The sequence below is a fragment of the Malus domestica genome, chromosome 15 (assembly GCF_042453785.1).
Source record: "Malus domestica chromosome 15, GDT2T_hap1".
NCBI lineage: Eukaryota > Viridiplantae > Streptophyta > Magnoliopsida > Rosales > Rosaceae > Malus > Malus domestica.
In genome coordinates, this window is record NC_091675.1 from 43,840,983 (window position 1) to 43,912,921 (window position 71,939).

General features: G+C 38.3%; 4 protein-coding genes and 1 long non-coding RNA gene across 10 annotated transcripts; 3 read left to right on the plus strand and 2 right to left on the minus strand.

Annotated features, from left to right (window-relative positions):
* Nucleotides 1–1,992: 1,992 nt before the first annotated feature.
* Nucleotides 1,993–3,121, minus strand: LOC103425244 (uncharacterized). The gene is made up of 4 exons (XR_527887.4): nt 2,929–3,121; nt 2,751–2,818; nt 2,520–2,628; nt 1,993–2,336 (listed from the first exon to the last, which is right to left on the minus strand). It is a non-coding gene; the product is annotated as an uncharacterized lncRNA (long non-coding RNA).
* Nucleotides 3,122–8,257: 5,136 nt separating this feature from the next.
* Nucleotides 8,258–14,101, plus strand: LOC103401857 (serine/threonine-protein kinase MPS1). 2 transcript variants are annotated; one of them, XM_008340570.4, is made up of 6 exons: nt 8,258–8,829; nt 9,267–9,668; nt 9,888–10,834; nt 11,671–11,871; nt 12,657–12,818; nt 13,174–14,101. In XM_008340570.4, the coding sequence occupies exons 1-6, from the start codon at nt 8,664–8,666 to the stop codon at nt 13,744–13,746; spliced, it is 2,451 nt and encodes an 816-aa protein (XP_008338792.3). In that variant the 5' UTR covers nt 8,258–8,663; the 3' UTR covers nt 13,747–14,101. The 2 variants fall into 2 exon arrangements, with proteins under 2 accessions (XP_008338792.3, XP_008338791.3); XM_008340569.4 differs by having other exon boundaries at nt 8,398–8,829; nt 9,822–10,834.
* A 586-nt stretch (nt 14,102–14,687) lies between these two features.
* Nucleotides 14,688–19,176, minus strand: LOC103401856 (histone-lysine N-methyltransferase ASHR1). Of its 2 annotated transcripts, none has more exons than XM_008340568.4 (14): nt 18,923–19,176; nt 18,689–18,834; nt 18,464–18,598; nt 18,317–18,371; nt 18,097–18,215; nt 17,754–17,842; nt 17,594–17,675; nt 17,070–17,174; nt 16,871–16,961; nt 16,642–16,761; nt 16,366–16,472; nt 16,073–16,142; nt 15,457–15,520; nt 14,688–15,198 (listed from the first exon to the last, which is right to left on the minus strand). In XM_008340568.4, exons 1-14 carry the CDS (start codon nt 19,020–19,022, stop codon nt 15,039–15,041), a joined length of 1,443 nt encoding a protein of 480 aa, XP_008338790.3. In that variant the 5' UTR covers nt 19,023–19,176; the 3' UTR covers nt 14,688–15,038. The 2 variants fall into 2 exon arrangements, with proteins under 2 accessions (XP_008338790.3, XP_070669843.1); XM_070813742.1 differs by having other exon boundaries at nt 14,911–15,365; nt 18,923–19,151.
* A 2,784-nt stretch (nt 19,177–21,960) lies between these two features.
* On the plus strand, nt 21,961–27,933 carry LOC103401855 (biotin--protein ligase 2-like). Its single transcript, XM_008340567.4, has 10 exons — nt 21,961–22,233; nt 22,308–22,575; nt 22,677–22,738; nt 22,826–22,974; nt 23,438–23,558; nt 23,777–23,932; nt 24,382–24,427; nt 25,390–25,456; nt 26,294–26,370; nt 27,674–27,933. Exons 1-10 carry the CDS (start codon nt 22,116–22,118, stop codon nt 27,714–27,716), a joined length of 1,107 nt encoding a protein of 368 aa, XP_008338789.3. The 5' UTR covers nt 21,961–22,115; the 3' UTR covers nt 27,717–27,933.
* A 28,499-nt stretch (nt 27,934–56,432) lies between these two features.
* LOC103401859 (oxysterol-binding protein-related protein 1C-like) lies at nt 56,433–62,955 on the plus strand. 4 transcript variants are annotated; one of them, XM_070814899.1, is made up of 10 exons: nt 56,433–57,420; nt 57,672–58,028; nt 59,756–59,852; nt 59,965–60,413; nt 60,544–60,699; nt 61,317–61,484; nt 61,561–61,701; nt 61,797–62,027; nt 62,133–62,261; nt 62,632–62,955. In XM_070814899.1, exons 1-10 carry the CDS (start codon nt 56,893–56,895, stop codon nt 62,797–62,799), a joined length of 2,424 nt encoding a protein of 807 aa, XP_070671000.1. In that variant the 5' UTR covers nt 56,433–56,892; the 3' UTR covers nt 62,800–62,955. The 4 variants fall into 4 exon arrangements, with proteins under 4 accessions (XP_070671000.1, XP_008338793.3, XP_070671001.1 ...); XM_008340571.4 differs by having other exon boundaries at nt 62,148–62,261; XM_070814900.1 differs by having other exon boundaries at nt 56,500–57,420; nt 59,968–60,413.
* Nucleotides 62,956–71,939: the final 8,984 nt, after the last annotated feature.

Here is a 71,939-nt window from a genome sequence, read left to right on the forward strand (position 1 = left end):
AAAAGCTGCTTCATTTTTTATTTGATTCCTTTTGCTCTTAAATCACACCATTCCAATAAAGTTGTCTACTTTAATAACCAAAAAGATTAAAAATAAATAATAACATATATTTATTAGGAATATATATACATAATCACCCTCACCTTTTAATCATATGAGTAATGAGTTTGACACTTCATATTACAATTCACTGATATTACTTTTCATTTATAAGTAAAAATTCTTAAATTTTATTTTCAAAAATACTAATTATTATGGCTATCTCATTATGTCGTTTAACTCAAATCTCTATCTTTTTAGTGCATAAATTTTTAGAATTAATAATAATATTTAAAAAATGAATAAATCTTATGAGTCATTCCACCACCAAGTTGTTCATGTTAATTAAGTATTTTATTGTTGCTTTTCAGATTCTATGCTTTAACGCCAACATATTGAAAAGTAAATTTAACTGTATGCCAAAAACATCAAAGGATGGAAACCTTGCTTTGCTTGGTAACCGTTGCTAAGTAGAGAGTATGGACTGTGGGAATCAAAAGACTTAACAAATCGAAGGAATACCAATTCAAATTTTGGGTAGGACATTCGAATATAAAAAAGAGTTTAAAATGTGGGGAAAATGACAAAATAATTGTAATCTTAAACCGGTGCAGGTGAAAGTTGAATATTCGGCCACCTATTTATGCTGAGAATAACTTATATGATACGGGTATATTGTTACATTGACATTTTATGTTAATTGACACAAGACACCACACCATGTAAGTAGTTATCCTAGTAGAACTTGTAGTGAGTTTTATGACAATTGTTAGGTTGGCATATGTTGTTGGTCAACTACCTAACAGTTTAAGTTTGTAGAGTTGAATTGTTATCTAACTTGGTACAATGTTCTAACTTTGGGAAGTTGTGGTATCAAGCTTACAGTACCCACCTAATGAAGGATATTTCCCATCATCTATATTTGGAGCCTCCAAAACTTCGAACTCACCCTCCATTCATAACCAAAAGCTTGTTTTGCACTATATGAAGCGTTTGAGTGTTAAAAACTTAAATTATAATGTTTATGTTGTAATGTTGTAGTGTTCTTTTTTGTCAGCGATAAGAAATTTGTTAGATTCGAATGAAAAAGTTTACATTGGATGCTAGCGTATTAAACAACTATTTAGCCCACCCTTATCCCATCAATGAAAACCATATTATGTGACACAAAAGAAGATACAAGGTGCGATGCCCGGTTACAATCACAGGGAGCAAACATAAACACTATACTGACCTCAGTTGTTGTCTAAGCCTTAGTATATCATAAAGCAGACCTTTTAATACGACTTCAAACTGGATGTTTCCATTTATCATATCGATTAGCGTCTTCGAATCTGACTCCACTTAAGCTCCATGAGGCCTTCATCCATGCAAACTATTAGAAGCCCGCGCCGCCTCCGCCTCCGCCTCTGCGATGAGACTAGACGTGCATCGAAATTATGCCACCATACCACCATGACACCAGCTGCTTGAAACCAACCAGCTTATGCTGTAATGTTGAGTCATAGTTCACCCTCCGTTCATAAGGATTCTATTCAAATATTCATGTTGTAATGTTAAGTGTTAAGAAACTTAAATTGGGTTGATACCCCCATGAAATTTCCCATCATCAACATTAACTGACCTAATCAAGGTTCTACCTCACATTTAATTATAGTGTTCCAGTGTTAAAGAAAACAAATGATGGGTTCAAAACAAAAATTTCCCATCTTAGAACTACACTGGCACATGTACCCGCGCGATACTACGTGGTTTAAAAGCAAGTATAATCATACAAAAGTTCTATATGTACGTACAACCATCTTAGGTGTTCAACGGTGGGGTTTACAACGCTATATACACAAATTTCCATGAAATCAATTGAAAACCTGACAGTTGTATTGCTATTGCTCTAGTGCTTTGCATTTAGTGCTATCTACTTATACGAAGAAAAAAATTAGCATTTGCTACATATTTTCTGTAAAATTTTAGGCATGATTAATATTCACATTTTCAACAATACATAGGTTGCCTACATACGCGTACTAAAGGTACAAACGATCAAATGGAATTACATGACATTCACAATGCTCTTGTCTTATACAATCTGGTCTCAACCAAAATCTAGTATCATTTACATGAAAGGAAAAAATATGATGCAAGAAGAGCCTTGCCTTTCTCAGCACCAAGTTCCCAAGGAACAATCGGCCCTCGAATAATCATGTCAGCATCCACAATCACAACCCCATTAACATTCTCAGCATCTACTGTGCTTAAGCCAGTGCACAACTCCAACGGGTTTGTTAATTGCAGGGTACCTGCAAAATTAGCACCTTAATCGTGAAAGCAAAGTCCTTCCATTTAAATCAAATCCATCGAATTAAATGAACAACTAAATCCAACCCAGAATTCAAAATTCAAACTTTATATCAAATTAAGAAGAAGAAAAAAAACTTTTTTTTTTTTTTTTAAGCTCACGTTAGTCGCCAGTTTTTGGGTACCTGCTCATGGAATTAACCTCAAAAATGGGAGCCAAATGCATCCTTTTGTACTTCTTACTGTCTCCTCATCTTCCTATTTGTAAAGTCCATAAAGCGCGAATCAGAATTCCTTCAATAAATTTCCAGATGAACATACCAAGATATTAGTAGTGGACACAGATGATTAAAATCAGTACTAAAAAAACTAAATAAAAGCAAGAAAGAAAAAAATTGAAGATTGATAAGACTTACAAATGCCCATCTTTACGACCTCAACCCGTATCACCTTCTCGAGTGTTGAAGGTACAATGATCCAACACCTGATTTTATCAAATTCAACAAACAAAACCATCAACAAAAACATTTAAAATTTAAAAATAAATTAAAAGAAAAGAAATTTTGAATTTCTAGAGACGGAGAGAGATTGAACCTGGAAGATCTCGTGGTAGGTGTTGAGGTGGTGGTTGACACGGCGAATCGAGCTGGGCGAGGTGGGCTATGGAGACGGCGAGGGGAAGCTCGCGGTGGTGATGGCAAGGTGAGTGAGGCTGACGTCAAGAAGAGACATCGTCGCGCGAGGTGGGCGAGGTTGGGTATAGTTTAGGGAAGAGCAAATTGTAGCTATGCTTCTCTTAACTTTTAACTTAATTGAAGTAATGATCCCTCAACTAAAAATTCATTACCATTGGTCCCTCAACTCATCAAAACGTGCAGCTATGGTCCCTCAACTAAAAATTCATTACCATTGGTCCCTCAACTTTAATTCAACTGGAGAAATTGTCCCTTAACTTTAACCCAATTGTAGCAATGGTCTTTCCAACATAACTCGTTTTGACAAAATTTTTGACGTAGTTGACGAAAATGACCATAATTACACACTTTGATGAGTTGAGGGACCCTAATTATATAAATGGTTATTCCAATATAACTTATTTTGACAAAATTTTGACGAAATTGATGAAAATGACTATAGCTACATATTTTAATAAGTTGAGGGACTAATGGTAATGGATTTTTAGTTGAGGGATCATTGCTCCAATTTGATTAAAGTTGAGGGACCATTTCTACAATTTACTCTTTAGGGAAAGAGGATCTGGATGTGATATCCATACACTCTTTTTTATTTTTCATAGTTTTTTAATTTTCAACCGTCGGATCGGATGAATTGAAGAAGATCAACAGATAAAAATTAACAAAATGTGTGTGAGAAGTAAATAGGGATGTGTGAACTCACCCCTTAATATTATCCTCAAATCACATTCGTTCATCTTATATCGTGCAGTCATAAATTATTATAAATTTTTTATTAAAAATTGAATATAAACAGTACCTAATAAAAACTGACCGTACGATGAACGATGGACGGATGTGATTATAAGATCCGGTGAGGATCTTCTCTCGAGTTTAGGGAGCTCTCTGTTGTAACGACCCGAAATTTCTAATTCGGAAGCCAAACACACAGTTAGGTCACAATAAACAAAAATGGTTAATTATAAATCTAACTAACCACACAAAAAAATATAATCATTTTGTTTAGTTATGGCTGCATCTAACATCCTAGTTAGACTGCCTATGTACCCTAAATGAAGGGATCCAGTCATTCGTAGTTCACCTTACGCTTCTAGAACAACATACTAAAATTTAATTCTGATCCAACGGTCGGATCCCTGCCAATCACGAAATCAAGTGGCAGTCAACGTTTTATTTTACAAACTTGCAAATCCAATTCAATAAGATCCGTACGTCGGATTACTGATATGTAAGTTCCTGAGGTCCTCAAATATTACGTACAATAAGGTCTCAAAGTTTGGTGACAATCCAACGATTGGATCGTGGATTCATATATTGGCCAAGCAACCTATTGTAGTGAATTTAGGTTCAAACAATCAACCTATGTCATACGAATATCAAAATTGAATTCATGACATCTAATTTAGCTTAAAAATAGCATCGATGGCCCTCTGGCCATGCGCCGCCGCACGAGCCGCCATGGGTGGCGGTCGGCCGCCCCAGCTTGCCGGAAAACTCAACTATTTCAAAAAATTCTCAAATTTTACAAAAATGAATATCTCAAAGAGTAGAGCAAACTTTATACATGTGGCCAAGTCCAATTTGGCCGGGAAAAGCTCCAATTTCTCTCGAACCCACCTGAAACCCTAAGAATGGGTGGCTTCGATCCGTCACCTCTGGTGCTTCGCCGCCCCTGTAGTTGTTTGAGCTTTGTTCATGGCCTCAAGAGGATGCTATAGGTGGTACCAATTGGATGAAATCATTTCAAAATTGGTGGATCCCGGGCAAGAACCACCGCACCCACCGGTGCGGTTTTCCCAAATTCAAAGTCAAATCTCTTGATTTTTGGAGTGTAGTAGGAAGAGGAGATGATGTTAAGCTGGTTCCAAGTGGTGGATGGCTGCAATTCGCTTGAAAATAGACTGAAAAGGCGTCGGAAAACCTAGGACCCATCGGGTCGGGTCGCGGGTCAGGAAGAAAATCCAATTTTGTACTTTCCTCTCTCTCTCGTCCCCTCATTTTCTCCTTCCCTGATTGGGCAGCCCTCATTCCACCCTCTCTCATTTCTCTCCTTCCTTGCTTTCTGATTGGGCAGTGCCAATTTATCTCCCAGCCACTGGAGAAATCCAAATTATGGTCAAATGACCATTTCACCCCTAACTTTGCTCGTTCATAACTCATTCGTTATAACTCCATTTCACAAACGGTTTGCGCCTACGCATTCATGAGATCAAGCTCTATCCAAATATGTTAAGAAATATGATAAAATATATGAGGATAAAATACGTCCTCATAAAATTACGTTTAGCCAACTAAGAGCATTTTCGTCATTTCCATTTATCGAAAAAAATTCCCACACAAGCACATATTTTAAATTTTCTAGGGTATTACATATGTTTCCATGTTGAATTACATTTTTTTTTGTTGCAATCCAACATGCCAGATTGTGCCATGTGGGCACAATGGTTGTATGCCAATTTTTCTGATTTTTTCCATTTTTTTTTAAAATTTTAACCCTAAAATTGTCAGCAAAATCTGGATCATGAGATGATATAGCAATTATAAATCTAATAGACCAAATCACGCCACGTGTCATAGCCATCGGAATTGAATTTAAAAAAAAATTATTGTTGAAATTCTAACGTTTCAAATTTTTTATTGTCACCCGAGATCTCTTTACGCGTAGTGCGCTACAACACAAGCCCCATGCAACTTTTTTGTCCCCTATGTGTCAATCATCACCCATGTATTGGACGCGCTTGACCCAAAATAAAATTAAAAATGTGATTGACGTGATGCTGATGTTAGATAGGGACACCCGAACAAAGAGCCGGGCACGAATTGCCTGATTCCCTGTCCGTCGGGCTTGGGCCCACTCAATTGCCCGACTTTGAATCATGGGCTGGAGCTTTTTTGGACAGAGTTTGGGCAATACGCGATTTCTAAGCATAGGCTGATCAGTTTAGCGGTCCGTAAATGTTAGGCCCACAACTTATAAAATGAACCATAAGTAGCCCATAAGGGCCAATATGTAGAAATTTGAAATTTCCAGTGCTTCCCTTACCATCTCTGTTGTGTGGTATGGGTTCAGGTGCTTCTCATGGAGATCGAAATCCTAATTTCAAACCGCAAAACCCAATTCCCCAATTGAATGATTTCCCCCTATTTCCTTCTTTTCGAATTCGCATTTTGCCCTCCTCCCTCCCTTCATAGAAATGCCGCTTAGACGCCACCATGGACGGGGAGGTTAACCTTCCAGTCCGACCCGCTACAGCGAGGAATTTGATTCGTCTGGTCAACTTGGATTCCACATCGTCATCGTCTTCGTTGTTCTCGTCCACCTCTGCCATGAGACTAGATGTGTAGGGGTGGGAAATTTTTCCATAAACCGATTTACCGACCGAACCATACCAGTTGGTTTATAATGGTTTGGTATAATTTTGGCATTTTTTCATAATTGGTTGTCATTTTACCGAACCGACAATTAATGGAAAGGCTTTGGTAATTGATTTTGTATGTCGGTAGTATGCCATACATACCAATATATATACTTGTAAACTTGCAAATCACAAAATCAAGTGGCGGTCAACGTTTTATTTTACAAACTTGCAAATCCAATTCGAGAAGATCCATACGTCGGATTACTGATCCGTAAGTTCCTAAGGTCCTCAAATATTACGTACGATAAGGTCTCAAAGTTTGGTGACGATCCAACGATTGGATCGTGGATTCATATATTGGCCAATCAACCTATCGTAGTGAATTTAGGTTCAAACAATCAACCTACGTCATACGAATATCAAAACTGAATTCATGACATCTAATTTAGCCTAAAAATAGCATTGACGGTCCTATGGCCATACGCCGCCGCACGCACCGCCGTGGGTGGCGGTCAGTCGCCCTGGCTCACCAGAAAACTCAATTATTTGCAAAAATTCTCAAATTTTACAGAAATGAATATCTCAAAGAGTAGAGCAAACTTTATACCTGTGGCCAAATCCAATTTGGCCGGCTCTTTTCCCTCGAACCCGCCAGAAACCCTAAGAATGGGTGGCTTCGATCCGTCACCTCCGGTGCTCCGCCGCCCTTACAGTTGTTTGAGTTTTGTTCCCGGCCTTAAGAGGTTGTTATAGGTGGTAGCAATTGGATGAAATCATTTCAAAATTGGTGGATCTCGGGCAAGAACCGCCGCACCCACCGGTGTGGTTTTCCCAAATTCAAAGCCAAATCTCTTGATTTTTGGGGTGTAGTAGGAAGAAAAGATGATGTTGAGTTGGTTCCAGGTGATGGGTGGCTGCAATTCACCTGAAAATTGCCTAAAAAGGTGTCTGAAAACCTAAGACCTGTTGGGTCGGGTCGCGGGTCAGGAAGAAGATCTGATTATGTACTTTCCTTTCTCTCCCATCCCCTCATTTTCTCCTTCCCTGATTGGGCACCCCCCATTCCCCCTCTCTCCTTTCTTTCCTTCCTTGTTTTCTGATTGGGCAATGTCCATTTCTCTCCCAACCACTGGAGAAATCCAAATTATGGTCAAATGACAATTTCACCCCTAACTTTGCTCGTTCATAACTCATTCGTTATAACTTCGTTTCACAAATGGCTTGCGCATATGCGTTTGTGAGATCAAGCTCTATCCAAATATGCCAAGAAATATAATAAAATATATGAGGATAAAATATGTCCTCATAAAATTACATTTAGCCAACTAGGTACATTTTCGTCATTTCCACTTATCGAAAAAAATTTCCACACAATCACATATTTTAAATTTTCTAGGGTATTACATCTGTTGCCATGTTGAATTACATTTTTTTTTTTTTGCAATCCAACATACCAGATTGTGCCATGTGGGCACAATGGCTGTATGCCAATTTTTCTGATTTTTTTGAATTTTTTTTTGAAAATTTTAACCCTAAAATTGTTGACAAAATCTGGATCATGAGATGATATAGCAATTATAAATCTAATACACCAAATCACGCCACGTGTTATAGTCGTTGAAATTGAATTTTAAAAAATTATGGTTGAAATTCTAAAGTTTCAAATTTTTTATTGTTGGAAATCCAACGGTCCACGTCGCCCCAGATCTCCTTACGCGTAGTACGCTACAACACTAGCCCCTATGCGCCTTTTTTGTCCCTCGTGTGTCAATCATGCACCCGTGTATTGCATGCGCCTGACACAAAATAAAATTAAAAATGTAACTGACGTGATGCTGATGTTAGATAGGGGCACCCGAACAAGGAGCCGGGCACGAATTGCCTGATTTCCCTGTCCGGCGGGCTTGGGCCCACTCAATTGCCCGACTTTGAATCATGGGCTGGAGCTTTTTTGGACAGAGTTCGGGCAATACGCGATTTCTAAGCATAGGCTGATCAGTTTAGCGGTCAGTAAATGTTAGAGCCACAACTTATAAAATGAACCATAAGTGGCCCATAAGCGCCAATATGCAGAAATTTGAAATTTCCAGTGCTTCCCTCACCATCTCTGCTGTGTGGTGTGGGTTCGGGTGCCTCTCATGGTGACCAAACTCCCAATTTCAAACCGCCAAGCCCAATTCCCCAGTTGAATGATTTCCCCCCATTTCCTTCTTCTTTTCGAATTCGCATTTTACCCTCCTCCCTCCCTCCATAGAAATGCCGCTTAGACGCCACCATGGACGGGGAGGCTAACCTTCCAGTCCGACCCGCTGCGGCGAGGAATTTGATCCGTCCGGTCAACCTGGATTCCACATCGTCATCGTCTTCGTCGTTCTCGTCTTCCTCCCCGCCGAACTTTCTCCGGAATGTCCAGGCGGCCTTCAAGCGACACCGCCCTCTCGGTACCTCTCTCTTCCTTTATTAATCTTAAAGAAGTAATTTAGGGTCTCATTTGTGTTTTTTTTTTTTTTAAATTTTTGGGTGAAATTGGGAATTCGATATTTTGGCTTTTCTCGTTAGGGTTCTACATTTTCTTGATGAAAACAAAGTTTGAAATTTTGGGTAAGTTTTTTATGGTAAAGCATCTGTCTTTGAAAGTGAGCTGATGAGATTTGGTTCTACTGACCCTTGTATGCTTTGTGATTATGTCAAAAAAAGCCGGCGGACCATTTGTTTCAATTTGGGGATTGGGGTTAAAACTTTGATGTTTAAAGAAATTCAAAACATCTAGTTCTATGATTAAGATTAGATTTTTTGAATTACCTTGTTAGTTCTTCAAATGCAATGAGTGAATGCACCCTTAAAAATTCTCCAAGTGCTGATTTCAAGAAATATTTAGGAGTAATGCAGTCAAATAGCATAAGACCTCGGCGTATGGTGCTCCCCCAGCGAAGCGTATCCAAAAGTGCGGATTCAAGTGTAGCTCCTCTCATTGAATCAAAGCAGTTGAGAGATGCAGCTTCAATGAGTCAGGGTAATACTGCAAAGGAGTCAATTGCGCAGCCAAACAACATGAAGGAAACTCAAGAAGATGCATCTATTACACCATTTTCCACTTCAGGCGTTAGCACCCAAACCTTTGATGAACGATTAAATCCATTTGATGCGCAAATAGATCAAGCCAAAATTGGCGTTAGTGGTAAAGACAATAACTTGATGTCTCCCTTGCACTTGGAGTCCCAACAGATTGATGGTAAAAAAAAGGTCCAATTTTCAACTGGAAGCGTTCCCATTCCCCAGGGTAATTATTTTTTGTCCTGAATCTGCTGGTTTTGATTTCTGTGCTTTGGTGCTTTTTAGGCGTCTTTGTTTGTGACATTCTACCATTTATTGCTAATATTGCATAGAATATAAAATACAATTTCGAATTTCGAATTTGTCCCTTAACATGCAGGGGCCGATGATCATATGGCCACTGAAATGGAGTTATCATCTTACATGCGTTCGCTTGCGTTAACAGAAATGGAGTGGATTTCCGGCAGTCAAGTGGATAGATCAGCTGTCACCAATCTTGACTCAAAGCATCAGAATATTCAGAACATGGAATCTGATGTCTGTTTGAAGTCTGATGGTGGAATTTCTTCTTCATTGGCAAAGAGAACAACTGCCATTCAGGACCAGTTGCATCAGTTTAGGAACTTCTTAAGCCAGCCTGCAACTCAATCCTCAGTTGTCGGGCCATCTTGTGCTACAACAACGTCTGTCCATGCTACTTCAGCACCCATGCTTAGTACAACAACTTATTGTTCTCATTTTCATAGTGGTCCTCATGTGGCAGTCGATCCTCAACCCGTAACTCAAGGGAATATGATGCATCCTGCAAAAGCTTCTTTAAAAGTCACCAGTGGAATGTCAACTGCCCAGGTAGCTGTTGCAGACCAAAGTTGTAACTCTGCAATTGATACCCAAATGCAAGTTAAGGAGTATGAACTCTCTAAGGATCCAATTGGCTGCATGTCGAAGGAAAGTAAGATTACAGAACGTCATTCTCTTCTTGATGCCAAGTCAACTGAAGGGAAAGGGCTTACATGTGATGTTACCAATCCACCATCACAGGTTCCTTTGCCCCAAAATTCATGTGCTGATATGAAGTCAGAGCCTTCTAAATCTGAGAAGCAACAAAAGGCTGTAAGTAGTAAAGGTGCATCAGCCCCTCGTAAAAGGAATTATGATCCGGAATTGTTTTTTAAAGTCAACGGGAAGCTCTATCAAAGGCTTGGAAAAATAGGTAGTGGAGGGAGCAGTGAGGTCCACAAAGTCATATCATCAGACTGTACAATCTATGCACTTAAGAAAATCAAGCTGAAGGGGCGTGATTACGCCACTGCTTTTGGCTTTTGTCAAGAAATTGAGTATTTGAATAGGCTGAAGGGAAAAAACCACATCATACAGCTTATTGACTATGAGGTATTCACTCTCAACCTATATTGTTCATACAATAACATGCAGATCATTGCATCTACAGCATTGCTATATTATGTCTCTGTAATAGTATGCAATTCAGATTTTCAAATCCTGCGATAGAGATGAGACCTAAGATGGTAATGAAGTCTTTTAAGTTTCAAATTAGAGCGTTGGCTGTAGAGTCTTGATCTCAAGATGGCCAAAATCATCTCAAGTCATAATGGAATTTCGAAGGAATATTTCACAATATAGCTCAACATAGCCAAGAGGAGCATCAGATGGCTAGAATGGTAGTTGATAAAGTGGCTTGATTAAAGTGAATGGCCCAAAGGAGATTGAGGTGGCATTGGAGAAGGCCAGGTTATATTTAGGTGTCTAAAATAATGGTGAAAATGATTAACTATCTGCTCTCGACATCTAATCTGATGAATTTTGTGTTGTGCATTCTTCTTAGAACAAGTTATACCTGTGATATTGCTGGCCATTTTGCAATGTACAATGTATGTGATGGACAATTAGAAACCCAAATATATGTACCGACAAGTGGAAATCCTTTCTGTAACAATTGTATTTCCTAATTTGATATTCCTGTTGGTTTATTTATAATAATTTTAATATTTTATATAATAATATGGATGAAATTCACACAGAAGATGCCTATGTACATTGACACAGATTGAGGAGACAGAGTTATTTTGATACTGAAGATGCTGATATGGAAATCCTAAGACGATAGGACTCTTTGGAATGATCAATTTTTATTTTTTATGGGTTTTCCATGTCTAAAAGTAGGATCTTTGCGGGCTGTACTATAATTCTGATTCCTTTTTTGGTATTAGGTGACAGATAAGGCTTTGCTCCATGAAGTCTTGAGTGGCTCCATGAATAATAAGGATGGCAGAGTCAAGGATGATGGGTATATATACATGGTACTTGAATATGGAGAAATTGATTTGGCTCACATGCTGTCTCAGCAGTGGAAGGAAATGGACGTCTCCAAAAAGACCATAGATGAGAACTGGCTACGATTCTACTGGCAGGTATATGTGCTAAATACCTTGATTTGTAGTTGGTATATTTTGCAGAGATTTTATTTATGTTTTTGTACTCAAAATATAATTTTTTGCAGGTTCACTCGTTCTCTAGTAGTTGGATGATTAGGTAGTTACTCATGTTGTTTGGTTAGTGATATTCTTTGGGGCACTTGTTAGGTTTTTTTTTTATAGGATCCATACAGGTGCTGTTGGGAATTGTTATAAGCACTCCAAAATTGTCACCCTACCCTCCTCCCTCTCTTATTTCTCACTAAGGAGTGCGGGATGACTTTGTTGGAGTGCTATTAACAGTTCCCTAATCTTAATATGAATGCGTTTATTTTTCCTTCTCAAATATTGGATTCTTTTTTTGGGTAACACTCTGTAATGTTTTCCCTAGTTACTACATTTGGCCATACTAGATTATGTTTGTCCTAACATGTGGTCAGCTTAAGGGAATTTAAGTATGGTTATTCAGTTGACCTCATTTAGAGTAGTGTATGGTTGTGCCTTGCATAGTGAAAATTTTAAGTAAAATGCTAGTAAACTGACAATGGACTCACCCGATTTTTGTTATACTTCACAAAAACCCATCAAGGTATAGCTTTCTACCACTAGTTGTGTTTTCTCTAAAGTTGTATGAATCGCTTTTCTAACTTTATCACTGCATTTGCGGAAAGGTCTGGGGTATAATTTTGTGCATGTACTTTTAATTATCATGTGGAACAAATTAATTTTGGTGATCTTTCTGAGTATGTAAAAGCTGAACCGATCTTGTTGGAAAATGACAGCAAATTCTTCTAGCGGTTAACACTATACATGAGGAACGTATTGTGCACTCTGACTTGAAGCCAGCCAACTTCCTTCTTGTCAAAGGCTCTCTAAAGCTAATTGATTTTGGGATTGCCAAAGCAATAATGAGTGATACAACGAACATCCAGAGGGATTCTCAGGTGATTATCACTTAGGCTCCCCCCTCCCTCTTCTTTTCGGGAACTACAATCTATATGTGGACATACCCATTGAGTACAATGCATATCCTATTTTGTTCCCTTGTTTAGAAAACATATATCTGCAACATCTAGAAGGGGTTTCTCACTTTGTTTTGTAATGGTAAATTGCATTTGTAATCACATGTTTAATGTAGCTCTTAGTAACTGCAATGTAAGCTGGGATGCTGTACGGTTCTCTGTTCTAGCGAATATGGCTCCTTAATTTTTCATAACCAGACTGCTGAAGCGTGTTGGAGGTTATGGGATACCTCTTGTGTGTACTTTTGCTTAGTTCTTCTGTATACTACTCGTGCAGGTGGGTACACTTAGCTACATGTCTCCAGAAGCGTTCATGTGCAACGAGAGTGATGCAGATGGAAACACTATCAAGTGTGGTCGGCCATCAGACATCTGGTCGCTCGGCTGCATCCTTTATCAGATGGTATATGGGAGGACACCATTTGCAGACTACAAGACCTTCTGGGCCAAGTTCAAAGTTATAACTGATCCCAACCATGAAATCACATATGAACCAGTCTCAAACCCCTGGCTTATGGACCTCATGAAAAAGTGCCTCGCATGGGACCGCAACGAAAGGTGGAGGATACCTCAGCTACTCCAACACCCTTTCATTGTTCCCCCAGTTCCACAGCAGCCATCTTCGCCTTGCGAGGAAAACTGTAAACTGCTTCAACTTATTTCCCAAACCTGTGCTGACGATTGCGAGGCTTCCAAGCTATGTTGTCAGATGCAGCAACTGCTTAAGGACCCCGTCACGTCAATAGGGTCTCAGTTAGTATCATCACGAGACCTACAATGTAAATTGCTCTCCCAGATGACAAAACTTTGCCTTCAGCTCCAGGAACATTTAGCAAACTCAGAGGGATAAAAGGTGAAGTTGCAAGCAATATCATCACTCACAGCATCTGCTCCCATTTTTTGTGAAACTGGTATCCACTTTTGTCAGCTGATTCTTAGGGGAGAAACTCACTTGTAACCAAAGACAACACTATATGCAGCAAGCATCTCCTATTGGACGGGTTTGAACACGTGGCAAACATTTATTGAATGAGTAATGCCACTAAGACTATATCTTGGTTGCAAGAGAGAATGTTTCGATTTTTAGGCCCCTAGGGGAATCATATGCTTGGATACCATAGTTCTCTTCTCTCTTTGTAATGCTATGTAATATTCCTTGTGTGTTTATATTGTTTTGTTAAATATAAAAAGAAAATATGGTGAGAGTGATTGGCGTGGATGTTCTTCATCATTTTGCCCTTCATGTAAAATACATGAACAATGTGGTTCATGAACAATTTGTGTTTTTTTAGATGAAAATAACAATTACGTAGAAAAACCCCAGAGCAAGAAGATTATCTGTATTGGGTATTTTTATTATTTTTTCCTTCGTTTGAGTTTTACCTTTTTACGATTGCATGAGCATGCTCGTACTTGGTAATAGTATCGAGAGTAAATAGATTGTGTCTCAAATTTATTAACTTCTAATCGAATGACTGCCTCGAGTGGGGAACTGGCTCGATTTGCTTCTTTTCTGTGCCTTTAGCATTAAAAGGACTTAACACTTTTCTATTCTAAGGAATTAAACCACGATGAAATTTCTTTAAACACGCAGGAAATTTCTTTCTTGACGAGCAAGTAAACTTGCGGCCTGACTCGTGAGATAATCTAAACCATTAGCCACGTGTTGGCAACTGATAGGAGCTTGGGAGCTCATTGCCATGATCGTCTCGGACTGTTGATCTCATCGTGATCAGGCATTTTTTCCTCTTGGTGTAAGCAGCAGGGACAATGCATCGGTGAAAAGAGAAATGAATAATGGTGTGGAGAGATATTTTAAGAAATACTTGCCAATACAAAAAAAGTGCGACCACCGGGTGCATATTTGCTCACCACCCTATTCATCACCTTTGAATAAGTTTAAATTTTGAGATTTGTGTCTATTCACTGCACAGATCTCGAAATTTTAAACTCATCTAACCATGATAAATAGAGTGGCGGGCATCACCATACTTGCTTCTATAAGAATAGAGAATTGTTCAATCGTGCACTATAAACTTTCTAAATTTAAAAAGAAAAGTCTGTTTGGAGTGCACGAGTAGGGTGGTGTGCACAAATCCAGAAACGAGTAAGCAAGTTTACAGGGAGCACAGCAGATGTCTTCTACTCTTCTGATGAAAGTTTATAAGAAGCTTCGGCGCGTGCTTCCTCCAGCCTCATCAATAGGTCCTTCATGAAAGGTGTGCTTGTCCCATGAGTAATCCGCAGAATATCTACGGCCTTGGTCAGGGATTTGACAGCGTTCTCCGTGTCTCCTAGTAACCTGGGTGCAAGAAATTAGTTTGTTTAGAGATTCACCAGAGATAGAGGTCGCACTTGGTGCGATGGCAAGTGCCTTCGTCCATGAGCGGTAGGTCTCGGGTTGGAGACTTGGGAGCAGCCTCTCCATAAATGGGGGTAAGGCTAGCCGACATTCTCCTCTCCCAGACCCTGCGTAAAGCGGGAGCCTTATGCACTGGGTACGACCTTTTTTAGAGATTCACCAGAGAACTGTTACCACAATTCAAGCTAAAATACTAACCATTCGAGCTTCCCGCATGTATAATATTGCAATCCAAGCAAAGGATGACAACCAGGATATACTCCTGCAGTGAAAGGGAGTGAAACTCGACATTAACAGCAGTATTATCTAAAAGAAACAGTGTTACTTGAGTTTCATTTACGAAGAATCAAACATTTAGTTCAAGAGCATATGGACCGCTACAGACAGATTCAACAATATTTCTGATCCGCTTTCTTGAAATTTGTTTACGAGGTAAATGCAGTGTCCATGTCTAAGTAAAACTTCAAACTTGTACACAAAACCTTGTAAGTTAGAGGTTTTCTCTCACAAGTGGAGCACGCACTGGCCTCAATTGACTCAATCCACAATATTCTAACACCTTTCCCTTTCTTCCACCAAAACTTCAATTTATTTTCAATGCACTTTATAGATATGCCCCTTGTCGAGCAACAAGAACAAAAGTAATAGTAATTTTTTATCTAAATTGCACTTCTTATAACCTACGGCACCAACTTGAATGGCCAAAAGTTAGGGGGAAAAGTACAGAAATTACACATCTCAATTGTGGAATCAAGTATGAACAACATAAACTTGTAAACGATAAAAGAAATTGAAAAATTGAAGCAAGACATACTTTGATACACTGGAATGGTCAATCTGCAATATGCTAAAGCTTCATTCCAGTCTTCCAGCTCCATCAAAATCTGAAGACAATATGATTTCATTAAAGCAAATGCATCAGGAAGTCACTGCATGCTACCTTACAGTGTTTGACGTTCTTGTGAAATTTGAATAACCACAATTTACTACTACTTAATTGAGTGTCCAAAATCATTGATCTCAAAATATTTTCTCTTAATAATACAATTAACAGGGCCATCAAACCAAAAATAAGGAAATATTTTCAATGCTATGCAAAACAGATACCTTTAAAAGCTTCTCCCGAGTTTGCATCAAAGAGATTGAAAACGGATGAAACAGTTTCTTCTGCAGTGTCTCAATTGCCTTAAGCCCAGATATAGCTTCCTGGTAATCTAAATATAGTCAAACTCAAGCTGTTCAGTATCAACTATCAATACATGGTGATATCTTTCTGATGAAATTTGAGTTCAAAAATTAGAAGTCATGAAATATTATCATAAAAATAACATCAGATTGCCAAAAAAAATGCAAGCAATTCATAGCACAGAGAAAGAAGGATACCGCAAGAGGATGTAGATATAGAAGCCTTGTCTGACAATGATTTTAGTTCACTTGCTATCTTCCTTATCTCTTCTTTGCTCCTAACAAGTCCACATTGCTGGCACACGAACCCATCACCATCTGCACATCCAAATTGCAAAAGACGATACTATATTTGCTTCAGCTAGCCACCCGACTCTTATTTTCATTTAAATTCACCCAACCAATTTGACTACAGGTAATACCGTACCAGACTGGCGAATCAAAAAGCCGCTGCATCCCTTATCCTTGCATCGGTAACCTTCAAGACTGGCACTCTCTTGGATATCAACATACTGACCCTTCAATACAAAATGAACTTCATTTTGCATCAGAAAAAGACAAGTTCTATATAACTCAAAGTAACATTCTCAAAATAAAGTATTGAAAGAAGGAATAATCACAAGTACCACTTTAATGCAGCGGGGACATGTGCAAGTGAAATGGTATTGTTCTTTAAGTGCCTTCTGCCGAGTCATAGTGCTTCCAGAAGTTTCTATGTAACTTATCAACACCTTAAGAACAAAAGAGAAGACTTTAGATTTGACATGCAGTCAAAGATTATGCAGTAACAGGATGCCAAGCAACATTACTTCACGGAAAAGGAAGACACAAAACATCTTCAGTGAAGGTTCAAAACATGTTACAGAATCTGTATAATCATATGCAATGATGGAAAAGAAATTGTTAAATATTGGTCAATAATAAAGTTTCTCATTCATTCTGTTAAAACACTTCAAGGGATTGCCAAAGAACAAGCCCCCTTACTCAAGGTTGATGAAGGGCGAATCAGCTCTCCTTCAATGTAATATACAATTATGCAAGCAGTCAGGCCTACCATCTATTGCCCTATGATGAAGAATACATCTCAAAAGTTTCAACACATAGACCGCTTAAACCACAATGACCAAAAATATACAGAAGAATTCACTACCTCAGCACCTTTGGGTATATACTGCACAGCACGTACGACAGCAGATCGTCCCTCGAATAATAAAACAGAATTGGGCAGGCAGCTACAGCAGGAGAACCATTTAGCCAAATTACAGCAAGAGAGTAAAACTAAAAGCACATCAATCCACTAAAACAGTTACCTGTGGTTAATAATGGAAACGACAGGATATAGCCCTGTGCCCAGGGGTCTCAATTCACTGTCACAAATTGTGTGTGCATTGCATGCAAGCTGCATGGATTGAGGAGAATCAAGTTTCAGAAAGATTTCACTCAAATATAAATCGCCTAAGTGGAGACGAACTGTGTGCGTCTTTAGTTATTTAAACAGTACATGGGTCTTTTACTAAAAGGATTTCTGGAAATCATGCAGACAAAAGCACAGCAATCCAATAATACAAATTTATAGTTACTCCCACACAGGATGAAGTTCGCATTGGTTGAGCTGGATACTCGCCAAAATCTGAAATTGCTTATAAAGATCACCTTGGAAAAGTTTTCTGCAATCTCCTTTATATTAATATCAGACCACTGAAGTATCAAGCTGACAAGGTTAGCCATCTGAGCATACAGCACCAGCTGCTTCTCATCAATCTCTGACATGTCTTCATTAATCGAAAAGAAAAACAGAAAACAAGAGTTAAATAAAACAGTAAACAGCATCAACAAGAAACAAATCTTAATCGGAAAAGGCCGAAAAGGATACGAGCAACTAACGCCTCCACCAACTTATAGTTGTCCACAGCAGAAGAAGGAATGATCTGAAGCAAAAGCTTAAAAAGCATTAATCTATCAAACCCAAAAAAGAAATTAAAAATTAACAAAAACCCAAAACTAAAAATTGAGTCTTTACCTTCTCAGCTTGCAATTTGGTACGGAGGTAGAGCTTGATCATGAGACGAATCGACGGCGTGACGGCCATCCGTCTCTCCTTCTGAAGCTTCGAGAGAGCTTCACATTCCAGACGATGCAGCTTCCATTCAAACTTCTGCAAATTACCAAAGCCCAAGACTTCAACGAACGCGACCAAAACTTCATGAGTGCAATGCAATCCCTAATCCGAAACCCTAGCGCTTACCTGGCATGAGCTGCAACAATAGTACACAACCTGACAAGCCGAGCATTTCTTGAGATTACTCGATTGGAAGCAAGCGTCGCACCTGGATTCCGCCGGGGAGTTGTTCGGCACGCAAACGTACGGCTCCTGGAGGATTATCACTTCCCCTGCAGTTCAAAACCTCCAGTGTTGATGTTCTGAAGAAGCAGAGCTAGAGAGAGAGAGAGAGAGGGAGGAGAGAGAGAGAGAGAGCACCTGGAGAGAAGTCTCTGGTGGTGAAGAGGGAGCGGCCTTTGTCCGGAAGATTCGAAACGGTTAAGCCGCGATTTTCAAGAGCTCTCTGCAATTCTTCCATGAGCACCGTTCTGTGTTTTGCTTGCTCTTCACCGCCGAACGCCGTCACTGGTGGTGAAGTTTGATAGAGCAAATGATTTATTTTCAGGTAAATTCGGGTTTGCCTCTGAATTTTTATGGTAAATTACATTTTGCATCAACACATTTAAAAGTCAATTGCAACTTTTTACCAAAAATTTTAAAATATTTCAATTTTATATATATTTCAGTATCATTAGGCGATTATAAAATCTGTTAAATTAGTCATTAAATTATGACGTAGTAATAATAAGTTTCATATTTGTGCAGAAGTGACTGACAAACTTGTGTCAAGTGGTTACAATTTAAGGAAAAAAAATCATCATCTTAATTCGTGCAAATCATCTTCCCAGTCCATCTCTTCCAACCCAAGTAACTAAGTTCTTCTCAATAATTATTAGTTTTAATTTATACTTTAAATTTATTGTTAATTTAGTTAAACTACAGTTGGATTTTTTCAAATATAATCATTGAATTTGAATTAATTATTGCAACTGAGAAGTTGAGGTCCAAAAAACGGAGGGGGTTACATTTGGCTAGCCTGATGGCCCTTTGACCGAATAATGGTATGGTGAGCTCTACATAATTATCTGTTGGAGATGAGTTTTTTTGACAAATCTGGTCATTTATATTATTATTTATTATTCATTTCAATATCATAGAACGGTTAAAAAAATCTGTTAAATTAGTCATTAAATAATGATTAGTAATAGTAAGTTTCATCTTTCCTCACCCAGGTAACTAAGATGGCCTTGCCATTGGTTTTCATGCTCCCAAACTCCAACTATTTGATGTTTCTCGGTTACTACGAGAAAAGCAGCCCTGGTTGTAGCAGGATGAACAGCACCACTCCTGTCCAGATCGGCCCCAATCGGCCATTGTTGCTTTAACAAAAATCAGTTCTCAGATTAAATTTTGGATTTACGGATTTCGATTTTCGGGCTGGGGGTTAAAGTTGCAAGCTTTCGGTTTTTGTGATGAATTGGGGAATTCGGGATGAATTGCTTTTCGGAATTTGGAAATGAGTTTGTAATTTTGTGATTGTCAATTGTAAAGCAACCACGACAAGCTGACATTGAAATGGGGTTGTAAAGCTTTAAGCTTTTATAAACATAATCGAATTGAATAGGTTGGTGATATGATTTGGACGGTGATTGAGCACGGCCAACCCGTCTACTTAAATGAAAGCATTTTTGCTCACAATCATTTAATGTAATATTTATCATTGTTAGGCGAATTTGAATTTTGAGATTTGTGGTTATTCACTACACGAATTTCGAAATTCAAACTCATCTAACGGTAATTAATAGAGTGATAAGCATATACCACACTAAATAATAGTGAACAAAAATGCTCCCTACTTAAATAAGTGCTAAATGGAACTAAACAGTTGGTATCGGAGGAGTAAAGTGATGCGTATGGTGCCGGATGAGGAGAAGCTCCCCCGTCACAATCCCCCTCGATTTCTTGATTGTAAGTTTGCGCCTCTGCCTCCTCTCGATTCATGCTATGTCTTTTTTAATTGGGTTTGGAATTTTAGTTGCTAATTAGTTTTTGGTTTTGCGGTATTGTGTTGTATGAGTGGGAGAGGCTGAAGGCGGGGCAGAGGCTTGATATTTTTCCACTAATATTTTAAAGATGTTACATGAGGTTGCAATAGATTTTAAATCTGAGGAGGTAAAATATCGATATGCAAATTTATGGAAGTATCGATAGATCAAATTGCCTTTGACGGATAGTATGAAAATTTGCAATGGGGTGAGTATATCAACTCACTTAATTTTTTTTTTTTTTGGTCAAACGATAGATTTTGTTATATTAGATGTTAGATTAACCATTGACGAAATTTGAACCCACGCTACCATGCAAGGGCTCAACACCTTTCCACCACTGTGGTAAGTGATCACTTAAATTTAGTTGAAAGGAGAAAAATAATTTTTTTTAAAAATGTTCAAAATTTCAAAATCTGCAATGGATTTCTGCAAAATTTATTAGTGCATCGATAAATAATAAATATCATAAATATTCATTAATTTTCTTATTTATCACCGATAAAAGGTAAAGTTTGCACTTCACCTCTCTTTCCTTATCAATCCTCAAATTTTCAAATATTTCAACAAAAAGATCAATAATTTTGTGACTATTTTAAACGTTGATTGCACAACAAATTTTGAAGGAGCACGTTTAGTATTACATTACGAGGATCTTGTACCAAGTGAGAGACCAAGCCTAGCTAGCACTCCCTTCAATAAAAAATTTGATAAATTGGTAGGCTTTTAGACCTTCTCCAAATGAGATGTCAAAAATGCCACATAAACATATAACAGTAACAACTGATGTACCACTTACTCCAACTGAGATGTCAAAGATAACATGGAAAAGAAGGCTAGGCTGACATGGATAAAGAAATGTCAAATTTGAAGCTGCCTTCAAATTTGATTTTTGTTATTTCCAAAGGCATTCCACTTGCCTTACCTTAAATGTTAGCATATTTAAGTATTATTTTATTATATTTAAACCAAACAACAACTCAACTTTTATTATTTTTGTTTAAAAAATATAAATGAAGCAATAAATTTGGCATATCAGGTGGAATGAAAATATTGACAATATGTCAAATTACCTAATCAACCATCAAATTGAAATTTTATGTTTTGAATTTGACGTCTCATTTGGAGATGTTTTAGGATAGTATTATCAACATATTTCTTTCTACCTTCTTCTACACACACTTCTCAATTTCTAACCGTCGAATCTATGAATTGAATATGATTAAATGACAAAAATAGAAGTGGTACGTGGAAAGTAGAAAAGGCATGTGTGGACTTTTTTAGGATCAATCTGGAAGGATAAAAAAGCTAAAGCACCAATTTGAAAACACCTGAAACTTTTAAGTGGTAAAAATGCAAGTACTCTTTTTTCAATTTTTTTGTCTGTGAGGTGGCTGGTTCGCAGAGACGACGTGGCATCTCCCAACGAACCCGTCTGTTCTTCCTCTCGACTTTTTGTCGAATTCTCCGTCCCAAAAGCCGAAACATTTCCCTTCTCACTGAAACTTCTTGTTCTTCCGAATGGAATGTCCTTCGCCTCCACTACCTCGCTAGGGCTTTCCACCGTACAAAGCTCACTGAGGAACGCCGTTTTCTCGAAGAAGTCAAATTTCAGTCTCCCTCTACCCGCCGCCGCCGCATTAGGTTTGTTCTGCTGTCTACCTACTGTTTGGTTACCGAGAAAATCCAGTAAACTGATTTCATTTTTGAATTTTCAGCCATGGACTGCGACCCGAATTGTACGCTGGTTTTGTGCGGGAAATCGCCGGCGGAGAACGAAGCTGCCAAGGCGCTGAAGAACAGCAACGCGCTGAAGCTCCCTGAGAGCACCGAGTTTTCGATTTTCTTACAATCGGAATCCGAAAGGCCGGTCAAGGAAGACGCTTTTGGAGTCGATTCGTTCATGAGCTCGCTATCTACCAGTCGGTTCGGCAGGTTCCTCCTCTGGTCTCCTCGCCTGCCTTCCACACACGACGTCGTTTCTAAGTAAGTTTTGCTGAAGACTGAATTTTTAGTTCTCTGAACTCTGAATTCAAGTGAATGATTATTTTCCGGATTGTGAATTCGAGGTTTTAGTTTGTTCTCAGGAATTTCTGTGAGCTGCCGGTCGGTGCTGTTTGTGTAGCTGATATTCAGTACAAAGGGAGAGGTTTGAAAACTACTTGGTGGTTGACTTTGATTGACTGATTATTGTATTGAATTTGCTGGAATTCAGTTTGTTCTGCGATTTCCGCAGGGCGGTCGAAGAATGTGTGGGAATCTCCCGAGGGTTGCCTTCTGTTCTCCTTTACATTGCAAATGGAGGATGGCCGAGTCGTGCCTCTTATACAGTACGTGGTTTCTCTTGCTGTCACAGAGGCGATAAAAGATGTTTGTGATAAAAATGTGAGTGCATTGTTCGTAACGAGTTTGATATAAAAAGGATTAAAAAGTTAACTTTGTCAAATTTATATGTGAGTTTATGTATATGACATGCATTGCTAGTAACTGTGTAGTGATTAAGTAAGATTTGTTGAAATTGGAATTCGTTAAGTAATAAGTATTCTATCGTATGTTTCTAGTTTGATACATTAAGAGGTTGCCTGATATGATCATCTTGACGTCGAGGTATAGATACCAGTTGTCGGTGGTACTTTTAACTACAGAAAGATTACATCACTCATATATACTAGCCGAACTGTAATAAACTGCACGAAGATAATTGTTGAGGCTCTGATTATAGTATATTTGGCTACTTGGACTGTGAACATTGCACATGATTGTTATATAACAATTTTGAAGTTAATATGCTGATGCTACAGTCCAGAATTTGATACACTTTGTGATGGGTGCATCTTCTGAATTTCAGGGCTTGCCATATGTTGATGTTAAAATAAAATGGCCAAATGATCTTTATTTAAGTGGCCTAAAAGTGGGAGGTATTTTATGCACCTCAACATATAAGTCGAAGCAGTTCAATGTCTGTGCTGGTAAGTAGTCTCATTCTCTGGGTGCTGATTAGCAGGTCTGATTGCAAATAAGCATGCTTTGAAACACCTATTGGCTGCTTCTTACTTTTCGATGGACCCTATTCCTTTCAAGTATTATATGAATGCCACCACCACAATAAGCACGCGTGCATTAATGGATATCAAAGAATAAATTCTATGCTGAAGATGACAAAGATTCTTTTGTTCTGTTCTTGCAGGTATAGGTTTGAACGTTGATAATGAGAAACCAACTACATGTTTGAATGCATTTCTTAGAGAATTGTCGGTTACGACATACAAATTTAGAAGAGAAGATGTTCTTGCCGCCTTCTTTAACAAATTTGAGATGCTATATGAAGTTTTTATAAATCAAGGTAAAAATTCATCACGTCAGTTATCAAAAATGTCATCTGATATATCAATTAGACTATTCCTTCATTTTGATTTTAATGCTTAATCTTACAGTTTCACCCCAACTATGTGTGTTGGTTCCTCTCTATCTAAACTTTTTCTTTTATGTTTCAAGCCAGCTAGAATATTCTGTATATCAACATTGAATTTTTTGCTTGATACCAAAATTTGAATTCCTTGGTTATACTGTCTCAATTATGAGACGGTTGTTCTTCCCTGTTGCTTAACAACTTAGTTTGTTTGCCGCATAGAAATATGAAAATACAGGGCAGACATAATTATTTGTTCTACAAAATTATCTAATCAATCTTGTTTACACAGTTTCTGTTTCATCTTTAAGCATGATAGAAAATATCCACCAAGTATGTAGGCTATGAAAATTAATGCCGCTCTTTTGGTTCATGTCATGCAGGATTCCAATCTCTTGAGGAGGTATACTATAGGACATGGTTACACAGGTAACACACTGACATGTAGATCTAGATTCTTCTATGGATTGTTATGGTTGAACTCAAGTTTGTAATTTTTCAGACTTAGACTTGTCTATGTTTAAAAGCAAAGAAGCCCTGTGAACGTTAGACCAAGTTTTCTGTGAATTTTGTCTCACTTGATACAAAATAACAATGCTACTCAATCTACAGAAGCCGTTTTCCGTCCTTTAATGATGGCCTCCTAATTTTCTTCTCATAAAGAAAGTACTGAATTTGTTCTTGTCATTCATCCCCGTAATAGTATTTTTCCACATCTGGTTACCACTGGGATGTGTGGTATATAAACATATGGGAAACCTTTCTTTTGCAAGCTGGTTTTGAAGGATAAGTGCTACCCATGGTTTTAACATGGTATCAACTATCGAGCAAGATATCTCAGGAATGGGTTGGGTTGTATCTTCCTCTTACGTATAAGGGGAGAGCCAGGTGTCTTATGCCCTTTCGCTGAGGGGGAGTTTCCCCTGGGTACTATTGGGATGCAGGGGACTCACTCCTTGTACACTAGTTTTCAAGAGCAGTTCTACTCATGAGATTGACAATAACAATAACACACCTTCTTCCGCAGTATCCATGTCCTTTGCATTGTACTTGGAATTTGTAAGCTTTGGTTTTTAAATGAACCAAGTGGTTTTATGCTCTTTCTATACGATGTGCTACCACTATCTAAACAATCAAATTAATTCATGTTGTCTTGCATTGCTCAGCTTCTCGACATCTTTATTATCTTACCGTCATAAAAACTTGGGCTGGTAGAAGGAGCAAGGATTTTTGTAATCTTGAGGCCTTTGCTTCTTTTCCTTTTTCGTTGTAGATACAATATCTTAATTAAGAAAGATGAACCGGTATCCATGCATAAATAAATCAGTCAAGAGAAATGTGATCAAGCGTGTAGATCCAATTTGAACTTAATTTTGTTTTGGTATCTGCAGCGGACAGAGAGTTATTGTGCAAGAAAAGAGTGAGGATCAAGTGGTGGAAAATGTGGTCACTATTCAGGTGTGGCAAACTAGACAGTTTTTAGATGACTCACTGGCTCACATTTTTGGATATTGTGTATACCCTTTCCTATGATAAACCTAACTAAAAACTTCTATTTCAGCCTTTTCTGGTTCAGACAGATTCAATCGTCAACTTTATGGATAAATTTTTTGGTTTTGTTTCAACAAAATTTGTTCATTTCCCTTTATTACAAAATTTAAACCTATTGGTTAAAAATGTTTGTTAATCCTTGATTTGAATGAGCTGACAAAAGATCTAGCCTAAAAATCATAAACTAGGAGGAAAGAACAATTACACCTCTTATGGCTGGCCCTATTTAAATGGATTACTCTGTAATTGACTGTCTTATGCTTAGATCCCTATCAAAAAATAGGAGGAAACTACAATTACACCTTTTATGGTTCCCTACCTTGACTGTCCACGTTAAAATCTCCCAACTTATTCACCATAAAAGAGCCATCCAAATACCCCATGACCACTATGAGCCAAGATATTTGCACTCACCATGTGAAGCGTTGATTGCCTCTTTGTCAAAGCCATGATGTGGCCGCCATTGCTGGACACCCCTTGATATGAGTGTAACTCCATCTTTGTACAACTGTGAATGATTGCAATGATAGAATAGAATGGCTTGAACAGGGGAAGAGGATAAGAATAAAATAGACATTTACATGCTTATTAATAGCATCCGTTAAGCAGACAAATTAGGAAACAGGTTATACCCTTGCAAATAGGATTGACCATAAGGGTGTTATACGGTTTGAGGTATGATTGTTGATTGTTGTCAATATTCTATATTTAGAACTAGGGTTCTCAAAAATCTTCAATTTGCAGGGTTTGACCTCATCAGGATATTTGTTAGCTATTGGTGATGACAATCAGATGTGTGAACTTCATCCTGATGGAAATAGGTACGTTTGCAGAAAAGTGTTTTTTTCTTCTTTTTGGCATGATATAATGTTGTTTAATTTAACTATAAAACTTTCATAAGCAGTGCGTGCAAAGTCTTTTTTTGTGTTTTTTAATAGTCTTAACGTATGCTTTTGAAAGCTTCATTTGTAACTACTGGATAAACATATGGCAAGCAAGCTCTAAGGGTAAAAATGAACAGTAATTTCCTCTCACGTAAAGTTGCTAGCACAACTTCTCATTTTCTGGGCAAATGTGGTACCACAATTTAGAGCCATCAAAATTTCAACTTCAACCAAAGTGAACACTGTTTTGTCAAGATTTCTTTAAACCATTTCTGTCATTCAGGGTGGATACCTTGAACTTCTGAGACGCTTACTGGGGAGAGCTTTTTGGATTTGATGTTGGTTTTTGTAACTTTTGAAAGTTAGCGTATGAAAGAAAGTATCTATAAGTAGGTAATTTTCAATAGTAGAAATTCGTGGGATTATACCTGAAGGTAGGTTCATTGTTTTGTTGACATATTAATGGATTTTATATTACTATCAGTTAAAGTCATGTCCTGGTTTGTTCCTAGTACCACATCATATAAAGCTATTTGTTTGAGATATCAAATGATGAAGATTTGGTTGTTGAAATATCCCACCCTTTTTGTATCTGTTGATTTGAAATTGTACCTCTGCTTTAATAGGTGACAATAATCATGTCAGGTTGCTTGGTCAAAATGACAGCAACTTGGCATCATGTCCTTTTGAATTTTTGTTTTACCCTCCAAAGATGTAATACGGGTTCCACTCGTGTTTCATTTACTGTTCATTGCCGTCCAAACAGTCATTGTGATAACTTTCGCATGCATTTACCATATTTAAAGTGGCTCTGATTATATTTCTTACTTTATGTCCTCTTAATCATTGCCTTTGTATCTGTAATTATTCAGTATATGCATTCCTCTTAGTTGGGGCAGCATTGGTTGAACTTTTCACGCCTATATTTGCGCAATTTCATTAACTTGATTATGAAGAACAATACATATAAACATGCAAGTAACACTATATATTAAAAATGTAAAAAGAAAGGTATTAGGAAACAACGGTGGTTTTGATGTAAAGTACTAGACGATCACTAAGAATTTCCCGGTATACATTTTGCCCTTTTTCTGATCAACTACCGTATTTATCCTGTATTCTTGCAATTTCATGGAGTGGTTTTACATTCACATGCTATAATTTCAGAAGCTTGTCTTGACATGTGCCTGGCTTTTTTTAACCAAAGCAATCATGATATTGTTTCCATTTGTCTATGTAGTTTTGACTTCTTCAAGGGATTAGTCAGACGAAAACTTGACTGAAGAAGATTCCGTGGCACTACCTTGCATCAGTGGCCACAATCTTGCTGCATCATGTGCACTGCTAAGGATGCTCTCGCCTTATCTTTTTTCGTATGTCCCAATACATAAATGATTTTCTTTTTCCTTTTTATCCACTTATTGTTTCGGTATAGATCTCGGTCAAACCTAGATCTGTATATCTTCCTTAATAATGTCAGAACTCATGGATTACAACCAATTCACTGTGTTTATTTTCTAACAAGATATGATTACGCTGAGTTGTGTCGTGATCAACACAAGTAATCAATCATTTGCAGGAAAATCTGATCTCAATGTCACCGTCGAGGTTGGTGTGAATATATAGTTTCTTTGTTGTTTGTTGAGGAAATCTATCATTTTCGTGGCCAAATCGCGCTCGAAAATATGCTTTGTTTTTGTTGTGGCTTGGGCTATAAGATCTACGAGGTCCCCCTTCGGCCGGACCCCCTTGCCAAAATGTCATGATTTGCAAGGCTGTTGTATTGTGATGCAATTAGAAGTTTTTAAGTTTGCATATATCATTGTTAACTGGTTGAAAAACGTGTAGGACAAGGATGAAGATTCCTTTCAAGAGTAACCAACAATCCAACAGGGTCCTCTCCCGATCCTTTTGGTGAGATAATGGGGATTCGTGAATCGTGTCTATTTATCGTATATTATGCGGTCAGTTTTTGTTAAGTAATGTTTATGTTTATTTTTAAATAAAAATATTTAAAATGATTTATGATCGCACGATGTACGATGAACGGACACAATTCACGGATCTTCGGAATCGGATCCTCACAAAGAGGATCGGGCGAGGATGCGGACTCACCAACAATCATTTTTGGTGGTTGTAGGGTACATAGTGTCTCTCTCACTCTGCAATTTTTTAAGTCTCTGTTGTAGCGAGTCTAGTGACAGAGAAAAGGAGTCCCACCCCCTCCCACGTGCACCACTTTCTACATTAAACAAAATGTCCTTAAATTTAGGCCACAACCCCCCTTGGTAGGGGTCCATTCCACCGGCCCAATTTGGAATTCGGTTAATCCACCTTCTACAAGGTGAGAAAAACTTATGTAGGGGCACTTCGACCACACCTGTCATAAAACCGTTCTCAAAAATGCATGAGGCAAATTGTAATTTGGTCTCATCTGACCCTATGCTGGTCCTTGGTGTGCAAGTTGCCCTAGTTATGCAGCTCTATTCATATTTCAGCCCTCCAGGTATGCGAGCTGCCCTAGGCAAAGTATTTTCTCGAAAAGCACTTGGAAGTTCTTCTGTGTTCTTATATCTCATCACTTTTTGTTAAATTCAGTCGAAGCGGTTTTAGTCCTACCGCCAAACAAGACTCTAGATGGAAACATGTGTGTAATAAAACTTTTCTGATGCCTTGTGTTTGGTCTGATTCCAACAACAGTGGTGTTTTGCTAGTTAAAACTTAAAACTATTCCACGTTTTTTTTGTGTGTGTCTAGATTTGGATCAAAGGGTAAAATTTAGGAACAATTACTTTGCAAAGGATGTTACCATTGTTGAATAGGGTTCCATATTCGTTAGGTTAAATGTCAAATCTTGCTATTTTATATGGCAGCTCAAGCTTTGGTTTTAGATATTTTAATATGTGTTAGGTTTTAGGCAGATTAGCTAGGTTAATGTGCTCGTTCTTTTACACTGAGTTGGAATCTCTACTTGTCCCCGTGTAGATTAGAATAAGTTAGAATATCGCTTTGTCAAATGAAAATGATATGTGTTAGGTCAAGTTGGCCTTCAAGGCAACAAATCTTTTGTTTTCATTACAAATTGTGGCACTTAACTGGCTACAATACATAAATGTATTGGATACGATTACTATATGACGGTTAGATGTACTTCATGTAAAATATATATAAGTTAAGAGACTATATATGAATGTTGAGATGATAATTAAATACATACAAGTATTGTAGCCTAAGTCCCGATTTTAGCTGTGACAAACAAGCCCACGTGAGTTTTGTGTTGGCCAGCAGTTTCAGTTCGTATATCACATTTGCTTTCTCTAAAGAGAGACTCCAAATTGAAATCTTATCTCACAAAAGTCATAAGCGTTCGATTGTCATCTTCTACAAACGAATCAAAGAGAGATTTAGGTGCAGATTTTCCCTCAAAATATAGTAAATAAACTAAAATCCTTCCTCAAGATCAAAAGTAACAATGGTTACGATGGTAATTACACTTGTATGTCCTTAATATTTTCAATCTTTCCATTTTGTTTTTTCTTTTTGTTTCCAATAACGAGGATTGAACCTACTAGTCTTTGACCTATCTACCAATTAGACCTTAAGTTTAGCGGTATTCATTTCTATTTAGTTAGAGGATGTTTTAAGTTCAAATAACATGAATGATGATTAATGAGTTTGATTTTCAGTTGTGGTTAGACTTGTCGTCATGGAGAAAGCGAGACTTTATTGTATTTAAATTCTAACTTATTATCTCATGTTTTTGGCCACTTGAACTAATAATCATGAAGATATCAAGAAAAATAGCATTGATAATGCTCTAGCTATGAGCCTACAACCCACTTTTGATATTCCCTCGCATGCTTATCCTTGTTAATTAATATCCTATATATGGTGGACAAAGAACTCTTTTGCTTTTTATTGGTGAAAAACAAAGGGCTTTCAAGTGAAATTTAAATATGATAATAAGGTTAGAACATTGAAGGGATCCGGAAGATCAGTCAAAGATGTACTGGATCATCACATGGCATCATGGCTAAGTGGTGGACCAATTTGGTTGAGACAAGAGAATTAGTGAGAGAGCTCTCTCTTTGTTAATTACCTGTTAGGGATGGGGATCTTCTCCGCATCCTCTTTGTGAGGATCATAGCATCATATCCGTCATTATATATCGTGCGGCCAGCTTTCATTAGGCATTGTTTGTGTTTAATTTTAAATAAAAAAATTTAAAATAATTTATGACCGCACGATTTACGATAAACGAATAAGATGTGAAGATACGGAAGGGATCCAAATTCACTTGTTAGGTTCAAAACTGCAGACTGTGAGATGCTAGCTAGAGCTAGCTATACATGTATGGTTGAGAGAGGCATATGGAAGTAGTGTTTAGAATTAGTCACATACGCGCGTGTAAGTTGATTATGGCTTAATAGTATTGAACAGTTAGGATTAATTCACACATGCATGGATAATTGACCATAACATTGTCGTCCAAGGTCCAACCGACGATATATTCTTTGTGACGTGACATATTTTCTTCAGCTTTTGAGCAATTTAAATAATTTTGTTATGCGTGAATAGGGTGTATATGGTTTCATGTGATCGCGTTACTCTCTCTTTCTTGTTTTGCTTTTTCTTTCTTGAATTAGAATATGGTTTGGCAATGATTGGATTTTGGTTAAACACTGGGTCAAAAAGATGGGCACGTTTAGTGGCACTGATAGTGAGAGAGAAAGAGAGAGCGACGGATGAGGATTCTCTTTGTGAGAATCTTGAAAATTATATCGTTGTGTCCAATCATCGTATATTGTACGGTCAGTTTTCGTCTAGAAATAAGCCTGATGCATGTGTTTTCCTAGGTTTTGGAGGACGATGGAAATACTGCATTTACTAATGTTTACACATTTTAGGAAGTTTAGTGCGTTGTGATAATTGCATAAAAGTACATTATAATTACAGGGTTCTATCAAGCGAATGCCGAAATACATGTGCTTCTGTATATAGCAATCTACTTTTTGACAGCCAATCATGTGCCCATCATCACTTCCTTCTCATGCATAATTAGATGGCTTTGTATTTGGATGCATACGGGGATGCTAGCAATCATCAGATTCAAACCCACTTGTTTTAACTCTTAAGTTCTCTTTTTTATTCTGCAATGTTATTCAATTCGAATTGTTTATTTTCTAGGTGTTCGTGATTATAAATTTTCTACAAAAATATCAATCAAATTAAAAAAACATTTAGATTTTTTATTAAACATTGTCAAAATTTCATTATTTTAGTGTATAAATTGAACCAACATATTCAGATTGGTTTAGTTCAAACAGTACGAAACAATTTGGTATGGTTTCCTTTACCACCCGTAGAGTACGAAAAGAGAAAATAAGCGTGCAGAAATCACAATTTACTGATAGAGAATATGGTACATTACTATTGAGGGTTATGAGTCACTGAAGATGTCGTAGCAGTGAAAGTGATGAACTGATGATGATGCTCGAAGGGGATGGTGACACGACACCAGTAGGGATGGTTAGCATAATATTATTCATTTGATTGAGACGGGTGCAGTTCCATTTGTTCTCAACTGAGAAGCAGCCCCTCCAAACTTTATCTTTTAATTTAAGACAAAAACAAGTAAAAGTAATACACCATTCACGATCTTCAATTTCTTAGGTTTTGGATACGTGTCCTGCTTGATGAATTTCGACCCCTAATCAATATTTTCTAATGCAAAATAGCAGAGAATGGAAGTTATTGTTAATTTGTTTTGACAAATAATAGTAATATTAAATTCATTGAAATTATGGGATCCGAGGTTCGATCTTGAATGTAAAGCAAACACATTGTTCTTGCGAACTTGACTAAGCCAAAATCCACGAGAATAAAAGTCGTGGCCTCATTTATTTTTATTTTTTTTAGTACAACAATGTATTTTACACTAAGGGAATAGAGAGTTCGATAAGCCACACAATAAACAACCTAATTTAGTATCGAATTTGTCATCTACGATATTAGAACCTAATACATCTCACTTACAAATGAAGAGGAATACCACTAGATCAGAGTACTACGTGGCGTTGTGGCCTCATTTATAGTTGCACCATACAACTCATTTCTTGACCTTTTAATTGATCTTTAACAAACGTGTTCAGATCATGAACCAAAAAAAAAAAAAAAACAAACAAACAAACATGTGTTCAGATCATGAACAATAACAACTTGCTCATATAACTCATTTAAAACATGTATACATAATAACATGATCAATCAATAAAAACACCTAAATCGAGCTAACCCAAAATTTAATTTTACGTTGAATTTTTTTTTTTTGAACAAACGATATTATCTACATTTAGGGAGAGAATATGGGGTAAGCCTCATAATGGGTTAACAATAATGTGGTTCAAATTCATTTATGGCAAAAATCAAATCACTCCGTAAAGATCATCTCTACACGAAGTCAATTAAAAATAAGATGGTCTAGTCAATCAACAGTAAAAAATACGTTTCATAATTCTTTTACTGGATTTGGACTAAACGGTTTGATATTTTATTACTTTTTGCATAAATAATATTTAGAATGATTAATAATATAAACGGTTTTAATCATAAGCACGAGTAAATCGGTCAAGGGTGTATTCAATTGAGATTTTGAGGATTTTAATGGAATCCCAGATAGTTTAATTGATTTGTAGTGATTCTATGTAAAATTTTATTCAAATGCCTTGAAATCTCAGAGGAAGAGATGAGATTTGGGAATGCTTCAAATACATTACGAAATCTTTCTAATTCTCTCAAATTCCTCAACTTTTTAAAATTCTTTAAAACAATTTCCTAATTGAATACACTTAGAATGTTACAATTTTTTGTTATATTCATAATTGAATACACTCGAATTTTTAAGGATTTTAATCAACTATCTTAAAATCCTGATTGAATACAGGCTGAATTTCAGAGAATTACTTCAAATACCAATCGAATCCTTGTAGATTGATTAAAAGAAGTAAAATCTCTCAAAATAATTTAATACAATCTTGGGCAAGTGACCCTTTATCACAATGATAAAGAGAGATGTTGCCCTTATACCACGACGTGGTAATACAATCTTGGGCAAGTTGCCCTCTATCACAATGATAAAGAGAGATATTGCCCTTATACCACGATGTGGATTCGAATATCATTAACTCCTTAATCTGACATCCAATATACCGATTGACAAAAAAAAAATTGAAACAAAATGTGTTCACCAAAAAAAAAAAGAAAAAAAAAAGAGAAACAAAAAGTTGACCTTTATCCTCTGAAAACACTGTATGTTCCCGACACAAAAGGTACATCCTATGTGGTACATCCTATGTGCAGTAGAAGATTACTCTCTCTTCACAAGGACGACCTCCGCGTGTCATCGACGTCAGCCTCCCCCCCCCCCACCCCCTCTCTCTCTTTTGACTGGGTTTTCTCGGTCAAACCAAATACCGTTTTTCTCGAGTGCCGATCTGCTGTGGCCCCAATCCCTCTGCCTGCCATCCTCGTTTTTTTTCCTTTACAGTTTTTCTCTTTGATCCTCTGCGTTTTGGTACACGCTATTAACGCGCACACCTCTGTCCCTCTCTCCGTCCACCGGTATTCATTCCGATCCTCTCCCACACGCGTTCCATGCAGCCACGCGGAAATTCATAGCTAGACGTTTTATCATAGTTTTTTTTTTTTTTTTTTTTTTTTTTTTTTCATGTAGATCTTTTGTCAAATTTGACTAATAGAGCACAATTATACTTAATTATGTGAGGAATTGAAATGATATTGTATTATTGTTTTTTTATTATATGCAAATTAGAAACACACTTACATGAGTGACACGAAAAACGTATCATTGTATAATTTTTTTTATTTGTTATATCGTAGTCATTTCCCATTACGCATTACATAAATCATTGTTCATTATAATTAACATAAGTGCAATCGTTTTTCTTGAAGTAAAAAATAATAATCAGAATACTAAGAATAATACAGGCTTGTTTGAGAATTGCTTCTAAATGACTGAAAGCGTTTCTAGAGAAAATGTTTTCGATTTGAAAAACACTCAAGTGCTTTTCATGGATTAACTTGCATTTTTAATAAACATTAGATCTAAAAATATTTTCTCTAAAAGCATTTTTAACCCTTTAAAGCCACTCCCCACACGAGCCCACAATATGACAAAGCACATACATTTAGATTGAATTTGTCTACGTAGATATGTAACCAAAATAGGACCCTCTTTATTAACCAAAATAGGGTGAAAAAACTATTAAGTCTTCTATCACAATAAAAAAAGTTAAGAACAGTAACATAATTCCACAAAACAAAATTTTTTAGTTTTTTGTTTAAGCATCACCTACAGGTGATTTTTAACATTTCTAATTTAAAAAAAAATAATTAGAAAACCAGAGCAACTTCCATAATTGTAAACCCCTCCAATTTCTGATGCGAGAGTTGTAAAATAGTGAGCTTATACAGACTATAGTATACCATGGATCTTAAAAGAATAAAAATCAAATTAAATATACCCGAAAATTAATCTTCAAGGAAAACATGGAGATAAGATCCTCGCCGAATCCTCTTTGTGAGGATCCCGAGAATCCTTTAATCATGTCTTTTTATTGGACATTGTGCGGTCAGAAATCATTTTAAATTATATTATTTAAAATTGAATATAAACAGTACCTAACAAAAATTAACCACACTATGTATGATAAACGAACATAATTAAAAGATTTCCAGAATCCTCACAAAGAGGATCCAACGAAGACCCTATCTTGAAAACATAGGCAGCTGCCTGCAAATGGCAGTAGTAATAACTAATAAGAATCATGCCCTTTAAGGGAAGGGATCCCCATTTTAAAAAAAAAATTGGAGACACCCTGTTGACCCGTTAGATTTGGCTTTAAATAAATTTTGTGGTTGAGATTAAATCGCAAGCCACAAAATTTCATTAAAGCCAAATCATCTAGAGGGTGTTCCCAATTTTTTTTTTAAATGGGGATCCCTTCCCTTAAAGGCTTCCAATAAGAATATGATATTTAGATTATGCTAATTTTAATTAGAAAAGTGAAAAGGGAGGTTGGGATATCAAAATGTGATTCGAAATTCTTCTAGTCGTTGGTTCCAACTAAGACATTTTTGTCATTAGCTATCCTATATATTGGCATATTCCATTAGTGCATGCCCCGACGTCACTATCCAAAATTGAGCATGATGTCGAATCTATTGTTTATTCAGCATAAATCATGTGCATGTTCAATTCCACTAATTTAAAGTGTTTCACAATGAACTAGCCCAAACGTTGAACTTCGTTGATATCGTCAATTTTATCAACGTCTCGATCGATCTTTCAATTGCACTTGTGAATATAATATAAGGAGTTTTAACAAAATACTTTCAGTACTGCTCATTTTAATGAAAAATCATATTTTTACTCTAAAAAGTCACTCCTGGTAATATTAAGTTACAGCACCTTTTTGATATTTTGATTAAAACTCAAAATTTTCAAGCATTTTTCGTTAGTTTTCCTTATAATATATGGTTAGGTTTGAGTTCTATAGAGTCTAACTTGGAAGTGTATATATATATAATTTTTTTTGTTTTTAAGAAAAATGAATTAGCTGATAACTTTGATAGTTAGTCTACTTTTCTAAAAATTAGAAAGACTCATAAAAATATTTCAGAGTATAATTTTCTTGATCTTTTCGAGCAGCTAGAACTTGAAAGTAGTGACAAGACTAAAATATAATATTACACATTGAAAATTCTGATGGATAATAGTCTACAATATTTGGCACCAATGTTTAGACTCTTTACACGTCTTTTTGGGCCGTGAAAGTTGACTTGAATTCATATGAGTTAGGGAGAACAGAAGGTTCTACCAATTTACGTACCCGGTTGTCCAAGTGGATGGCATTACTTTTAAGGAAAACTAATGAAAAGAGTTTGAAAACTTTGAGTTTTAATAATAATGACAAAATAAAGGGTAAAGTGAATAGTACCAGGATTGATTTTTTAGTGTAAAAATATGGTTTTTCGTTAAAGTAAACAGTATCAGGAGCTTTTCGTTAAAGTTCCCTTAGTTTTAAGCAAAACAATTACACAAATCAATTTTATTGATAGGCAATCAAGAGTGGCAAGACAAATCATAATTACGGACATCATGATCCAATGATTGGGTTTAGGAATGTAACATATTTTTCTTAGTTGAAAAACGGGGCTAAAGCAAGAGTTGAAACAAACTTACTCAATAATAAATTTAGACCATGACATCTCAAGTCTATTATCACGAATAAACCTAATTGAACAAGAAGGAAGAGTATCAAAATAAAAAATTACCTAAACTAAATCAAGACTATAGGTCGCTAAACTGTCCGTCACAAAATTATTTTTTATGTAGACATGCCGGAGTTCGCATTGCCAAAATTTTGAAAGCAAATCTTAGCAAGCCAAAACAAGGGGACCTAAAGAAGATTATTGCTTGCAACACTAAATGAACTATGACTGCAGAATCTGATTTCACAAATAATTTATCAATCCGTAACTCCATGCCAATCGTAAGCCCAAATAAATAAAATATATTTTTCTTTTCTTTGCATTTGTAAGTATAATTTGCCTCTTTTATCTGCCAACCTTACAACTCTTGATCAACGCCTTGTGGTCGCATGTATGTTTTTATCATGGCGTGGATACATATTATGTGTTTTTCGTGTATGCACTTTGTATGATGTCAATGTGCATACACGATCTATACTTAACGTCGTTAATCGTGTGTAACTTCTCTGTGTAATTAATTAGTTGTGTAGTTGTTCTTTATTGTTATATTTTGGTTAAGATAGTTTTAGGTTTGAAATTTTTCGGAGCTAACGGAGGTTACTTGCCATAGATATCGATTCCCATGCAAGCGATACTAATCTAGAGGAGGGTGGGAGCCAAGCACATCAATTTGAATATCAAACTAATTAGAATTAACCAAATTAATCTTTGAAAAACTAACAACTAATTAAATTTATGAATTTAGCCATAATACATGTAAATATCTCTGACCGTCAAACGGTGATTGTATTAAATACATGTAAAAATTGTAGCCAATTCCTAAATTTATATTTAAAAAAAATATTTATGTCCACCTATAAAACTATTAACACAAAAAGACAAAATTTAATTTTCCAAAATTTGCACGAGGTGTGACCAAGTAAAACTCACATTATATGATATGGTTGTCAAGAATATGTGAAAATTAGATTGTATTTTGGTATGAAGTTATGAAAGAGAATAATTTAGGTCTTTCTTGTTGGTAGGTCTTTCTAAATACAATGTACAACCAACTTGACAAAAAATTTGTACAACCAACTTGACAAAAAATTTGTACAACCAATTATTTGGTTTTGGTTAAATAATTGTGATTGAATAGGTATTACAACAGTTACACCCACCTCAGATTCTCAAATTCTCAAAATATAATTCAGGTAAACTTTGATTCTAGTCTCTAGTTGACCAAAAGTTTAGACTGAAACTTTATTAATTTGAATATTTGATTGAAGGACAAAATGTTCAATTTCAATATTAATTAAGAAATTAATAATCCTTTCCTATAACCATATAATGTTTTTTCAATTTTTCTCATATTCAAATTGTATGAAATCTGAATTTTTTTTTTGTCAAACGGTACATTTTGTTAGATTAAATGTTAGGTTAATTACTGATAGGGTTCGAACCTACGTCGTCATGCAATGACTCAACATTTTTCCACCACTGTGATAAATGACCACTTGTAGATTTTTATTTTTTTCAAAAAAAAAGAGCTATATTTCTAGTATAAAATATGGGTACATTATAGTTTTAAAAAAGTGAATAGGTTTATTATTTAAAAAATGGGTATATTGACACATCCTGACCCGAAATGCCCACTTGGACTCTGAATCAAGCTATGTTGGCCGACATCTGGAATGTGACGAAGCCATAAAGTGTAGTGATGTGAAAAATGTGTATAAATTTAAACCTAAAAGTGCCTAATTTTAAGAGTGCTTATGAGCGGGAATGAACCCATTTTACACGTGATGTCAGAGCATAAGTAAAGTACAGTAAGGTAGGATGAGAATTGCACCCACATAGGTAATCCTAATACCAAGATTTGCCAAGAATCCTCGTCAACACGAAAGCTCAGCTACTAAAACCTGGAGGGGCAAAAAACAAGGGTGAGTGGGCCTAGAAACAAATCTTTGTAAAAACCTTTTGGAAAACATAGTAACCCCTTGCTGTAAAACCATTATAGTTTCTTAAATATACATACTACGTATAGTAAGAAAATACTTACCGTAGCCTGCAAAATCTCAAGAATTCATTATAGCACAATATCTCGTAAATAAGGGCATGACATCCATAATCACAAAATCTCACATAAGCAACATATCATAATTGGTGCTCATCGACACATGCTGACACACGAATTCATGCAAAGGTATTCTGACATGAACATGACTGGGTGTAATCATAATATATGTCACATGCCGGCCTGGGCCCCTACCACGTCTTAGGCTCTACTCCACCGTAACACGATATTATCCGCTTTGGGCCCCGACCACGCCCTCACGATTTTGTTTCTGAGAACTCACACGAGAACGTCCTAGTGGGTCACCCATCATGGGATTGCTCTCGTGCGAACTTGCTTAACTTCAAAGTTCCGATGGAACCCAAAGCTAGTGAGCTCCCAAAAGGCCTCGTGCTAGGTAGAGATGGGAATATACATATAAGGCTTACAGGATCCACTCTCATAGGTGATGTGGGATGTAACAATCCACCCCTCTTAGGGGTCCGACATCTTCGTCGGCACACTTCCTACCAGGGATTGGCTATGATACCAAATTGTCACATCCTAACCAAGGCCCCTACCACGTCCTGGGCTCGACTCCACCGTAGCACGATATTGTCCTCTTTGGGCCTTGACCACACCCTCATGGTTTTGTTTCTGGGAACTCACACAAGAACTTCCCAGTGGGTCACCCATAATGGGATTGCTCTCGAGCGAACTCGCTTAACTTCGGAGTTCCGACGGAACCTGAAGCTAGTGAGCTCCAAAAATTCTTCGTGCTAGGTAGAGATGGGAATATACATATAAGGCTTACAAGATCCACTCCCCTAGGTGATGTGAGATGCAACAATATACGCTCTAGTGCTACAATCATGTGAAGATTGGCGTTATTCGCGGTAACATACGAGTCGGAGTTGCCTATTGCAACCTGTATCACAGGACTGGCACATACTTGGATCCAAGGTGAGCGTTCGGTGAAGATGTGAACATACACGTGAAAGACTGGCCCTAACCCTGGGCGAGCACTAACACTGGGTGCAACAAACGATAAGCAAATAACACAATATATTCATACCACAATGATTCGATAGTTCTAATCAACATACTAACGTTCATAGCCGCATGTATAATTATGGCATCAAAGATTATAAGCATACATGTGCATCCCGTAGGATGTAGCATATTTCATAAATTCCGTCATTTCACTAATTCTTATATAACTTTTGTTTGTACCATACTTGACCAATCCTGAAACTACTGAGCACCACTCAACGTTATACTGTCAATGACCCAGAAGAGTTTCCCTACAACCAGGAGGCGAATCACAACGCGACACGTGTCGACATCAGAAGCCAATCATAGCGCGACACATGTCAACATCAGAAGCCAATCACAACACGACACGTGTCAATGTCAGAATGAAACTAGAAACTTTCTTCTATAAATAGAGATCATTCTCTCACAATATTTCCTAATGTCATTTGTACTAAATCATTCACTAGTACTCACTAAAGGAGAGATTGAACCTATGTACTTGTGTAAACCCTTCACAATTAATGAGAATTTCTCTACTCCGTGGACGTAGCCAATTTGGGTGAACCACGTACATCTTGTGTTTACTTCCCTGTCCCTATCCATTTACATACTTATCCACACTAGTGACCGGAGCAATCTAGCGAAGGTCACAAACTTAACACTTTCTGTTGTACCAATATCCCCACTGATTTTGTGCATCAACATTTGGCGCCGTCTGTGGGAACGACACTTATTCCCACTCTCTTCAGCTTTGTCAAGCTAGTTTCCACCATTCGTACACTCTCTTTTGACCAGGCATCCCTCTCCAACATGGGGAGCGAAGGAAGCCACATCACACAAAATGACACCCCTCTTGCACCTAGTGCGAAGAAACGAAAGAATGAAGGAAAGAGGGTTGCTCTTCAAGCTAAAGTCAATGAGCTAGAAGCTCAAAACAAAAAGATAGTAATGAAGAATGAGGTCTTCCAGAAGCAGTATAAGAAGCTCTTTGAGACGTTCCACGAAACTATGCGTACTCAAACACGCGAGCTTGTTACCTATGTGGACATCAACCATCATTTGGGTGCCCCCCAACACGGAGGGTCACATTCCTTCGACATAGGTATCTCTGATGAGGAGCGAGCTAATCATTAAAACATGGGGTGTGATATCCACACACCCATTTTTACTTCTCCCACACCTTTTTGGTTTTTGGCCATCGGATTGGATGAATTGAAGAAGATCAACGGACATAAATTAACAAGGGGTGTGTGAGAAGTAAAAATGGGTGTGTGGATAGCACACCCCTAAAACATTGATCAACAAGAGACTTCTCTCAACCCAGCTGCTTCGACCCGAAGCAGGAGAAGTGGAGGAAGACACCTCATTGCAGAAGGGTTGGAATGATCGAAAGCCGTTTATCGTGACTGCCAAGACTTCCTAAAGCAACGTTGAGAGAATCCCCTTTACATATGCTCAAAGATCAATGACCCAAAGGTTTATGAAAGACTCGGTCCCCTCCTACGACCCAGGCCAGCTGCCAATCTAGGGAAGGAACGACATGTCCTAGAGGAACATGAAGGTACATGGGACTCTGAGGTATTCTGACAGACTCGCCGTAGAAGTCAGTACGGCGAGTCTAAGGAAAAATCACACGCCCTTACTCAAACTTTTCTACTTCCAAGAGGCGATGGAGATTTACGAAAGAAAATCCCAGTGGTATATGACTCCACTCAAGACCCCTTTGTCCTACAGCTCCTTGAGGAAGTAAACGAGTTGAAGGCCGAACGTCAGGCCGAGATACCTGACTGGAACCAACCCAGGCCTGGCCCTCTCACAAGGAGGATCCTTGACACCCCCTTCAAGCGAAGACAAAACAAAAGCTTGGTTTACAACTCTATACTGGAAGGGAAGACCCAATTGAACACCTTAACCTCTTTGAGTCCACCATGGCATATCGGATGCACACCGACGAAGAGCGATGTCTTCTCTTCCCCTCCATCCTCTCTGGCGGAGCTTTAAACTGGTATTGCCATCTTTCACCTAAGACAGTAGACTCATTTGAGGAACTGAAGAAACTGTTTGTCTCTTAACACATCTTCCAGACCGATCGCTTGCGTTCTGCAGATGACTTGTACACTATTCGTCAGAAGCCGGACGAGTCACTACGAAAGTATGCTAGTCGTTTCAGCCATGAGTATTCTCGCTGCGCTGATGCAGATGATAAGACCGCCCTCAAAGCCTTCACGCTAGGACTACGTGATTGTTTCTTCAAGTACATGATCAATGCCAACACTTGGAAGACTTACTCTGAGGTGATGGCACATGCTTACAACCATGCCTCTGCCGAGGCAAGGACATATCAAGGGGCCCCCACAACCACCCCTTATCAGCAAGTAGGGAGTGGAAGCCAGATCCAACCAAATGAGAAGACCTCGACCTTCCAAACAGCAGCGGTGCCTCCCCCTGCCTTACTTAATACTTTGCCAAGTCAACATACATATCAATCTTAGGGCAAAAAGAAAGATTTCCATCCTTACCAGTCTCATTTTAGTAAAAGGAGTAAGGGACACTACCGCGATAACCAAGGGTATCGACATGATAATCCCCGACTTTAGGCAGTCAACACAGTGGGTCAAACACGTGTCAAGACAGCCCCTACCCCGAGGTATGAGGCATACACACCTTTGAACGCCACATGCGTGGCCATTTACCCCAGCATAACACATTTGATACCACAGCCAAAGCCGAAGCACCCGGATTACAAGCCCACGAAGAACACGGGCACGTTTTGCTACTACCACGAGCATAACAGCCATGACGGCGAGAAGTGTATCACCTTTCGTGATCATATTGAAGCTTTGGCACGTGAAGGAAAAATTGATCAATTCCTCATTCACCCTCCAAGGGGTAACCGTAACCAACGCCAGGTAAATGTGATATATTCCATAAGTGGTGGCACACCCATATCTAAATCTTCCAACAGGGCCATGAAAAATAGTGAACAAGCTTTAAGGTTTGGCCACCAAGTGTTTCACATGGAAGACATCAGGGGAGGTAAGTATCAAAAGCCTAACTGGGATCCAATATGTTTATACCCTGATGAAGAAAGAGGTATCATCTACCCTCACAACAACTCACTGATGGTGGAAGCTCACATAGCCAACTTTGAAGTATGACGAATCCTGGTAGACATAGGGTCTTCGGTCAATATCATGTTTGCTGAAGCTTTCAGGGCACTTAATGTAGCTGAACACTTGCTCGACCGCTCGATTTCCCCTCTGATAAGCTTCTCTGGTCATATCGTGCAACCTTTAGGGAGCATACACTTACCTTTCACCATTGGTACATGCCTTTACACAGCTACCATTACCACTAACTTCCTGGTGGTTGATTGCCCAACGGCATACAATGTCATCTTCGGACGCACAGGCATCAATGATCTCAAGGTCATGGTATCCATACATATGTTGTTGATGAAATTTCCAACCCCCTATGGCAATGGTTACATCAGAGGAGATCAACTTAGTGCACGATCATGTTACAACACTTTGGTCAAGCAACATCACCTGCATGTGCCCAAGGAAACCCTTTCTATACATGACCAAGTCATAAAGACCAGCCCAGATGAAGCCAACTTGGATCTTCACGGTGGCAACAGTCAACCCGACGATCATCGAGATGACTATTTCACCCAGCAAACACAACCCGCTGAAGAGTTTGAGAATGTCTCTATCTCAAAAGATTATCCGAATCGCATGGTGAAGATTGGTACCACCTTGTCACCACCCATTCGGTTAGCATTGATCTCTTTTTTGCAAGAGAAAATTGAGGTCTTCGCTTGGTCATACGAGGACATGCAGACATCTCTCCCGATATAATCTGTCATCGCTTAAGTATTGACCCCAAGACCAAGCCAGTGAGACAAAAGTAAAGATCTTATGACGTTGAATGGTGCGAGGCAATGAAGGTAGAAGTTGAAAAACTCAAAGGCATAGGCTTCGTCCACGAAGTCAATTATCCAATGTGGGTAGCAAATGTTGTCTTTGTTAAGAAGAATCCGACCAAGGAAAGTCTCCTGCTCCAAAAGGTATTGTGGAGAATGTGTGTCGATTACACCGACCTAAACAAAGGATGCCCGAATGATAGCTTTCCTCTTCCTCTCATAGACAGACTTATAGACTCTACGGCAAGGTGTAAACTCCTAAGCTTCATGGATGCTTACTCAGGATACAACCAAATCCTCATGAACCCTCCGGACCAAGAAACACAGCCTTCACTACTGACAGGGGACTATATTGCTATAAAGTCATGCCCTTCGGCCTAAAGAATGCATGAGCGACTTATCAGAGACTGGTCAATTCAATGTTCGCTGAACAGATTGGGAAGAGCATGGAAGTTTACGTTGATGATATGCTAGTCAATAGCAAACATGCTGACCAACACATCACCAACCTATTTGAAACTTTCACCATTCTGAAGAGGTATCGAATAAGGTTGAACCCCAACAAATGTGCCTTCAACGTAGGCTCTGGCAAATTCTTAGGCTTCATGATAAGCCAACGAGGCATTAAGGCTAATCCCGAGAAGATCAAAGTAATCCTCGACATGAAGGAACCCGTACCTTCAAAAGACATCCAGAGCCTTACTGGTAAGGTGGCAACCTTAACTAGGTTCATCTCTAAGGCCACAGACAGATGTGCTCCTTTCTTCAAAGCACTTAAGGGAAGTTAAAAGTACATTACATGGACTGATGAATGTGCTGAGGCATTCAAGAACCTCAAAGACTACATGAGTAAAACCCTTTTGCTCTCCAAACCTGAGGTTGGTGACACTTTCATTATCTATCTGTCGGTATCGACTTCAGTACTAAGTTTCGTCCTCATTCGAAAGGATGGTAATGTCGAACGACCTGTCTACTACGCTAGCAAAGCCTTACAAGATGCGGAGACACGATACTCCAACATTGAGAAATTGGCTCTAGCATTGGTCATGTCTGCTCGAAAACTTCACCCTTACTTCCAAGCACACTCCATCATCGTGATTACCAATCATCATCTTCGATAAATACTCCAAAGTCCTGACACTTCCGGGCGAATGATCAAATAGGCGATAGCATTGGGTGAGTTTGACATCTCCTACCTACCAAAGCCAGCTGAAAAGGGCCAATCAATGGTAGACTTCATTGCCGACTTCACATATCCTGTTGACATTGTTTCTACGCTTAAAGAAGTGGTTTCATTACCTTCGGAAGCTCAGAAAATAGAACCAACAGCCCCATCATGGAGTCTATATGTTGATGGCTTGTCTAACCAACAGGGTTGTAGAGCAGGACTAGTCCTTACGACCCTTGACAAAGTGGCGATGGAGTATGCTCTTCGTTTCAAATTCAAGGTGTCGAACAATGAGGCCGAATATGAAGCCCTCCTAGCAGGCTTACGTTTGGCCAAACACCTTGGGGTTAAACGAATTGATATCTTCAGTGACTCCCAATTGGTGGTTAACTAGGTCACCAACAACTTTGACGCTAAGGATAGCTCCATGGCAGCATATCTGGCACAAACACAATTGTTGCTCAAGCATTTCCACTACCAGATCACCCAAATTCCTCGAGCGGCAAACAGTCATGCAGAAGTTTTGGCTCGCTTAGCCTCAGCGGTTGAAGACAAGATTGAGAGAAAAATTCAGGTCGAATTGTTGGCAGCACCAAGCACCATAGCTGCGGAAGTGTGCAACTTACAACAAGGAGATAGTTGGATTACCCCGATTTATAGATTCCTTGCTCATGGTACCCTTCCAAATAACAAAGTCTAAGCTAAGCAGATTCAATACAAGGTTACCCGTTACTTGATCATTAATGACCAACTCTACAAGCGGGGTTTTAACCTACCATACCTAAGATGCCTTACGCCCACAGAGGCGGAAACTGTCCTTCGGGAAATACATGAAGGAGTCTGCGAAGATCATGCTGGATCTCGATCCCTAGGACACAAGACTTTTCACCAAGGATATTACTGGCCAACACTCCACCAAGATGCCATTAAAATATCCCACTCATGTGATAAGTGTCAACGCTACGCAACTATTCCTCACTCCCCTCCCGAACCGCTCACTCCTATGATCAACCCTTGGCCCTTCGCCCAATGGGGACTTGATTTGATCGGCCCAATGCCTGCAGGGAAGGGCAAGGTTCGCTATGCAATCGTTGCAGTTGACAACTTCACAAAGTGGACCAAAGTAGAACCCTTGGCAACCATTACTGAGGCAAAAATAGAAGACTTTGTATGGAAGAGCATCATTTGCAGATTCGGCATTCCCAATGCGATAGTCACTGACAATGGGCGACAGTTCAACAATAACAAGTTCAGGATGTTCTGCTCTAAGTTCAACATCAACTTATGTTTTGCCTCCCTAGCTCATCCCCAATCTAATGGACAAGTTGAAGCAATCAACAAAATAATCAAGCAAACATTGAAAACCAGCTTGGACAAGGCTAAAGGTTGTTGGCCAGAATTTGTACCCTAAGTTCTTTGGTCATACCGCACTTCGTATCGGACATCAACAGAACAAACCCCATTCTTACTTGCCTTTGGTACAGAGGCAGTTGTCCCAGTTGAGCTTGAGCAAGCAACGTTCCGAGTCCAGAACTACGTGCAAAGCGAAAATGACAAACAACTTACCTTCAACTTAGATCTAGTCAAGCAACACAGAAACCAGGCTCACTTGAGGAATGTGGCCTACAAGCAGCGCATCTCCAACTACTATGACTCAAGGGTCAAACTTCGTTCTTTCAAAGTGGGGGACTGGGTATTGAAGAAAAGATTACTCTGCAATAGAGTCCCGAGTGAAGGAACACTTAGTCCAAAATGGGATGGACCGTTTGAAGTTGTTGGCATCAGTCGCCCTGGCTCCTACAAGCTTAGAAGCTCCGATGGCAAGACCCTTGGCTATCTATGGAACACTGATCACTTGAAGTACTAGTACAAGTTAACTCACGTTGTACAAGTGTTAAGCTTCAGCCGTTCAGCATCCTATGTAACGAAGACTATTTGGCATGAATTCAATAAAGAGGTGATTTCGACAACTCGATCCTAATCCTTTTACATTCCTAGCAATGAAACACTCGGGTTCAAAGCTTCAACATGAATGCTTCCAACATGAAACAAAGTCTAAGTATATGTCAACAAGACTATACAAATAAACGAACATCTTCACAATATATTTGTTCAATCATACATTCCAACACATTCATACATAAGCCAACTGTGCTTTGAAAGGGTTCAACATATTTTGTATCATTCGACACTTGCTACAATGTGCCTAGACACCTTGCCCTTATTCTCACCAACCAGGTGATGAAATGTACAACCCGTACTCTCCTTCATGCCACCAACCAGGTGATGAAATGTACAACCGGTACTCTAATATCATTTGGCAACTTGCCACTCATGCTACCAACCAGGTGAAGAAGGAACTCATCTTCATGCCACCAACCAGGTGATGAAATGTACAACCTGTACTTTCATTCATGCCACCAACCAGGTGATGAAATGTACAACCCGTACTCTAATATCATTTGGCAACTTGCCACTCATTCCACCACCCAGGTGAAGAATGAACTCATCTTCATGCCACCAACCAGGTGATAAAATGTACAACCTGTACTCTCATTCATGCCACCAACCAGGTGATGAAATGTACAACCCGTACTCTAATATCATTTGGCAACTTGCCATTCATGCCACCAACCAGGGGAAGAAAGAACTCACCTTCGTACCATCAACTAAGTGATGAAAGTAACTCACCTTTCATTCCACCTACCAGAAGATGAGTGGTACAACTTGTACAAGTGAACTCCTAGCATTCATAAATAATCAAAAATCCTCAAGCTTGACAACTCAACTAGGGGAGCACTTATGCCCAACAAGAGTTATAGTCACCAACAAAGTCTTATTGCAAGCCAACAACAACTTCAGTGCATGGCATACGAAGATCAAGCTATTCAGCCCTTTTGCATCTGCTTCAAACATTTCCCCTTTGTAACAATGCAAACACTACAACTCGTAGAAAGCTTCACATATTCTTGATCAAGACAGTGTGAAGCAAAGCCAATTTATGGTGCCAACAAGAGCTTCATCAATGGAGGGCAACCATAATTCTCAAAAGCTTCACACACTCTTGATCAAGACAGTGTGAAGCAAAACCAATTTATGGTGCCAACAAGAGCTTCATCAAAGGAGTTCAACCACAATTCTCAAAAGCTTCACACACTCTTTATCAAGACAGTGTGAAGCAAAACCAATTTATGGTGCAAACAAGAGCTTCATCAATGAAGGGTAACCATAATTCTCAAAAGCTTCACACACTCTTGATCAAGACAGTGTGAAGCAAAACCAATTTATGGTGCCAACAAGAGCTTCATCAAAAGAGTTCAACCACAATTCTCAAAAGCTTCACACTCTTGATCAAGACAGTGTGAAGCAAAACCAATTTATGGTGCCAACAAGAGTTTCATCAATAGAGGGCAACCACAATTCTCAGAAGCTTCACACACTCTTGATCAAGACAGTGTGAAGCAAAACCAATTTATGGTGCCAACAACAAGAGCTTCATCAATGGAGGGCAACCACAATTCTCAAAAGCTTCACACACTCTTGATCAAGACAGTGTGAAGCAAAACCAATTTATGGTGCCAACAAGAGCTTCATCAAAGGAGTTCAACCACAATTCTCAAAAGCTTCACACACTTTTGATCAAGACAGTGTGAAGCAAAACCAATTTATGGTGCCAACAAGAGCTTCATCAATGGAGGGCAACCACAATTCTCAAAAGCTTCACACACTCTTGATCAAGACAGTGTGAAGCAAAACCAATTTATGGTCACCAAAGGAGTTCAACCACAATTCTCAAAAGCTTCACACTCTTGATCAAGACGGTGTGAAGCAAAACCAATTTATGGTGCCAACAAAAGCTTCATCAATAGAGGGCAACTACAATTCTCAGACATTCGAAGCAAATTCAATTTATATGGTTCATCCAAACCTTTGACTACTACAAGATGTGGCTTGCATCACAACCTCTTGCTCAACAGTGTGAAAGCAAAATTTGTATATGTTGTCTTTCCCACATTTTCAAAATTCTAGTTTCCAAAAAAAAAAAAAAAAAAAAAAAAAGCTTCATCAATGAAGGACAACTACAAATTCTCAAAAGCTTCACACTATCATGATCAAGATAGTGTGAAGCAAAATCAATTCATGGTACCCAACAAAAGCTTCAACTCCAAAGCTTCACCTACAAAGCTTCAACTCCAAAGCTTCACCTACAAAACTTCAACTCCAAAGCTTCACCAACAAAAGCTTTATCAATGGAGGACAACTACAAATTCTCAAAAGTTTCACACTATCTTGATCAAGATAGTGTGAAGCAAAATCAATTCATGGTACCCAACAAAAGCTTCAACTTCAAAGATTTACCTACAAAGCTTCAACTCCAAAGCTTCACCTATAAAAGCTTCAACACAAAAGCTTCACTTACAAAAGCTTGACCCACAAAAGCTTGACCCACAAAAGCTTGACCTACAAAAGCTTCACCCACAAAAGCTTCACCTACAAAAGCTTGACCCACAAAAGCTTCACCTACAAAAGCTTCACCCACAAAAGCTTCACCCACAAAAGCTTCACTTACAAAAGCTTCACCCACAAAAGCTTGACCTACAAAAGCTTGACCCACAAAAGCTTGACCCACAAAAGCTTCACCTACAAAAGCTTCACCTACAAAAGCTTGACCCACAAAAATTTCACCGACAAAAGCTTCACCCACAAAAGCTTCACCTATAAAGCTTCAACACAAAAGCTTCACCTACAAAAGCTTCACACTATCTTAATCAAGATAGTGTGAAGCAAAATCAATTCATGGTGCCCAACAAAGCTTCAACCTCAAAGCATCACCTACAAACAAAGCTTTAAAATATATATTTATTTATTTATTTTTTGGAAATTCGAAAATTCAAAAATTCGGAAATTCAAAAATTCGAAAATTCAATAAAAAAAAATTGCCTAGGCCTCATCTTCTTTGGGCCTAACAACTTTCATAACAAATATATATGAAGAATGAGTTTTGGGCTACCACTTAGAAAGGAAATGCCTCATTCGTCAACTCCCTCGACCGGATACTTGGAGGACTCCTACCATATGCTACTGCACCTTGATACTTAGAAGTCTTACGATCACTCAGTGACTTGGATTTTTCAAGTCTCCAAACGAGAAGTTTTCCTCACTCGGGAAATTAAGGGAGCATTACCTCAACCTACATGCTTCATTCACAAGGCTTCAACAAAAGGAAAATTCAAAGAACTTAGTGAAGAAGGCCTTGGTGTATTTAACACAATACGTTGAAATGAAGCAAAGCTTGTTTATTGATATCTCCGATAAGTTACAAATATGTACATATACATGAATCAAAATAAACAAACAAGAGGGAGCCTTCACAAAGGTTGCTCAGGAGAAGTCTCAGCAGTCGGCAAAGCCCCAGAAAAAGAAGGCACCAGAGGGTGATTATTCAGAGCCTCAGTACTAGGCAGAACCCCAGAAGGAGGAGACACCGAAGGTCGATCATTTGGAGCTTCATTATGCGGTATAGCCCCAGAAGACGAAGGCAATAAATGCCTTTGGAACAAACCCAAAAACTCTGATGATCAAGTAAAATCTGACCATCAAATTCTTACAGCAGGTCGAGCTTCCTCTTCATGTTTGTAGCATAGTCATGTGCGAGCTTATGCAACTGTTTATTCTCATGATTGAGCCATCTGATCTCCTGTTTGAGACTTATCACTTCAGCCGCCAATGATTCAACTTGGCGGGTTCGAGCAAATAGGCGTTGGGCCATATTAGACACAGAATTTGCACACTGAACACTGAGAGCTAGAGAATCCTTAATAGCCAACTCATCAGACCGTTTGGAAAGTAGTATGTTATCTTTGGGAGTGAGAAGGTTCCTGGCCACCACCGCAACTGTCATATCATTCTTCATCACAGAGTCCCCAACGGTAAGAGGACCAGTAGGGGATAAGAAGGATGGACGCCATATGTTGTCTTGAGAAGGCATGGCTGCCTCTTCACCAAAGTTCAAGTCAAAACGACGGTCGGATGGGCCAGACATTCTTAGAAATGATGAAGGAGAAATGAGGTGCAATAAATATCTAAAGTAAGAGGAAAATTCCTATAAGAAATAACTCTCTGAATGTACTATTTGCACCAAATTGATGCCCTTATAAAAGAAAGGGCAACGGGGCCGTTGGTTTAAAAATCGAAGAGGCACCACTCTTCGGATTCCGAAGAGGCACCACTATCTGGATTTCGAAGAGGCACCACTTTCCACATGCAACATCAGCTCATCGGGTACCACAGATAACTTTGCCAAAGATCTCTGAAAAAGTTTAGACACATAAATTTTTAAGGTCCAGCTACCCTACTATTATCCACAAGGGTAAAGGAACAACACCACTACTTGATAACTAGAAAGTCCCAATGTGTGTCAACCTCCGTGCTCCGTGACAAGGCAGACTGGCAAAAATGCCCAACCTTTACTCACATTCGAGAAAACACTCCCAACAAGATTACTTGCTCAAAAATCGAAGAGGAACCACTCTCCGAATCTCTAGAGCCAGACTCCCAACATGATTACTTTCTCAAAAATCGAAGAGACACTGTTATCCGAATCTCAAGAGTCAGACTCCCAACATGATTGTTTTCTCAAAAATCAAAGAGGCACTGTTCTCTGAATCTCGAGAGTCAGATCCCCGACAGGATTGCTTGTTCGAAAACCAAAGAGGCATCGCTCTCTGAATTTCGAGAGCCAGATTTTCTGGGATAAAGCTTGTCAGCAATCTTCACACGTAACATCAGCTTTCCAGATACCACAGACCACTTTTTCAAAGTGCTATGAGAAAGTTAAAACATGGAATCTTGCAGCTCCCACTACATTGTTATGACCAAGAAGGGTAAAGGAATAGCATTATTACTTGCTCAAAAATCGAAGAGGTATCGCCCTCCGAATCTCGAGAGCCAGACTCCCAACAAGATTACTTTCTAAAAAATTGAAGAAGCACCGCTCTTCGAATCTCAAGAGCTAGACTCCCAACAGGATTGCTTTCTAAAAATTTGAAGAGGCACCGCTCTCCGAATCTCTAGAGCCAGATCCCCGACAGGATCGCTTGTTCGAAAACCGAAAAGGCATCGCTCTCCGAACTTCGAGAGCCAGATTTCCTTGGATAAAGCTTGTCTGCAATCTTCACACGCAACATCAGCTTTCCAGATACCACATACCACTTTTTCAAAGTGCTCTGACAAAGTTAAAACACGTGAAGCTTGCAGATCCCACTACATTGCTACGACCAAGAAGGGTAAAGGAATAACATTACTACTTGTTGTTAGGAAGACTCCTATATATGTCGACCTCCATCCTCCACGAACAAGCAGACCTGCAAAAATGCTCAACCCTTCCTCATATCTGAGAGGGCACTCCCAACGAAGCCTTTCGAAATACTCAGTTTTCTTCCCCCCCCAATAATACCTATGCAAACCAGCCACACCAGAGCAAGAGTATCTCATATCATCAGGGTCAAAAGCAAGAGTATCCCATATCATGCTTTTTCCCTGTCTTTTCCTTTACCCTTGTTCTTACCTGCAAGACAAGGAGAAAGAGAGCAATTAGTCAGCACTTGGAATCAAGCTTCCAGTCAGGAACTGACTACCTGGAACCCCTTGCCTAATTACTTACCTGGCATTGCTCTCGAGTACTCATCTTCAACATCTTATGCTTCCAGAAAAGATACCACATCTGCCTGAGGAACAGATAGGGCAAGTGAGAAGGATACAAGGAAGCATGTGGAGACAAGAGCAACAGAACACATGCCGATTCATCTATTACTTCATCAACAGCAAAAGTATCCCATATCATCAAGGTCGAACGCACTCTTGATTTGATGGACTTGTTTTGACCCTGAAATTCTTGAGTCGACCTTATACTCTGGAGGAAACCAGAAAACCCTCTAGCCCAGTTCAAGAATAAGCCTGTGGAAAATTATTTCTTCAAAAGCAAAAGTATCTCATATCATCTCTTCTCCATTTGCTTCTCCTTATCCTTGTTGCTGTTTACGCCACAAAAAGAATGAGAACAATCAACCGAAAGCCGAAGTCGAACCTCTGGTCCAGGTTGCTTGCTTGGAAGTTTGATTGCTTACCTTGTCTGTTACCTCTTTCAGCAAATCTCCTAGCTCGGTGACTTGGGGGACTCCTACTATAGGATTTTGTATCACATTTGACCAAGCCCGAAACTACAAGTAAGCTTCAAGTGAAATTGATACATTACCTTGTGCATCTTCATCGGTTAAAGATACCACCCCTGGATGGAGGAAAAGTACTTCCAGAAAAGATGCCACATCTACATATGAGACATATAAGGTAAGTGAAAATGATACCACACTTCGGTACTTAAAAGTTTCGTGATTACTCAATAGCTTGGATCTTGCAAGTCCCCAACCGAGGAACTTCCTTCACTCAGGAACTTAAGGGAGCACTGTTTGTACCATACTTGACCAATCCAGAAACTACTGAGCACCGCTCAACGTTATACCGTCAAGGACCCAGAAGAGTTTCCTTACAACTAGGAGGCCAATCACAGCGCGACACGTGTCGACATTAGAAGCCAATCATAGCGCAACAAGTGTCAACATCAGAAGCCAATCACAACACGACATGTGTCAATGTCAGAATGAAATTAGAAACTCTCTTCTATAAATAGAGATCATTCTCTCACAATATTTCCTAATGTCATTTGTACTAAATCATTCACTAGTACTCACTAAAGGAGAGATTGAACCTATGTACTTGTGTAAACCCTTCACAATTAATGAGAACTCTACTCCGTGGACGTAACCAATATGGGTGAACCACGTACATCTTGTGTTTGCTTCCCTGTCCCTATCCATTTACATACTTATCCACACTAGTGACGGGAGCAATCTAGCGAATGTCACAAACTTAACACTTTCTGTTGTACCAAAGTCCTCACTGATTTTGTGCATCAACAACTTTAGTCTAATCTAGGTGTACGTAAGAAATTCTTTTTCAAATGCATAAATGGAAACTATCAATCATATATACATATATATACACACATACTATAAAAAGGAAAAGACCCACTCACTTGAAGTTTGCGCTACAACTCTCTAGCACGAATATCGATGCGTCACGAACGATCGTTGCCTAGAACAAATATCAAATCACGTCTCAGAATTTTTATCGATAGAACACGTAACTTACATAAAACACATCCCCATGGATGTTCTAGAATGATTTGTAACCTATTGACCAAAAGTCAATTGTTGGTCAAAGGTCGACGGTAGGGTCCATAACCCTATGTAACTCTATCCGGAATATCCGCACCTCGGATTTCTGATCCATAACTTCCCAAGAGTTTCAATAAGCTTCTAGAACAACATCCTAAAGTTTCAGAACGATTCAACGGTCAGATCTCCGCTAATCACTAAAATTAAGTTACGGCCGACGTTTATATTTACAAACTTAGAAAACCCATTCGGGAAGATTCGTACATCAAATTCCTGATCTATCAGTTACTAATATCCTTAAATATTATGTACTATTAAGTATTAAAGTTTGGTGACGATCCAACGGCGGATTGTCGATTCATATAATGTCCAAGTGGCGGTCTCTATCAAATTATAATTATATGACGAGATTTCATCAATTGAACGTCACATATGGAATCAAGGTATCCAAATTAGTTTAGGAAGGGCAGTTGGGGTCTCGGCCCACGCTCTGCCGCACGGCCAGCCTCGACTGGCTGGAAAAATCAACTATTTCCAAAAATTACCAAATTTCACATAAATGAATATCTCAATGAGTAGAGCAAGTTTTATACCTGTGGCCAAGTCCAATTTGGCCAGGAAAAGCTCCAATTTCCCTCGAACTTGCTGGAAACCCTAGAATAGGTGAGCTTTAATTCTTCTTCCTCGGTGTCCGACGCCCCTACAACTAGTTGGTTCTTGTTCCTGGGTCCAAAGGGAGTTGATTAAGGGCGGTGGATGGGTGATGAAATTCACCGGAACGACGGATTGCCGTTGAGAACCCCACGACGCCGTGCTTCATCCTCACGGTTTATGAGCTAAAAGGCTCGATTTTTGGAAGGGAAAATGGGTTGCACAGAGGTTGTGTGTTGTTAGCAAGTGAAGGCTGTGCGGAAATCGCTGAAAAATGATGGAAGCTGGCCGAAAATCCCTCCGGGTCAAAATTGGGGTGCTGCAAATGGATGGGTCAACAGGAAAGCTGAGAGCTTTCTCTCCCTTTCCTGATTCATCCCTCTTTCCTCCCTAATTTCTGATTGGTCCTAAAAAATAATATGATTGGTTACATTTCCCACATGGTGGGAGTTTTAATTAATTTAAAATCCATAGTTTAGTAAAACGACTTCAAATGTCCATAACTATACCGTTAAAACCCAGATTCGCAAACGGCTTTCGCTTATCCGTTTATGGTTTCAAGATCTATTCGAAAACGTTACTTGTGACCTCGAAAGGTCAACAAATTTTTAAAGGTTAATTATAAAAATTCAGACCCGATAATTATTCAATTTAATTCCTAAAATTAACTAATACATATAACGTAAACGTTAAATGCGAATTTAAATAACAAGATACGTAATGAATTGTGAAATTCTGGGGATGAGATTTCACAAAGGCGGTCAACGAAAGTCAACAATCTCGCCTCTAAGGTATTTTTATCAATTCACACTTTTAAATTTATAGAATCGTAAAATTAGGAACGGATTGTCACATACATTTTACCTAAAAAAAATTTGGTGCATTTTACATAAAAATTTGATACATTTTACATATAACAAGTGGTATATTGTTTATGAAAATTGGTACTGTATAAATAAATTATGGGTAAAAATAAAATATTTAAAAACTATAAGTACAAATAAAAATATAAAAATATGGGCACATAAATAAATTAAATATATTAGTAAATTGGTACAAATTAGTCATTTATTACTACAGTCTATTAGTATTTCTCTTCACTTGTAAGTTAGATGTGTTAGATTTGATTCTTGTCAAAAGCATGTTTAAACTATATTATTGCTAACCTATTGTGAAACTAAGCCTACCTCTTCCCCTTAGTGTAGATAATAATGTTTGTTCACAAAATAAAAAAATGGTTGCAAATTGAAAATGAGGTGCAAATTAAAAATTAAAATATATGACACAAATTTTAGCCATAAGGATAAATATTCCAAATGTAATGGTTTTAACCCTTTTCACAACAAGCAAATTGCAATGAAATTCAGATTAAAAGATTACCACATCCTTGATTAAAAAAGAAAAAAGAAAAGAAGCTTCCCTACGTGTGACTGTGCGAGAAAACTACCCAAAAAACAAAAAACAAAAAATAAAAGAAGTCCCGCGAGTCAAAGGACGTGAAAGGCATTAACATTTTTGTCAACTACCAAACTGCCCAAACGCTCCCGCCACTCACCAAGCACTGTTATTCACACACGCGTCACCTCTTGGATCTTCCACGTGTCGCCCTGCCAGAAGCTAGCCGGCGGCCATCTCCACTACAATCCCTGCGTCCTCCCCGCACCCAACCAAACCACAGTCGTAAATATTTCTATTTATTTACGATTTACCCACGACACATTAAAAAATCTCTCGAAGAGAGAGAGAGGCACAACTCATCACAGACACGGTGGCTAACCGCCTCATATTTTTAAAAACATTGGCATTTTAGAGAGAGAGAGAGAGAGAGAGAGAGAGTTGATTGTTCCGTCACCGTCGCTTCCTCCGAAACCCCAACTCTTCCTCCAAATAACCGTTTCTCCCACTTTCACGCGAAACTCGCTTTATCCGTTTCGCTCCCTCCGCAAAATCCCAATACCCAACAAAATCACAGAAGAAAAAAAAATTTAAAATTAAAAAAATCCAAATGAAACTCCTAACCATAATCACAACCATAACCGCCGCCCTCCTCCGCCGCCACGTCCGCATCCCCACCCGATCCCAATCCCAATATCCCCCAATTATTTCCCTCTAATTCCATATGCATCCCTTCTGCTGCATCTCCACGCTCTCCGATCATTCACCGGACCTCCACATGACCTCCTTCGGCTCCAGATCCGACACCCACGCCCGCATCGCCAAAATCGACCCGAACAGCGTCAACAATCACAGCTACAGCCACAGCCATTGCAGCGCCGACTACGGACGCCTCAGTCAGCGCACCACGGCGGCTGCTGCTGCTGCCGCCGTGGCAGTCGTGGCTCGGCCGCCCTCGGCAAGGGAGCAGCCGGTCGACGTCCAGATAAACGACATCGTCGGGAATGGTGTGTCCGGAATTCTGTTCAAGTGGGTGAATTACGGCAAGGGGTGGAGGCCGAGGTGGTTCGTTCTGCAAGACGGAGTTTTGTCGTATTATAAGATTCACGGCCCTGATAGGATCTTCGTTACGGTTGAGACTGAGAAAGGATCAAAAGTCATCGGCGACGAATCGATGCGGCGGATTTCGAGGCATAAGAACGGCATTCCTCACAAGCTCCGCCGCAAGCCTTTCGGCGAAGTCCATCTCAAGGTTCTCGGTCTCTCTCGATTTTCATTTCTATATGATTAAATCAATTTTTATTAATTCCAATGTCAGTTCGAATTCTAATCCGGTCCACATTTTCCTCGTTGATCATCGAGCGTTTAATTGTTTTTTTTTATTTTAAATTTTGTATTTCACTAGATACGTCTTAATTTGATCAAATTCTGCTAATTATATTTTATTTGATTTGTGCTTGATTCTATATCGAATTTGATGATTTTTGATGGTTTCATTCTCAGGTTTCGAGCATCCGCGAAAGCAGATCGGATGATAAGAGGTTTTCGATCTTCACAGGCACAAAGAGGTTGCATTTGAGGGCAGAGACTCGAGAAGATCGACACGAATGGGTGGAAGCATTGCAGGCTGTGAAAGACATGTTCCCGCGGATCTCCAACAGCGAGTTGATGGCTCCGGTCGACAATGTCGCCCTTTCTACTGATAAGGTGAGGCAGCGGCTTGTTGAAGAAGGTGTTAGCGAGGCTGCCATTCAGGACACGGAGCAGATAATGAGGACTGAGTTTGCCGCGTTGCAGAACCAGCTCTTGCTGCTCAAGCAGAAGCAGTGGCTCCTTATTGACACGCTGCGACAGTTAGAGGTATGAAACCTTATGCCGGTTGAAATTTGGAGTATTCTTCTTTGGTTTCTTACAATGCAGAAATTCTAATTTTCTTAAAACCACCAAGTCATTTGCTAAGGGGTTGTTTGGTTATAGTGTGTTCATCTTTTGGATTAGTCATTGTTGTGATTCATTTGTGTAGAGTGGGAAAATGAGGTTTATATTTCTCTCTCAAATTTCTGTACATTATAATTTTGAATATAATCAATCTTCTTAATTGTGTTTGTCTGATCGCAAGTGGTGGATTACCCTAGTTCATAGGGCCTTCCTCTTCAACCCACTGCATCCCTCCCATGTAGAGTAGGATATTGCTTGTATAAAAAAAAAATTGTGTTGGTCTGATCTTTGAGCTTGAGTGAGTTGAGTGTTAGACTGTTAGTTAATGGAAGGAGCAAAGGATTCATTGCGATATCACTTGACTAAAAGATGACATTGATCCCGCACAAACCAGACTATTCTTGTATAGTTTTCCGTACGCTTTTGAAAAGGTAAAAAAAAAAACCATTGAAATGACTAAAAATTGGCTGGTTCTAGTTCTTTATTTTCTAGATTGTTTGTCTGAAAATTGATGTGGGCTGAGTGTTTTCTGCATATGGCATGACCTTTTTTCTTGGGGCATGGGTAATGTGATATGTGTCGAAGGATTAATGGAGGTTAAATAACAGGGTATTTACAGGTTTGTGGAGGCTAAATATGGAGTGTTTAGGATGCTACAACAAGCTTAATGTGGTTCTAATTCTATATTTTCTAGATTTTTTGTTTGAAAATTGATTTGGTTCTAATTCTATAATTCTATGTTTTTATGATCTGAGGTGATGCCAAAAAAAGACCACGCCTCTCTTTTTGCGGTTTCTACAAGAACATGTTTTACTGTTGTAGCCTTACCTCCACGTTCCACCTCTTATTTATGAAATACGGACGGTCAAGCTATGAGTTTTTAAGGAATTAGCTTATCCAGGATGGTTTAAATTCTCTAATGTTTTCAGTTTTGATTTACTTCCAGGTGGAAATATGTTACATGGATTTCTTTTTCATAGCTCTACCTCTGTTTTTTTTATTTTTTTTTTTATTTTTATTTTTAACAAACGATATTATTTACACTAAGGGGATAGGGGAGTGGACGAAGCCTCACAACGGGCTAGCAATAATGTGGTTTGATTTCCTAGGTTTTAGCATCAAAATGTTTGAGAACTAAAGTGCTTTAATCAAATTCAAAATGCCCTAAAGACCAACCTGCTTTTGCCGTACCCCATTTTCATAATGTTAGCACCTGCAAAACTACCACATGGTCTCCTTAAAGGTCCCATGCCCCATTTTCATAATGTTAGCACCTGCAAAACTACTCCATGTACTCCTTAAAAGGGCATATATCCGTAGGCCCTCACACAACTAACTACTCATGCTAGATTTTTCGTTTTCTTTTTGTCTCTTAAAAAAAGGAGAAATTTAATTGAATGAGGAATTTATTATTATTGCATAAAGAAAAGAGTTGTGGACTGATGGCATATTACTAGATACCAAAATAAGGAAATTGTACAACGCTGACCATTTCGCTAATGTTTATTAAGCAATATTTTTATGAGGTATCTTGTGTTCATACAAAAGTTTGCTTTCTTAAGAGTTTAACTTCTGGTGCAAGGATTTTGGCTCGTCATTTACTTCATTGTTTCTTGCTAATAAATTGATATTGATACTGTTTTTTGTAGACAGAAAAGGTAGATTTGGAGAATACAGTGGTAGATGAGAGCCGACAGTTGAAAGATTCTGGGGCTTCCTCTAGATCAAGGCAAGACAAATTCAGTGGTATGCATTTAGTAGAAATGGTGTTCTATCATAATTTATGCTATTTTAGTCCATCATGGTGTTCCATCATGATTTATGCTAATTTAGTCCAGCATTGATATTAACTTTTCAGAAGGGAGTGCCAGTGAATCAGATGAGGATAATGAAAGAGTTGATGCTGCAGAAGAAGAAACAGATGAAGAGGACAATGCTTTCTTTGATACTCGTGATTTTCTATCATCTAGTTCTTTTAAAAGTAATGGGTCCGAGTATCGGATATCATCTGTGTCTTCAGACGATGAAGGGATAAATGCCATTGAAGCAGAAGATGGTCTTGATCCATCTATGAGATCTGTTGGAACTAACTTTCCTCTTGTCAAGCGCCGTAATAAGTTGCCGGACCCTGTTGAAAAAGAGAAGAGTGTTAGTCTTTGGTCAATGATTAAGGATAACATTGGGAAGGATCTCACAAAAATATGTCTTCCTGTATACTTTAATGAGCCTCTATCTACTCTACAAAAGGGTTTTGAGGATTTGGAATACTCGTATCTCCTTGATCGAGCATATGAATGGGGTAAAAGGGTAAAAGACCTCAAAGCCATCCTCAATGCAATGCTGTTAAGAGTCTCTTCGCAGCATTAGATTTCTTAAATGAGTTAAATCATCTCGGTGCTTTCATGACTCATTTTTGAGTTTCTTTTATGCCCTGCAGGGTAATAGCCTTATGAGGATACTTAATGTGGCTGCTTTTGCTGTGTCTGGATATGCATCAACTGAAGGAAGAATTTGCAAGCCATTCAACCCACTATTAGGGGAAACATACGAGGCTGACTATCCAGACAAAGGCCTCCGATTCTTCTCAGAGAAGGTGTGAAAATTACTTCAGAACTGAATCCGTAGCATACACTATTCTCTTGTAGACCTTCTGTTCAGCATTTGACTAGTAATTTAATTCTCAGAATTGCAAGTTTTCTCTCTACAAATTGACTGGTGCATTTATCAAGTAAATCAAATGGTTTTTACATGTCTAGTGAAAACATTGAATCTTATATTTAATGCCACTGTTCGCTCAATGTTGAGCAATGTATTTTGAACCTTTAATTTGAGTCGTGGGAAGAGAAGTATTGTAATGCAACGAAGCTTGAAATAAACAGGTTTAATTAATATTTCATAATGAGTCAAAATATCTAGAAATATTTGTTTAAATGAATCTAAACATCTAGCCATTGAGATTTGATAGTTTGAAGCTCCCCGGGCAGGCCGATTTCTCAATATGTTATCTGATAAAGTAGAAAGGGATTATACCAGAAAGAAATGAGCCTTGTTTGAGCAGCTAACTAAAGTAACGATAAAAAATATCAGTTAAGCATATGGCTTTTTTCATTATGGTTTATATTTATCGACTTAAAACACGCTGACAGTCTCATTATTGTTCTATTTCTCCTATGTATCAAAAAGTAAAAATCCTTGTATTTTGGGTGTCAGGTTAGTCATCACCCCATGATTATCGCTTGCCACTGTGAGGGTCAAGGATGGAAATTCTGGGGAGACAGCAATTTGAAGAGCAAATTCTGGGGTCGCTCGATTCAGCTTGATCCTGTTGGTGTCCTGACCTTGGAATTTGATGATGGGGAAGTTCTTCAGTGGAGTAAAGTATGAAGCTGCCCCACTCAGCTATTGTTCATTATTTTCTAAGGTCGTGTCTAAAAAATGAACTCTTTCTGGCCAGGTTACAACGTCCATTTACAACCTTATCTTGGGAAAGCTTTACTGTGATCACTATGGGACAATGCGATTACAAGGAAAGCATGAATATTCATGTAAGCTGAAATTTAAGGAGCAGTCTATCATTGACCGAAATCCGCACCAGGTACTATTTTCTTTTTTCAATTTTTATTTCATTTAAGTTGTTGGTCTCTGCATTGGCACTTTAACACATTTATTTTTTATTCTTGTTTCCATTAGGTACATGGTATAGTTCAAGATAAGAATGGGAAAACGGCTGCAACAATGTTTGGCAAATGGGATGAGAGCATGCACTACGTTTTAGGAGACTGTTCAGGGAAGGGAAAAGGATCCGACTCTTTATCTGACTCCCGCCTGCTCTGGAGGAGGAACAAGCCACCCAAGTTTCCAACTAGATACAACTTAACACGCTTTGCCATCACATTGAATGAACTCACACCTGGACTGAAGGTGATTATTTGATAGTTTATTCCTTGGTTTGATCCGTCTTATCTAGATATTACTGGTATGGAAAGTACTGTTAGAAACTGCTAGCAGATTATGATTCCCTTTAAGTTTGATCGCGAGCAGGAGAAGTTGCCCCCAACAGATTCAAGGCTCAGACCCGATCAAAGGTATTTGGAAAATGGGGAGTATGAAATGGCAAATGCAGAGAAGTTGAGGCTGGAACAGAGACAACGGCAGGTAATATTGCATTTCAACTATATGTATCACATTTTAACTCCACATATAAGCACCTGCCCGGTGTCAATATAAACTAAACCTAGGTTTCGGGAATACTAGTAAAACTTAAAAACTGTTTAGCACGAAATCAAAACAACGGAGCACGGGTTTAATTCATGCAGTTCTAACCTTTCAATAAGGATGAATCTAGGTGTTGGGCCTTATAGTAATGAGAAAGGCACGTACATGAACTGTTTAAGCTTCTTGCAACAATGACATTCTTAGGCAAAACCAGTCGGACCTTTCGGTACGTTAGCTGGGGTTTCCTTACGTCAAATGTATTTACTGGTCTATGGTAAATGATGGGATGGTGCTTTGATGTCGAATTCAGGCACGAAAGATGCAAGAGCAGGGTTGGAAACCGCAGTGGTTTGCAAAGGATAAAGGAAGCGACACATACGGCTACACCGGTGGATATTGGGAGGCAAGGGAACAAGGAAACTGGGATTCATGTCCTGACATTTTTGGGCAAGTCCCTTGTGAACCGCAACTTGACTGAAGTTTATATTTTTTTGTGGTTCACCAATTATTATTCTTTCTTTTTTTTTTCTCTGAAATGGGATGGTGGATGCTGCCGATTTCGAGCAGTTATAGAGTCCTCCCTTTATTTGCATATAAAGTAAAAATTGAATGAATAAAAGTTTAATTTTTTTCACCTCTCTTTTAAGCGATGAGTTCGGTATGGTTCGAGTCGAGTGAATGAACGTAAATACTAATGGGTGAACAAAGCTGGAAGAAAATAAGATTTGTCTTCATTTTTTGGTTTGTAGGAACCCAACCCAACCCCAATGAGTAATTGGTGGAGTCGTCGGGCTTAGGGTTTTTATGAGGTAGTAGCATATTAATCTTATTTAGCATTGTATGTAGTTTTCGTGATCAAATATGCATGTCCAACGTGAATCGCAGCAAAACTCATGGGTTAAGCCTTGCAAGCCAGTGAATCGCTGCACATTGATAATTATGAGGCACTTTCGGTATGTGTTAGATTTTTCTTCTCATAGTCTTTTGTCAAATGTACAAGTTACACGACCTACAAAAAATCACAACCACAAGTACGAATAACAATCATCGTTCTAAGATTTGATGTTGAGTAGAATCCATAACCACTACATAAGACTTTCCTCAACATAGTAAGAGAGTGCCAACAACTATGAAGGCTCTCCTTAACATAGCAATGAGCAACCACATTCATGAGGTGGAAGATGGTTAGAAGATTGAAGAAACAAAGAGGAGAAGAAATGTAAGAGATCAAGAAGGATTGTTACCGATCGATGCCAGAGCCAAAGACAAAAGTTTGCATTGATTTTATTCTTAATTTTCTCCATTGGTTAAGATTTTTTTCTCTCTACATTGTACGTAGTTTCAATCATGTTGTACGGATTTGCTTATTTCTCTTCTATTGATATAAATGGGGACTCGTAATCGGTAATTTTTTTTTTAAATATTGGAGAGAGTAACAACATTAGACCATAAATAAGTTGAATGTATATTGGATCTTAACTGTAAGCTGTGCCTACTCTCCAAAGTAACCGAAAAGATACATATGTGTTGTGCAGAGAAAAAGCTCTCCCCTCTCTCTAGAAATCCCACCTCCCCTTGCTCCGGAGAAATTTTTAATTGTGACGGGAACATGAGTGGTATACCACGTGTTTTTATGTAAGTGGTAAGAAATTTTATTTTTTAAGTTATCAACTTTTTAACACACATATCTCACCATTTGTATAATGACACGTGGTGTACTACCTCGTGTGCCGGTCATATCGAAAAATCTCTCTTGCTCCGCTCCCAACCGTAGTTGATTCCATTTGTCGTTTTGAGAGTCAGTGGCATGTTTTCCCGACATACATCGTCGTTTCCTAGGTGTTTATTGCCAATTCTCTGGTTCTCTCTTTCCTTTCTTATTTTCTTCGTATCTTCCAAACCCTAATCTCAAGTTCGAGTCCCCTCCGCTGCAAACCCATTTTTCCTTCATGCTTCCCCACATCCATCTCCTCTCCTAAACATAAATTAGACTTGGAAGTGCTTGACCTGCTTAAGTCTCTAGATCCAAACCTCATAGCCCATTGCCATACCGGTTTGCCGGAAAACTTGGGCAAAGTGTGGTACAATTTGTGACTGGTAACAAGGCTGTTTTACACACCCCTTTGCCCTCCCCCCGTTTGTTTGTTTGTCTCATTTCATGGATTTCTTTGTAGGTGTTGCTATCAAAGGTTGGGATCTCGGTGGTTCAACTTGTTTCGGCATTTCAAGATCTGATTTATAGTTTGGGTTTGTTTTTGGATATGGGTTCGTGTGGTGTTGCACTGCTTTTGCAAGACTCAACTTGGCGTTGTCTCCACTGATGTGCGGGCTTCTCATGATGTTTTCAGTTGGTGCTCTACTTTTGCTTGGGCTTTTGTGCGTAATTTTCTATTTTTTCTTAATAAAATATTTATTTTTTGATCAAAAAAGAAAAGAAAAGATACGTGTGTGTTGTGCTCAAGGTATAAAATATCGATGATATCGGAAATATCGGTAGTCCAAAAACACAGAAATATCGATGGAAATATCGGGATATTATCGATATCGATAAAAATAATATGGAAACCACGAAAATTGTAAGAAAAACTTGGAAATTTTTATTGAAACTTTGCAAGATGTTTATTTAGTCAATTATCTATTAGTTTATCACAAAAAAATTGGAAGGAAATGCATTGCATGATGGATTTAACTGATTTAAGTTGATTATATAGCGAGCTGGCAAACATTGTGAGTGTAGAAAATATGTAGTAATTAATGAAAGAAGTTTAAACACACCATAATCATTTATATATAATGAATTAGTACAATATTTTACACTTTATACATTGCATGGTAAGATACATGAGTGACTTAGTACCACATAGAGTTCCTATGAGGTTCAAATTTTTCACTATCTTCATCATCTCTATGTGTAGAGTAAGTGTATTGTGAAGAGTGGTCATCGGATGATAAATCCCCAAAATAGTTTTGCATGTAATTGTTAACATGCCACCCATATGGATTCGAGATTGGTTGACGTTGTCCATAAGCAAAATCATTTGAAGATTGAGTCTCGAATTGTTTCCATGAGTCGCTCGATTCCATCCCAACAAGAATGGGATATGAAGGGTAGGGAAATGGTTGGTTATGAGTATAACCATAGTTACTACTTCCCACTCCAACAAAGTCCGAAGTTATAGATAACGAGTCATCTTCTTGACTTGACAAAGTTCCCTTACCTATTTCTTTACGAGTATAGTCCTTCCCTACGGCACAAATTCCTGGTCCTACCCGCCTACTGCCATGGTCCTCATCCTGTGTTGCATGCGTGAAGTTTGTCTTACCAATGAAGGGGCTCATAAATATCGGAGGTGGTCCAACATAGTTTCCATATCCACCACCACTACCTCTAGCTCCACTATATCCTTCATCATTCCCATCTCCGGTGGTAGGTGAGTCTCCTGATCTTGTACTAGATCTCTCATTAGTATCAGCATGATCTTGTGGTTGTGTATGATTGGAAGAATGTGGAATTCCAGTGTTTCTTAGTCTTGGGCACAAAAGTTTTTCGAAAGAGTCAGCGCTGCTAGATCTCACCCCCTCCTCTAATACTCTTTCTACATTTATCCCTTCATTACGTGCTTCTTCAGCAATTATAGGAGCTGGGTTGCCTTCATCATCATCTAAATGAAGAGGTCTAATCCATTGATAAAGTTGGTTACCCTCTGTATCATCATCTTCAGCAACAATATCAAACACATCTAGTGGGTCACCACGGTCGATATGATCTATTTCTGCTTCCTTATCTTGAATTTGAAGCTTCATGTTTTAGTAGCAATAAACTAATTTTTCCAACCTACTATGAACCAACCTATTTTTTTCCTTTATGTGTATGAGTGCAAATGTGCTCCAATTTCTTTCACAAGCAGATGAGGAAGCTGTTTGTGATAATACTTTGATTGCTAAATTTCTCACAGTTTGTGCATCAGTCTCATACATGATCCACTATTCAGCTACAATGAAAAACAATGTTGATAAGCCTAATAACTCCAACTAATTCTATTATAAACTGATAGTGAAATATGTTTACACTCACTATGAGACATTTTTGTTCGAGCTGCAACTGATATTGGTTCTCCAAAAGTTCTTCTTGCATCTTTAAACCATGTTAGCTGAATTCAATAAATCATGTTAGTTTAATCCAACAAAGTAATTATTATAATTTAAGTAATTGTGTACCTCATTTCCAAATTGGCCAACTGCTAGTGATGCAAGGTCTAATTTAGAGTATACATTATATACAGCACGTATAAGGGTACCATCATCTCCAACACCGGGTCTGTATTGGTATCGATGATTCAAATAATATGTTGTTCAAAGAAATACATACTCTAATAAGAGAAATAATACGTATGCAACTAAAGAAATGAATTGCAAATTATGACATAATTTATACCTGCTGCATGCAAATCGTGGTATAATGTTTTATACCATCGGTCATCAATTATCTTTATGACCCACCTTGCACCATGTTTTCTTTCCAGGTCATCATTCACTACATGCATCAACTCATATATTGCCCCTATAGTAGGATACACTTCTGTGTCAACGATCTGTAAAGCTTTGTAAAAAGGTTCAAACACTTGGCACACATGTTCTGATTGAGTCCAAAAAGCATGATCAAGCATTATACTTTCCACCATACGACCTGCATTTGAGCGGCTCAAATTGTGGTTGGCCCAATCGTCACTAGTGAATAGTTGTTTCAACCCTACTTTCTTCTTAAGTAGGCTGTCTAATGCAATATAGTTGATAGCGAATCGAGTGGTAACTGGACGAATAATTTCTCCTTTGCAAAATTCACGCATCTTTGCCAACAACCAACTGTAATTGTAAATATAATTTGTGATCGTTCTAACTCTTTTTACCATAGTAGCAACATTCTCTCTCTTCCCCATTGCCTCAAACATGAGATCAATACAATGGGTTGCACATGATGTCCAAAACACATTATGACGCTTCATTAACTTTTTTCCAGTTTTGACAAATGCAAAACCGTTGTCGGTCACGACTTGTACAACATTATGCTCTCCCACCTCCATGATTACATCCCTCAATAATTTATAAATATACTTGTAGTTCTTTATATGGTCTGAAGTATCAACAGACTTCAAAAAAATTGTCTTTCCTTTGGAGTATACCATGAAGTTTATGATAGACAATCTGGTCGGGCCAGTCCATCCGTCACACATGATTGTGCAACCATTAGTTTCCCACTTTGACCTCAACTTGTTAACATACTCGCCAATGTCTTTATACTCTATATCCAAATATTTGTTTCTTACCTCATAGGGAGTGGGAGGTTGTACTCCAACACCGGCCTGTTGACATCCCAATACCATATTTTTGAAATGATGTGATGATGCCTTCTCAGCAGGGACATTTTTATAGATAAAGAACTTGCTAATTAGATGCCCCATTCCTTCCTTCACATTACCTCCAGTGAAATAACTCCAAACACTCTTTTGACGTGCTTTGGATGACTTATATAAACTTGGGGCTATTGGTGGTGTTGGTTGTGATTCTCTAACACTTGCTCCCCGTCTCATTTGTGCACCACCACTTGTCTCGGAACCTTGTGCTCTATTATGAATTTTATGAAGGTGTTCTCTTTCCTATGCTGACTGTTTGGAGGCACGTAATGCTTATTTCAAACTGCCTCGTTCTTTAGGTCCCATGTCATCATCACATTCGTCATCATCATCGTCATCATCATCACTGTCAACCGCTTGGCCAATGACTTCTCCTCGTAGCCCAACTCGAATATTTTCCATTCCATGTGTTATCTTTTCCTTCTGCTGTTTTTTATTTTTTAATAATGTGGTGATGAATGCCTTCACTTCTGGGGGGACATTATCGTATCGTTAGACATTTTTTGCTGGATCTAATCCACTAAGATGGTATTTAAGTCGTATCACTCCGCCACTCTTCATTACCCGACCACAATATTTGCAAATTGTGCCATGTTTGTTTCCGTCTATTGGGTCTTCATGTTCCCAAGTTGGATCACGTTTAGTAACTCCACTGGACATCTTAAACGAACCTATATTTATTTTTCATGAAAATTAGGCAATTTTTTTTGGCCAAAAAATATAGTAGTAATGACGGTTATATAAGAGAAACTAAATAATAAAGTTATTCTACAGAAGAATTAAATACGAAGTAAAGAAAATGATTGTAAAAATTTAAGTAATTATAAAAATAATATGGAATAATAAAACCTAATATTAATGAATAATAATCCAATTTGATAAAAAAATAATCCTAATATTAAACATAGTAATGAATAATAATCCAATTTGATAATAATCCAATTTAATGAATAATCCAATTTGATAATAATCCAATTTAATGAATGATCCAATTTGATAATAATCCAATTTAATGAATAATCCAATTTGATAATAATACAATTTAATGAATAATAATCCAATTTGATAATAAAACCTAATATTAATAAAATAATAAATAACATTAAACATATTAAAATTATCCTAGGGAATAATTATACAACATTACTTAATTACTTAAAAAAATTAACATGTAATTGTTAACATTACTTAATTACTTAAAAAAATTAACATGCAAGTATTAATTACTTAAAAAAATTAACATACGAGTCCACACAAATTTTTTTGTTGTTGTATAAATGACAATAATATAAATATAAGTTTGTAAACTTACCTTAAATATGAAACCCTTTGTGTTGAAGCTCTGGAATGGATCTGGAATGGCTCTGAAAGGGGTAAGGGAAGAAGAAGAAACGAAAAGGTGTAATAGAGGTTTTAATTTTCGAAGGGTAAAAAAATGTGTGATGATCTGATACTCCACCTCTGAGAATGTGAAAGAATATCACAGTGGCACACGGTTTTGAATGAAACCACCATTATTTTTGTCCATGGTCTGAAATTGTACAAGTTGTAATTGTAAAAGTTGTCTGGGTTTTGAATTATTTAGATGCTTTTGAATGAAACCACCATTATTTTTGTCCATGGTCTGAAATTGTCATAAAGTAATTGTAAAAGTTGTCAGGAACCACACACACACACACACAGACACGCCACCACACACGCACACAGAGATCACACACGCACACAGACATCACACACGCACACAGAGACCTCAGTCTCTCTCTCTCGATTCTTCTCTCTTCTCTCCATTCTCCATTCTCCCACACACCTCTCTCTCTCGAAACTCTCATCTCTCTCCTTTCTCTCTGCACCAAGGCCCACATACACACACGCATACCATCGCACTTGCTTCAGGAAGACACCCATCGTCATCAGCAACCTCGTCTTTCTCCCTCTCCTTCTCGTCTCTGTAACTCGACGAACGCAGGAACCCTCCGGCGAGTTTCTTGAATTTCTCCGGTTAGGTAAGCTTCGGATTTACCTCTTTCTGTTCTAGATTGAAGCTTAGATGTCAAATTTAAGTTCTATCTCGTGTTTTTGCAAGGTTTTTGGGACGAAATCAGCTCGAGAATAGGCACACCCATCTCCGGCGAGGCCATGGGTGTCGACGAACTTTTCGAACACCTCCGATCGTTTCACGGCAAACGGAAGTTATAAAAACATTCCTCTCATCTTCTATTTCATTTTGATACCTAGATCGGAGTCTAGGGTGCTCTTTTACAGTCGGCTGGAGCTGTAGAAGCTCCGGCGTTCTTCTCCGATTCGCACATATCCAAAATATCGCGATATTATCAGTAATATCGCGATATTTTGACAAAAACTCATTGGATAACCATTAAAATATTGGTAACTCAAAAAACCGATATTATCGGTGAAATATCGCCGATAATATCGGCATTTCAGACCTTGGTTGTGCTTTTGTAGTTGCTATTTCGAGGGGTTCAACTTGTTCTACTAGGGTTTATATTTATCATAAGACAGTTGAATTATACATCCACTAAATGGGAGTTCAAATTGTAATAATATGGATTGCAGGAGCAGACATATTATATTCAGCTTACGATTAGAAAGTCAGACTTTACCCGTGGCTATTATCTACAACATTACATACCTTCTGTCCACAAATCATTTCATTTAATTAAATAAATACACAATCAAATGTCCTCACATATATTGTAGGCCTCTTTAATCTACCTTCTAAGAATTATTCCCCTCAAATTACCAACTACTGGCTAGTGATATTACAGACTCAAATCTAATCTCGTATGTAATTCTTTGACCACTTGCATTTTCCTGTTGTATTATCGTAGACCCATGGTAATGTTAGAACAATGAATATTCTACTAATAATATTTGAAAATATGCTACAATCAGTCATTTATGTCCGTGATAACATTAATTCTGGTTGTAACCGTAGGACTTAAAGTGCATTAAGAACTAGAATTTGCTTACAAATTGCACAATTAATGCATCGACAATTATGATTCAACAGCGTGCATTTCGGCAGTTGCAATAAGCAACAAATCTACTATTAACATTTGAAGTCAGCTGCTCATGCACATTAGTTGTCACCCTTTTTGTAAATTCAAAATGCATTAACAAGTCGAATTTGCCAAAGAATCACACAATGTATCAACAGCCACGATCTATCATCGAGCATTTGGGCAACTACGCGCGGTAGCATAATCGTACCACCTGTAATCTGACAGTGGGAAGATACTCTCACCTTATGTGTGGCACCCTCTGATGTGCTTCTCATTTCTGCAACTCATTCGGTGATGGATGGATGTGTGACGCATCGTACCCAAAGCCGAAATTCCCTAAACCCGGAACATGCAGCATTCTCACTCACTTGGCCGTCCAATCGATCCTGAGCGTTCAAATTTTCCATACGGTTAACAAATACCCTAGTCTCATCTAATCCCACAATGTTTTTTTCTTTGTTTTTTGTTTGCTGTGAAGACAGACGTATCAGCATGAAACTGGTGACTAAATTTAAAAAACAGAAAATGCTTTGGACTGATCAGTAATGGTGATTTGTTTTCTTCATAGGTTTCAAAGACCCCCGGCAGAATCTTGGGCTGCCTTTCTATTAACAGTTCATATATATATATATATATATATATATATATCACATACTGAAATCCTTCTGCAGGCAGATGAGGCAAACGAGGTCCTATTTTTGTCATGTCATGTCATATTTTGTATCCCCAAAATATTTTCAAGAGGTTACTTATTTGACATGAGATTGATGAGCTGCTTCTGATGCTACCGCACCTGCTTTTCTTCTAAGTTGTGAGACCTACTGGAAAGGGAGAGGGAGACGAGAGCTTTTAGTTATTTGTTTCGATTCACCATTCTGTCTGTTGGGTTTTCGACTTCTGCCATTGACCATTTTTTGAGTTACCCGCCAAACATTCTTAGCTGCATAACCATATAAACTGCCTTGGAAAGGTTTCACGGTTTTTTTGTCTATTCTCACTGCTATGATGTTTTTATTTATCTCTTATGTCACATAACTTAAATGATGTAAGATTGTCTTACATGTATTTTGCCATACATAACATTTGTTACATGCACGCGTAACATACGCATACAAGCACTTGCAATCTAAATTACTGTAATCTACTATATACACTAGCTTATTATTTCACTCACTATATATTGG

Bases quoted from the DNA above. Each gene is read 5' to 3' on its own strand.
- LOC103401856 (XM_008340568.4), bottom strand. From the start codon at position 19,022: ATGGAAGAATTGCAGAGAGCTCTTGAAAATCGCGGCTTAACCGTTTCG. The intron at 18,216-18,316 runs GTATCCTTTTCG...CGATTAATGAAG, and splicing joins GGTGGAGGCGTTAGTTGCTC to ACATGTCAGAGATTGATGAG. The intron at 15,199-15,456 runs GTTAGTATTTTA...TCTTGCACCCAG, and splicing joins ACATGCGGGAAGCTCGAATG to GTTACTAGGAGACACGGAGA.
- LOC103401857 (XM_008340569.4), top strand. From the start codon at position 8,664: ATGGACGGGGAGGCTAACCTTCCAGTCCGACCCGCTGCGGCGAGGAAT. The intron at 8,830-9,266 runs GTACCTCTCTCT...AGAAATATTTAG, and splicing joins CAAGCGACACCGCCCTCTCG to GAGTAATGCAGTCAAATAGC. The intron at 12,819-13,173 runs GTGATTATCACT...CTACTCGTGCAG, and splicing joins ACATCCAGAGGGATTCTCAG to GTGGGTACACTTAGCTACAT.
- LOC103401855 (XM_008340567.4), top strand. From the start codon at position 22,116: ATGTCCTTCGCCTCCACTACCTCGCTAGGGCTTTCCACCGTACAAAGC. The intron at 22,739-22,825 runs GTTTGAAAACTA...CGATTTCCGCAG, and splicing joins TATTCAGTACAAAGGGAGAG to GGCGGTCGAAGAATGTGTGG. The intron at 26,371-27,673 runs GTACGTTTGCAG...TTGTCTATGTAG, and splicing joins CTTCATCCTGATGGAAATAG to TTTTGACTTCTTCAAGGGAT.
- LOC103401859 (XM_070814899.1), top strand. From the start codon at position 56,893: ATGCATCCCTTCTGCTGCATCTCCACGCTCTCCGATCATTCACCGGAC. The intron at 60,414-60,543 runs GTAAAAGACCTC...TATGCCCTGCAG, and splicing joins CATATGAATGGGGTAAAAGG to GGTAATAGCCTTATGAGGAT. The intron at 61,702-61,796 runs GTACTATTTTCT...TGTTTCCATTAG, and splicing joins TTGACCGAAATCCGCACCAG to GTACATGGTATAGTTCAAGA.